The sequence below is a fragment of the Pinus tabuliformis genome, chromosome 9 (genome assembly GCF_031772625.1).
Source record: "Pinus tabuliformis cultivar Carrire ecotype Pingquan chromosome 9, CPIR1, whole genome shotgun sequence".
Taxonomy (NCBI): domain Eukaryota; kingdom Viridiplantae; phylum Streptophyta; class Pinopsida; order Pinales; family Pinaceae; genus Pinus; species Pinus tabuliformis.
The window spans coordinates 1859129975-1859202063 of NC_142307.1; the positions used below are offsets into that span (position 1 = coordinate 1859129975).

Sequence of the window (72089 nt, forward strand, 5' to 3'; positions counted from 1 at the left end):
TCTATGGAGAATCACGAGCAATTCTATAATGAAGGTGAAACATCAGTGTTGGGCTATTAAAAGAGGGGAATCAGAGTAAGCGCCATGGGAGGAAATGTAAGGGAAGTAATAAACACGGGGCCAATTATTGATATTTCTCAAATTGATTGATTCCTATGTCACTTACCATATGGTCACGTTATTTGCACTTGATATTAATAGAAAGTCTATAATGTCATGATTTTTTAATATATATGTCCCATAGAATGATTAATATTACACCTAGTGTCTCTATGAGATGTAGTATGCTAATTATATATACATGTATTTGTGTAACATGCAAAGGGAATACCATTGTAAGACCTATATTAGCATGGATACCCCGTTTTCGTGTGTCCTTGATAATTTGTAGCATGGAAACCTCTGTTAGAGAGTTCTTGAATACTTTGAGGAGTAAGGCCATGTGTTGGATGGATACTCTATGAATGAAACATGTTGGTTGTAGACTTAAAAATATGTTCATAGATAATGGTTGCGTCCATTCGATTAATTCACTCTTAGAAACCGATTACAGAGTTTTTTTACATTCAGGGGGAGCTCATGAAGAAGTTGAGTGAACCATTTACACAAATAACATCTTATTAGATCTTTGGTTGCAACATTTAAGTATCCATGAGTCTCGATGGACAATTGTTCTTTTATATATTCATTGACACTTTGGTAATGTCTACATCATCAAGATAGAATTTGGAAGTGCCTATTTGGACCAGATATGGGCTTTCTTGATAAGAAGGTTCTTTGATTGATGTGGAAGAATTTTTTGCAGACTTAATGATGATGAAGAATTGACCTCATAGAGATTAAGACAAATAGTCCTTAAGGGGGTTGTTGGAACATGTGCACATACTTTTCTTATATGTGATGATATTTGTGACTTTAATTGTCATTGATCATTATTCTATAGCATTTTTCTCTAAAATATATATATATATATATATTCATTTTTTTTAAGTTATAAGGCTTCGATGGATTTGAAAGATTCTAGTCAACTCACTACCTTCTAGTTTGATATATATTTAATATATTGTCTCCATTATTGATTCATAAAACCAAAATTATATATATATAATTACATTAATTTAATCACTTTTTTTTATTTGTAATCATTTCTAATCTTATATTTCTGTCTGACAAGCTATCCTACTTTTACTTTTTTACTAAATACACTACCATAATTTTACTTCTTCTTACTTTTATCATTCTTCATGGAAATTTATTTTATTTTAAATCAATATAACAATCCTGATTCTAGATTTTTTAAATAATTACATGCAAATTACACATTTTACTTTTTGACTACACAAACTACCATAATTTTACTTCTTACTTTTATCATTCTTAATGTAAATTTATTTTATTTTAATCAAAATAACAATCCTGATTGGAGATTTTCTAAATAATTACATGCAAATCACACATTTTAAAACTAAGACACGCACATAAACATAAAATTCCAGAAGATATCTCATGCGCATGTCACCACAATTTTGTTTAAGTTATATAATTTTTAAAACAAATAAATGTATATGTATAAGGATGGGGTGATTCTCACCCGTCATTAATAAGGTGGGGTGGGAATTTTCTCTGACTTAAATCATGTTATTAAAAAGTGCAGTTAGAAGATCACTTTAATTTAATTTATATGAAATTGCCACTAAAACAACATCTCTATGTCGGTATGAAAATGATAATAAAAAATAAATTCTTTACTTGTACATTCATTCTGAATATTTCTCCATCTCTATGAATATGAGTAAAAATTGAGCATTCCTTTTCAACCCCTCTCCCCTAAATTGAGCATTCCTTTTCAACACTTTCTCAAGCATTACACTGCAGAAAAATATGCATTTGACATGATGTGTCATTCAAATATAAAAGTATCATTTCAATTTGAATTTTGAGTAGAAAAGAGATTTTTAAAATAACTATGATATATTTTTAGTATCGTTATATTAATAAGTGTGTTTATTTTGGAATAAAGTTTTTAAGATTTTAATTTAATTATCAATAATTATCATGTTAATTATAAATATATAATTGACATAAATTATTTTAGAATATTTGTAATAAGAGTAACATATTAAAGGTTGAGATTTATTTCAAAAATAGTTATTTTTTCCTATCCCATATTATTTAAATGGATTAATTAAAAAAAATGTGACTTAAACTAATGTCATTAAAATGAGTTATGATTTTTTGGACATGTAGTATTGATAAATCATGGTATTGACCAATATTAATATAACAAAGTCTATTTGCAATTAAAAATATGCATAGTAAAGTCATCTGAATCTTGATAGTTAAAAATCTTGTTACATGTCTTTTTAAATATATATGTTTAATTCATACTATAATAATAATAATAATAATAATAATAATAATAATAATAATAATAATAATATTAATTTAGTTTAGTGTAATAACAATAAAAAAGTTGATTTTGGAGCTCTGCAACCCTAATGGCCCAGCAGCGATGAGATAATCGGTACTACATTCGAAAAACCTGCAGACTGCTGAAAAGTTGCAGACCTAGGAGACCAAGAAATAGAGCGGAATGATAGAGGAGGAAAGGGGGGGAGAGATCCCCTCCTATCGAGTCACGGTGGCAGGGGAATCTTGCGAGAATATTAGTAACCAAAAACAAGCAGGAGAAACAAACAAAATGTCAGGACCGGTCCTCAGAGCGAGATGGAAGGCAGGCAACAAAGGCAAATGTTTACCATGTGTGACGGAGAAACCAAGATTCATCATATTGATGAACAAACTGGAGTGATACAGAAGTTATATGAAAGACCATGCACTATTATGTAAGTTCATTGGAGTATAACTGACAGAAAATGACCTTTCCAAATGGGTTCAACAAAAATGGCAGCTCCGAGTCCATATCGAGCTCAAGCTGGGAGCTAGAGGCTTCTTCACGCTAATATTTTCGAACCTACAAGACAAAGAAAAGGTATTTGAAAATGGTCCAGACTTTCATTATAATGCTGGATTGTTTATGAGATATTAGGAAGAATGCTATGACCGAGACAAAGAAAAAGTTTTGGTGTCCCCATTGTAGGTTAGGTTATTTGGCCTTCCAATGGACTTCTGGGACCTAGAGATACTAGAGTGCATAGGAAAAACGATTGGCAGATTTGTCGAAATAGCAGAAACGACAAAAAAATGGAGACATACTTCATATGTTAGAATATGTGTTTACATGAATATAGTTGAATCGATCCCAGAATCAGTAGAACTAGAGTACCATGAAGAGGTCTAGCAGCAAATCCTACAATATGAACATATCCCTTCCAGATGTAGAAGATGCCATGACTATGGCCACTGAACCTAGAAGAGGGAGAGAATATGCAAAAACAACAGAGGAAAAACCAAGAAGATAAGGATGGGTTTCAAGAAGTGAAAATCAAAAGAAAACAAGTAAGAGAGAATACCAGTAGGGGGAAAAAACACAACAAGCTCGGCCAAGTAGAACAAACAACTTTGACGTACTATAAGAAGAAGAAGAAGAAGAAGATAACGAGATCCGAACAATGGACTATCAGGGGGAAAAAGGAAAGGAAAGTAGCTCGAGTCAAGGTAAACTAAAACCTAAGAGGAAAGCCCAAAGCGAGCCGACAGAGAAGGAGGAGAAGAGAGGCAAAGAGAAGATGGATAACACTACAATGGAAATAGATACAAGTAGGGGAGAAGAACTAAGCATGGAAGAAGAGGTGCTGAGGAAATTATTGAATGAATGGAGACATCTAGATGAGCAATTCATTCCAGAAAACCAAAAACGACTATACAGATAAACATTCCAGAAGAGTCAAGTTAAGCTGAGGCAGGGGAATGTGGAGATGGCATAAAAACTGGGGTTGCATCAGGATAGCAACCAAGATTATCCAAATAAAAGAAAAGGCGGGAAAAAAAGAGGTCGAAGAAACCTACAGGAATCTATAGAGATTATGGGAGAAATGCTAGTGAATGGAGGGAGGGTAGTAACTATTCGCGGTATTTCATCAAATAAACAAAGTAACCTAATGATAATTACATCCTAAAATATAAGAGGCCTTGATAGTAGAGGACGATAGAGATACTTAGTGGAAAGGCTAAGGAAAGAAAAACCTCAACTCATGCTGCTACAAGAAACAAAAATCAGAGGAGGGAGAATGGAGGAAATACTAAACAGAATAAAACCAAGGTATGAATGCATGACCATAGATGCGAAAGGAAATGCAGGAGGTATAAAAATATTATGGAACCCAGCAGGGATAACAATAGATTATTAGGTTGGCATGAAAAGAATCCTCATGGGGCAGTTTCGCCTAATTAGAAACAGAGAATGGTTTCTAGGATCTGTAGTATATGGCCCTCATATTCCAGTTGAAAAAGGAAACTTCCTCCAACAAATACAGAAGCTAGGAAAACTTCACGAGGAAAAACTCTGGCTGATAGCAGCGGACTTCAATTTGATAACATCAAGAGAGGAGAAAAGAGGAGGACTACAAAGAGAAGAGCAGGAAATGGAGAGTTTCCAGGATGTTTAAGAAGAACTCAAATTGGTAGACATCCCAACCATAAATGGAAAATGCACTTGGAACAACAAAAGGGGAGGGAGCAGACAGATAGCCTCTAGGCTAGACACATTCCTAGCAACTAAACACTTCATTGGCAAACATATATTCTATGAAGCATCAATTCTTCCGTGTTTAGGGTCAGATCACTGGCCCATTAAACTAGAAATTGAAATGAATCAAAGAAACTAGAACATACCCTTTAGGTTTGAGGAATTTTGGTTAAGAGAACCCACCTTTATAGATAAAATGAAGGAATGGTGGAAAGGGAATGAAAAAGAGATAGGAGAAAGAAATTAGATGTACACCTTTCAACTTAGACTAAAAGGTCTAAAATTGAAGATAAAGAAATGGAACAAGGAAGAATTTGGTAACATAGAGAAGGAACAAGAGATAATCCAGACAAAGATGAAGTAAATACAATAGAAAATATTCGAGGAGGGTAGAAGTGAAGAGCTCGTAGAAGAGGAAGGGCTTCTGATTAACAAATTGGAAGAAAGGAGACAACAAGAGGAAATCCTATGGAAACAAAAATCAAGTATCCAATGGTTAAAAGAAGGAGAAATAAATACAAAGTTCTTCCATAAAGCAATGATACAACACAGGAAGCAGAGCAGAATCTTCCCCCTAATGGATCAGCAAGGCAATCAGCTCCCCCGAAAGCAAGAAATTGAGAATTTGTTAGTTCAGCACTTCAAAGGTGTCTTGACATAACCAAACATTAGAAGGGGGGATAACATTAATAAAATCATTCAACATATCCCCAATTTGGTGAGTAGAGACGAGAACCTGGCTCTACTAAGAGAAATAACTATAGTAGAGGCGGAGGAGGTAATTAGGAATATGGTGAGAAATAAAGCACTAGGGCCAGACGGATTCACTGCCAAATTATTCCAAGTGACCTGGGCCTTCCTAAGTGAAGACATAGTGAAACTAGTGGAGGAGTCCAGATGTACCAAAAGAATGCACCCAGCCCTGAATTCAACATTCCTAGCCCTGATCCTGAAGACAGAGCACTCGGAAGAACCATAAGGGTTCTGACCAATAACACTCTGCAATGTCATATACAAAATATTGGCCACAATAATGGTCAACCAATTGAAACCCATATTACCTGGCTCAATATCTCAAGAGAAAATAGGATTTTTCAAAGGAAGACAAATAACAGATGACATAGTGGTGGCACAAGAAGCAATTCACACCTTAAAAAAATAAAAAAATAAAGGAATTCTCGTAAAACTAGATTTGGCCAAACCCTATGAAAAATTGAACTGGGAGTATTTACAAAAAATATTGACTGCATTTGGCTTCAATGGAAGATGGATAAGATGGATAATGTGGGTGGTAACCACCCCAGTTCTATCAGTTATGCTCAACGAATCCCCTACAGAGGCATTCAATGCCACTAGAGGGTTCATGTAAGGTGACCCGCTATATCCCTTCTTGTTTATTCTAGTAGCAGAAGGCCTAGGAAGATATATAAAAGCGAAAGTCTGCAGTGAACAATATATAGGCCTAAGACTATGGGGGAATGACCTTCCACTAACCCACCAGCGATTCGTAGACAACGTAATGTTATACGTACATGCATCGCTCAAGGAAGCCAGGAAAATCATGGAAATCCTCGCAGACTTCACTAGTGCTTCAAGGACAGAGATAAACAAAAATATGTTGGATATCTTCTTCTTCAACACCCAACACCCTCTCAAGCCTTCCTACCAAGAACCATGGGATTCAGAATAGGAAATTTCCCTACAAAGTATCTAGGAATCTAGCTAAATGACTCGTAGAATAGAGTGGCTAATTCAAAACTCTTGTTGGAAAAGATTCAAAGGAAAATGCAAAACTAGACATTTCAAACTTTGAACATTCCAAGTTGTGTAATACTGCTAAAATTAGTATTACAGTCCATTCCGATATACCAACTAACTAGTCAAGCGACCCCTAAAATAGTCTTCTAGAAAATGGTAGACATGTTCAAAAAGTTCTTATGGCACGGACCCATCATGGTAAAAAGATGGGTGCTTCTATCCTGGAGCTGGCTCAACAAACCACTAAAATAAGGATGCCTTGGACTCTGTGACCCATACCTTCTGAATCAAGTAATGGGAGAAAATTTTTGGTGGAAATGGATATAGGGAGGGGTAGACCTTTGGAAAAAACTATGAGAGAGGAAGTATTACATGCCTAGGTCGCTCGAAGGAAAGCCGAGAAGCCATAATGATAACAAAGGCTCAACAATATGGAACCTAGCCAGTGTCAACAGGAATCTGATCAACAACCATAGGTTCTGGGAAATTAGAGGAGGGGACAAAGCCAACTCCTAGGAGGAAGTGTGGCAACAGAGAGGAAACTTAGATAGCTAGCTGCAACTGGTAGAAATCCACCAATTCATTGATCTCCATGGGGAAACAAAGTGCAAAAATTCTTGTGCATAGACTGAGGAGAATACTAGAGAAAGTGGAAACAAAAACAAAATTGGCTAGAAGCACCAGAAACACCCCAATGGAAACTATACAAAAAGGAAATGGCAACGATGAAAATAGCAAAAAAAGAAGGATCGAATATTTTAAGATGGGGCTACAGGATCAAAGGAATGTTTACAATTGGAGAAAGTTATCAATTAAAAATAGAAAACCTTAGACATCAAGAAACAAATAACTGGGAAAGCATATGGAAGCAAAAAAACATGGTCGAAGATCACTTTCTTCATTTGGATCCTGAGCCACGAGAAAGCATTAACATGGGACCAAATTTAAAAAAAAATAATGCAAGGCCTATCGATATGTGTCTTATGCTCAGAACAGGAAGAGACAATGGAGTACCTTACCAATGCTTGTAAATACAGCGAAAACCTATGGAAACAACACCATCAACTTTTTGAAAGCAGTTATAGGAATCCAAATAACATGCAAACAACAATAGAGAACTAGAGGAAAAAGTCGTACCAGAACACAATCCTGAACCCTGCTTGGAGACTCTCTCTAGGATTTGTCCTGTCGAATATATGGAAAGAACGAAAAAAACTAATCTTCAAGGAACAAGGAAGAGCAAAAGTAGAAAATGGAACCAGATAATCCAAAGTATTCAAGAGACTATTCTAACAGAGAAATGGTTCGAGGAGGACTAGAAAAATAACCCAAAGGAACAAAAGATAATGACTCGCCTGAACCTGAAACCAAGCATGTTACATACATCTTCATGGAAGCACCACACCACTAAGGGAGAGGAAGTAAACTAATTCAAAAGACCACGGAAGGAATTCATCAAACTAAACTTTGATGGCACTATAGAAGGGAACCTTGGTGAGGCGGGGATAGGAGGGGTATTCAGAGATGACATGGGTAAGACACTTAGAGTCTACGCGATGGACTGTGGTAACATGACAAATAATAAAGCAGAGCTTCATGCCCTAAAAAAAGGGCTGGAGATCGCGATAAGAGAGTGATTTCAAAAATTACAGGTAGAAAGCAATTAAAAAATGGCGATTGAAATAGTAAAAAAGCTACATCAAGGAACACAGTGCAAGAAGATTAGCCGAAGTTGGAGAACTGCATGGCTAGTTCAAGAGTTCAGTAAACTAATCAGACATATAAACTACATCCTTCCCACACACATACAAAGGAAAGGCAATGTGGCAGCGGATAACCTGGAAAATTGGGGAAGCGGCCAGGTAGGCAGAACTTTAGACATAAAAGCGAAAGAACTATATCAGATGGAGGAGATGAAAAACTTAGTGAAAATCCTGGAAAAAGACAAGGAAGGGGAGGAGAACCCCTGATCGGGGTGTAGCACTGGGGAGGAAGTGGGTCAGAGGAGATGGGACCGGGAAGTGGCAGGCAACATCCAAGGAAGTGAAAGGACATGAGTGGGAAGTGGAGGTAGAGGACAGGGGAAAGGGCAAGTGGACGGATAGGGCAGGGAAGGAACAAACCCCGAGAGGAGGCTGGTGGAGATGGGAAATGAAGACAATGAAGATGGCAGGGGGGCCAGTGGGAGTGTGAGTAGAAAGATGCTAGCATGTGGCAGGACGAGGGATGAGGACATACAGCAAGAGTAGTCAGGAGTAAGTGAATGTTAATGTGAGATAGTGTAAGACAGGACAGAGGGTCACCATTCCAAGGTGATGGCGTAGGGATCAACGAGGGGAGTAATTATGACAGACAAGTGGACAAAAAGGGAAAGGAAAGAAAGGGGAGGGGAATAAAACATAAGGGGAAGCAGACCATAGGTAGATGCATGCAGAGTGAGGAAATGAAAACCTAAGAGAAGAAAGGTGGCCGAGGAACAACATCACAACTCGAGGACAGAAGCGGAACTAGTGCTGCAATTCGGTATGTTGCTTCTCTGGCCCTCAACATCTTAAGAACTAGGATGCCTTTCTACAAGAATCTAGGAAACTTGTATAGGATAGGGATCGACTCTAGCAGGGAGGAACCCAGGAATTCTTGGGTCCCTGGATGGATGAAAATTATAGAATTTGTAATGAAAATCCTAGTGGTTAGGCCAGGAGAGGAGGGGGTAGAAACCAGGAATGGAGAGGTCTCCACCATGGTCACCCAAAGAAACGAAACACGAGAGAGTGTGGCCATAATGGTTCTTGTTGGAGACTCATTGGAGAAAACAGAAGGAAAAAATGAAGAGCCACTGAGAGTAAACAGAACAGAGAAAAGAGGTAAACAGAAAAACAAAATTTCACTAGGGGCGGAAGAGAATAGGGCCAGTGTATTGCTACTCAGACCCCCAAAAACATCCCCACGGCCAAGCCTCCTTGCGACGTAAGGACAGTAACCCAGTCTACCCTAGAGGTGGTCCCAAGCGGATGCCTCTGCCATGTTGTCTGAGTGACATATTTCGATGTGAGAAAAACACGACGATAAGAGAAGAAGAATTAGAAGAAGCCAAAACTATGAGAGGAGATGGGAAAATCTAAAAAAAACTATGAAAAGCCCTAGTCCTGTCCCTAAAAGGGATAACAAATGCAACATAGGTAAATGGGAAATTGTTTGGATCTTTGTACCATATCAAACTGATATTTTTTATGGTCATGTGATAGGTCTCACCCTAAGATATGCCCAATACAGAGAGGAGGACAGTAAAAAGAAAGAAGCAACCAGCAACAGTTATGAGGCAACATGCCGACCAGGAAGTGTAAGAGAGACACAGGCAAAAAGATGGAAAATGGGTGAGCGGCTCAAACAAATAACAAAGAAAGAGAGGGAGAAACACTAGATGCGAACATATGAAAACCCTCATTGACGCTTACATGGAAGGGAACCCACTAGAATTCAGAGCTCAAATTGCTAGCTGGGAGCGAGAACTAAATGATAACATAAGGAACCAAGACATTCCCATGGAGGAATGGGAGAGCATGGTTCCGGACCCAGGGAACTCCCGAGGACAGCACTGACTCTTCAGACAAACAATACAACAATATTGGATCATGAAGAATGTGGTGGCTTGAGCTATGACTCTAAATTGGGAACAAGCAACACCCAGAGGTAAAGGAGGACACCAAGGAAAAGGATCCCGTCAGGGCAGAACTCCTCACGGAGATTGCAACAGTGCAGATACAAACTTACAGAAACAACTTGGCACTTGGGATAATTGAACAAACACTGCGAGCTATGAAGAGGAGCAAGATGCTGGGCTCCAGCACCAAAGCGCCAGCCCAATAATATCCTCGAATGAGGATTGAAACAAAGGTCCAGTTATATTTTTGTTGAAGTTTTATGATGAATAGTTCTTACTTGTTTAACTTGAATAGTAGTATAGATGGATAGAGAAAGACCTTTTAAATTTTGGACAGGGTTTAATGCAGACAGGTGGCTACCTGGTTTCCTTCGGGCAGGTAAAACCACCTCGAACAAATGGAAAATTTGATTTTGAATAGATAATATCAAGAAAAGAGGAACAACCAAATTTACAAAATAATAATAATAATAACAATAATAATAATAATAAATTTATAGTTTAGTCAATTTTTTATTAACTTTAGCAAAATAAAATGTATACTGACATAAGTATTTTAATTTTCATAAGAAATTAATAACTTTTAATAATATTTACCAATAATTTAATGACTTAATTTATATAATTATACTAATTTTATAATTTATTTTAATTTTAATAAAATAAAATATATCATGTTTAAAAAATAATTATTAATATTCACTCCTCATTTAATATATACCACTACACAGAAATAGTTATTAATATTCACTAGCCATTTAATATATACAACTACACAACTACACCATGTACAACTAACCAAACATACCCAAGTAACCGTATCGATCCTTTAAACTACATTGCCCAAGCCACACATAGCATGCGTGCATGTAGCACTCCACGTTATCCATTGCGTGAGTCGAACGGAGGAGCTAGTTACAGAAAACTGTTTCGTTGGAAGTTAGAGTAAGTCATTTTCAAACTTAACTCGCCGTTGAAGCATAAGTTTATTTAGCTGACAGTGGCCAGAGCAAACGATGAAAGGTTTAGTTAGCGCAATGCCATGTTGAAATTTACGTCCATAATTTATGGAAGATTTATATAGGAAAATTATATCGGAAACTACCATCTGTCTACCTATGTACTATGTCAGATCGCCAATAACACACATCCATATTAAGGTACTTGTTTTTACATACATTTGTATTATGATAGACAAGCGATGTTTGTGTGGATGGAAGGTTATAGCGTAGTTGCTTTTTCGTAGGTTAATTTTTTTTTAAATAAATAATTAATATGGAAAGATAATTTTTTTATCTTGACCAGTTATTAATATTTTTTTAAAATGATTTATTTTTTTCATATTAATATACTATTAATAACCATATTTATGATTAACTTAAAATTATATTTCAATTGTAAATTGATAATTAAAATATAATAGAATTATATATATATACACACTTTCAAATAAACTATATACATTATAGTTTATAATTATTACATTAAAATTAATTAATTAATATATATATATATATATATATAATAATAATGTAAATGAATTTAACATTTTATAACATGATCAGTCTACTCATTTAAACATTTTCAATTTGGAAAGCTTGACTAAGAAGTTAATATGTATAATTTCTATTATTTTGTTGTATGTCAAATTTGTTATATTTAATTTTAACTTTCCAAATTGGTTGTGAATATTAAATATTATATATATTTTTAGGTTTTTTATATTTATTTTAAATTAGATAATTATGACGATGATGATGGTGGTGATGGTTAACGTCCAATATATATATATATATATAACTAAATTATAATGTGTTTTTCCAAAAAATAATGTTAATATAAATTTATAAATAAATAAGTATTTTATTTATTTAATTATGTTAATAGAAATACATTTTTAAAATAAATAAAAAATTATAAAAATAAGTTGAATAATAATCTCATTTTATTATATTTTAAGTTCACACAAAATTTAATAATAGTGACTAAATAGTGATTAAATTCTTGTACATGGGATATAACGTTCAACCTGCAAACCACAAATGATGTTGCACAACACTTCAGGTAAGCCTAGGCAATCCCTGAGGAATACTACAAAAAATAAATGTTAATCTTTATACACACAGCCCACCCTGCTTCCTCCTTTACCGCCCATTGTGCCTATCTTTTTTGCACGAAAAAATTAGAAATGCGACCGGCAGCATTGTCCAGCTAAACAGAGACGGTAGTTTAATACAGGAAAGGAGAATCGAATGATTCGTGACCATCAGTTTTGGAGGATCGAATGATGGTTTAGCCAGCCTGGTGTAAATAATTCATATCAGCCCGCTATTATTTAAAGTGGTCGTGCCACTGAAATTCTCCAACCATCTCTGACAAGTCCAGGAAAAGTATTAACCATGGAGGGGCGTCTGAAAGTTTGTATTGTAACATATCTCTATATTGTCTTGGCATTCTGTGAAGGAAAGTTAACGTACGCAAAGCCTATGGCCACAGCCCTGTACGTCTTTGGAGATTCCACTGTAGATCCTGGTAATAACAATGGGCTTGCAACGATTGTGAAGGCCAACTTTCGTCCATATGGCAGAGACTTCGTCGGCAGAAAGCCGACTGGTCGATTTACGAACGGAAAATTAGTAACAGATATACTTTGTACTTCTACTCCATCTTTCTTTTTGCTTTACATAGTGACGTAGAATGAAAAAATATCGTGGCTAGGTTTGCACAGATTGATTTAGAAACTAACAGTAAAATAAACACAATTCTAATATAGTTATTCTTTAGTAGCAATGTTGTTATCATCCCTGGGATATAATATTCATGTTTAGTTTTTCCAATTGTATACAGCTGGATTATTAGGCCTTCCTGATACAGTTCCTGCATATTTGGATCCTCAATTCCGAGGGCCACGGATTCTTAAAGGCGCCAGCTTTGCTTCTTCTGCTTCTGGATACGATGATTCTACCTCACTCACTGTTGTTAGTACACGTTTTACACGTGATGGTATTGAGTATATAGGGATATGGATATATAGAAAGGCATTTCATACCCCAGATATAATTTGTGCTTGATTTTGTGCAGAATGTTCTAACTGTGAGGCAGCAGCTGGAGAATTTCAAGCTTTATCGAAAGCAAATTGTGAATATGGTAGGCGCGGAGAATTCCAGCAAGATAATATCCGGAGCCTTGTTTACGATAAGTGCGGGTACCGATGATTTTGCCAATAATTATTTTCTAAATCCCCTTACCCGTGCACAGTATACTGTTACCGAGTTTCAAGATCTTCTTCTCCGCTCTCTCTCGGAATTTATACGGGTAACCATATGGTCTCTGCGTTGAGAGTGACGTCTCATGCTTCCTGATTTATCAATATACTAATCAATATTTTAGTATATGAAGCATTATAAGAAATTGGTTGAATTGTTTTCCCCAAATTGACAATTACATGGTTGAATCGTTAGAAAAAATGATAATAAGTTGGCAAATTTCTTTTGATTATAAGAATATTTGATGAAGATAATAAAATTTTATTGGGCGGTTAAAAAGAATGATTGGATTTATAAATAAATGATTGTTATCCTCCCTATGTGACATAAACTTTGTTGTAATGACTTTTAAACCTTGCGATGGATTATACCTTGTTATCTATTATTACCCATTATTCTAATAAAATTGTAATTGGAAATTATGATCTTTGTGACAGAGCATTTACCAGGAAGGTGCCACCTTATTTGCCCTCATCGGTCTGCCTCCTTTCGGTTGTTTGCCTTCACAAATAACTCTGCACAACCTGACCGGCAAAGGATGCGTTGACAAGTTTAATGACGTTGCCATCTCGTTTAATCAGAAGGCTGTATCATTACTAGAGGCATTGCACCCATCAGTTCCTGGACTTAAGCTTGCTTATATTAACGTATATGACAAGCTGTTGGACTTCATAAAGAATCCTAGAAAATATGGTAATATTCTCTTTCAGTTTGATTCCTTCACGCTTTAATAAGTTTCAGTACAGCTTTTATGTGCAGAAATGCAGAGGTTGCTAAACATTGATAACTTGTGAAAAAATGTTTGGAAGGCTTTGAAGTAGTGAGGAAAGGTTGCTGCGGAACGGGTTTGCTGGAGACAGCTATTCTATGCAACCCCACGACTCCGGTGTGCCGCGATCCATCCAAATACGTATTTTGGGACTCTTTTCATCCAACAGGCAAAGCGTACAATATCCTGGCGCAAGACATGTTCTCACAGGTTGCTCTGAGTCTTTTCTAGCAGTACGGCTGTGAGCAATTCATGCAAAAGGACAAATTGTGATAAGTCAATACTAGATAAGAATCCAGTCCAATGAAAACGGAAGCCAGAATCGAATCACTGTGTGTAATTAGCTCCGCATTAGTATTAGGTACTATATAATTGTAATCGGGGGAATTTCTGAATATACATTTACAGATTTTCTCATTACGATCCAGTATCTGTATCAAGGGAAAAATAACAATCTAATATATGATCTTTCATAGATAAATTCCACAACATTGGGTCGCTGAGATATATTCTAAGATATTGCAGAGAGAGAACTTCGCGAATTGAGTTTTATTTCCTAATTAATGGCCCATAATGGGAGAAAAAGTGTGTTGGGAGAATTGGAGAAAACCCTAATGAGGTCCATGTGATATAAAGGCCACCGAGTTGACATGGCAATCTATGAGAATGAACTCCCTAAAAAGTTGGTAAATTCAATTTCACTATAGGCAAGAACGTAAAACAGTCATGCGAAATGGAAAGTCGATTTGTGTTGAGGTTTAAAATTGGGTTTAGTGTAACTAGTGGTATTTTTACCGAGAAAACTTCATTGGGTTGTTTGGAATTTAATCAGTATATTTGGGGAGGAGGGTGTTTTATTATTTAAATAGTATTTTTTTGGTTTTGAATTTAATTATTTTAATTATTGTATTACTATAATATATAGGGGTTTGAAGACAATATTTGACACAATTTTAATTTTAAAGAGATTTTAGGATAATATTTGACATAATTTTTAGGTAAATTGTGTTAACTTGAAACAAAAAAAAGTTGTGTATAATCTTAAATATTATCTTTATGGGAATGTCTTAAACTAGCAATTGCACCAGATGTTGCAAAGAAAACGTCCTAAGGCACTAGCATAGGAGTAGCATGAAGTTGTTACTCTTCCATGATGAAAGCGAAAGTGTTACCGGATTTCACTAAGATTGTAAGTAGAATTTTGGATCTTAGTTAAAGAGGGGTGTCTCAAGAATTGCATCATTGACATAAGAGTATCCACTGTATTAGGTTCTCTCTTTCTGGTTATTTAGTGTAGTTGCGAAAGAATGTACTGTAGAGGTGGAAAAGATCTATATCCTTAGCAATTATTGAGCAGAAGACCTTGATTTGGTCTTTTGATTAGATATCCATATGTATTTGCACACACAACACTTGTTTGAAGTATTTTCCTACTTGAATGGTTGGAATTTATCCACACCCTATTTGTATATGCCAAGCTTATTTTGGATTCAAGATTTCTAGCAGTTGATATAGCAAGTATTTTCCTACTTGAATGGTCGAAATTTATCCACACCCTATTTGTATATGCCAACTTTATTTGGGATTCAAGATGTCTTGCAATTGATATAACTCTCTTGGGTTTCATTCAGTTCCATTTACATTATTTACATTGTTCCCCCAATTCAAACTCTAGGAAACATTTGTTTCACTCTTTTTTATCAGTCTCTAGACAGGATCATAGACCTGCATCGAATGATTCTGGATAAATTATAAGACGATCAAATTGAAGCCAAAATATGAAACTTTTAACTCAAGGACGTTAAAATCTCAAATAATTACCATACAAGGATGGTAAATTTGAATAATGAAGATCAACACATTTGGTCTTTGAATCCTAGAAAGGACTATGAGCCTAGACTAGGATACCAAAGCCCTTTTAATTAGTGATATCAATAACCCACGAACAAATGACTAAAGTTTGTTTGGAAATGCAAATGTGTGTCGAAATAAAAATCTTCATGAGTTCACTTTTAACTAATAAAGCTTTAACACAAAACATCCTTCAAAAAAGATACTAATTAGTTAGCTCATGCTCCTTGGTTCTAATTTTCTTTTCAAAGCACTTCATGTAAAAATAAAGGTACCTTCAAAATTGTTGAATGAATTTAAAGAGAAACACTTCTTTGAAAATTTTGATGAGATTTGTAAAGGTGGACTTACGCTTCCAATTTGTACAGGTCAAGATTATGAACCACTTTAGTGTTGTAACAATATATAACTGACACAAATACCAAGCTATCATTAATACTCTATCCATCCAAAGAGACTGAGGAGTTGTTGATTCAATTTATTGAATGATTAAGCTCCTTCGACTTGTCAACATTCCCACTAATGTTATCACAATGGATTGCTACAGTTCCTTATTCATCCAACATTGTCATAGTAATTTTTATTGATAATATCAACCAATAAAAATATGGAAACCGTAACCTCTCACATCGAGCACTAAATAAGTTACAGTTTAAATTGCATCCCATATCAAAAGAATCACAGATTGACTAGTGTGTGCGAAAGTTAATTTTTCAATGAAAGAGATAGAAATTGATCAAGTAAAAGTAGCTCTCACCGTGAAGTTATATTGATTGATAAATAACATTATACAATACCAGTGAAACTGTAAACCATTTTATACTCTTATACAGTTTACTTAAAACAAGAAAACATGTGATTATTATTAAAAAAAGAAAAAAAAGTATATCTTGAATCTCTGTAAAAGTTATTTCTTTAATGAAAAATAAATTTCTGAAGAAAATATGTGCATTTTTATTGTTTTATTACTTTAGGTTTAATAATTTATTCAAGAAGAGGAGAGAATATATTTATCCTTCATAGTTTCTCTAAAATAATCTGTATTGTTTCTTATACCAGCATCCTTTGCATCCCCTTTGTCATTTCCATTGGTCAATGATTCCACAATATCCTTAGAAATAGAAAACCTTTTTTGCCCATCTCCCCGTCGATACTTGGTAAGTGGAAGCAACGTATTGTTGTTTCTACCGTGAGACTAATTCTATTGAAGTCGATGATCGAAAACATGGGTCTCTTCTAGCCAGTCTCAACAGAACATCCACCCATTGTTTTTGTTTGTGTCATTTTGTGATCCATTTCCTATTTGTCTCTCAGCTTAACCTCTGTGAAATCCATGTCGCTGCTATGAGTCTGCATAAAGGCATACAAGAGCTGAGGACCCCTGTCATCCAATTCGTTGGCTTCTTGGGCAGCAATCGCAAGGCATACACACCTTCGAATATGCTGAGACAAAACACACATTCTAATCGCTCTTTTAAACCTTGCAACAATGCAAATTTTTACACGGTGGGCGTATCTATTACTAGACACTCGATGCCTAATTCCCTTAGTGGCAATATCCCCCATAACAAACCAACCAACCATGGCTGGGGTGGAGATCGACCATTAATACTTTGTGTTGTACTCCTCTGTTCTGTCCCACTCCGCGCTACCTAATATACACAAGTAGGAGGAACACAAGCATGATTAGGGTCATTGGAATAACTAAAGTCCCAGCAGAATTTAGTAACCGCCTAGATATGCATGATGGAGGTACAACGATATTCGCATGGAACAAACTAACTAAAGCCTCACCTAACCTTAGTAAATGACTTTAGTAACCACTCAGATACGAGGTATCGATATGACAGCAAAAGATAGTTCGATCATCTAACATAGAGAATGGACGATGGATAACCGCACACAGTGGCAACTAGGGGAGTTGTTTTCAAAGGGAAATGCCTTACGTCGTAATTATTTTCTTAAAAATTTATCTCTATCAAGACAAGGGGCACATGGTGGCATGTCACTGTATTTTTGTATAAATGAATTTTGTGCATATTTACTTTCAAAATACAGTGACATTGTACACTAATCCAAAAAAAGCAATAGTGTCAACTTGGACACTATCTAAAATAGCATGGAAATATCTTTTATGTAATTTTTTTTGCTTTTAAAGATTTAGGGGAAATGAGATTTGCATAAACCATAGATTTCAAAATAAATGAATTATTCTAGAGGAGTATTTACAACAAGGATCACCGGATTAAAAATTTTTGGATCCATGTAGTGAGCAGTTAATTGGTCCTATTAACTGGCCTTAAGGCAAAACATAGATAAGCAAATGAAGGAATTTTTCAAGGGAAGCACATACAACTAGGATCCATGTACTAAAGCATTTAATTGGTGCCACCAATGTTCACAAGGAAAATTTTCATAATAGGAAAAAATAGGAATAATTGATATAGAATAATAATAAATAAAAGATAAATAGTTGATTACAAAGCAGGTCTATATTGTACACAAATCAATTCCATTAATAGACAAGGAACTGTGAGACTGGATGCAACTTCTTTAGTGCAAGTACTGTATAACATTTATGCGAATTTTGCAAAACAAGTACATGCAATCATATATGCTAGATGCAAAATATGCAGACACAAAATCTCGCGTGTCCTTTCCCCATAACCAGGAAGATGGTTGAAACTAGAGAAGTTGGCACTGGGTTAGGAAAAAATGTATGGGATAACATTGAGTTGTTCGAATTATATCGAATCATGTTCATATAATTGCAGCACAAGGCTTATTCTGCTATGCTGAAATTGTTGGATGGTATTTCTAGGAAGTTCCAAAACAAATAGAATTCCTTGAGACAAATATTTTGAAAGATAACTCAATAATGAAAATTAACATATATAAATATACCAAAAAATGGTTTGGAATTGATAAAAGGAGTGCAAAAGGAAAATTCAGTACCCCAAATACTCTACTAGAAAAGAAAGCTCTAGTAATTTTCCAAACTACTTCAAATCATAGTAATCAATTCTACTGAATTGCAATAGATGAAATTATTGAAATTTGATAGTGGTATGTATGCTTTTTTTTCCTAGTTAAGACTAACCTAAGTACCCACAGGGGATTTGAACCGGTGACCTATCGCAACGAGTGCCTTAACAACGCACCCATTCACCGTCAATCCAAAGCCCCGTGGGTGGTAGTGGTATGTATGTTAAAGCAAAGTAATACTGAAAATAAAACCAACAATTGAACCAATGTTATATTAGTAAAACATAATTATAACTTTTCAACCAAATGTGAATCCACCAAAAGGAACCATTGATTGATTTGTGCCAAAATTGAATGTTGGTTCAGTAGCTTCTCTAGTGGTAGGTAGCTTTTGGCCATATTCATCATCTTCTAGCCAATAAGTTTCAAGAATATATACTTCTTTCTCATAAATTTCATTATTACTATTGAGCATTTTCCGAGGACAGGTATTATTTTGATTTTTAGCAATGTTCGATCAATATTTGTAGATTGTCCCAACTTCCAAATACTCGATATTGTACTCACATAATCTTCCAAAAGCATCATCGGGAACAAAGATGGAACATGCTTCCTTCAAAAGGCATAACTTCCCAAAAGAAACTGAGTTACCAGACCTGAAGTTTTCTCCCTGAAATCAAGATCATGTAACAAATGATTACCTCATATGTAAAGAACTTTAATCATGTACCTTATCTACAATGTAAGTTTAATTCACCGTGCAGTAAGAGCCCTTAATTGAAGTTTCACAAAACCCACTTGGATTTTGGAAGCTTGCAAATGCTATCAATGATATGTGTTTCCCTTAGGAGCATTGAAGTCGAAACTCTCGCAATGCCTATTTGTTTTGGTATTGAGACACATCGGTGTAGACTGTGTCAATATAAGTTGTTTTGAATCAAATTCTAGAGGGATCACCACCAAATCCTTTGAGAAGTATTAATGTGTTATTTGTTGGGTACATACATGTGCTACAATTGTTGGGTCTGGACACACTAGAAGATCACATAAAGTCTTAATTCATTCCTAATTCACAAGATATCCGCAAACAAAAGAAGGTATCAATATTTTGTCTAATTGCATCAATTGACACAAGTTCTTGAACATCTACATCAACTAACTGGTATAAACAAACACATCTCATTATATCACATCTTATGAGTTGACCTCTTTGTTAGATAACTCATTTTAGAAATGCTTCTGTTGATCATACATATTCATTAAAGACATATTTGATTTGATCATATGTATTAGCAGAAGTAGCATTAGATATAGTCCATGTTGTTTCTTTCTTGATATCAAACTCAACAGTTTGTTGCAGTTGTACAAGAGTAGGAATGATGTATGCACTCATCACAACCTGTAAACCAATGCAAAATCAGGATACATGAACTTAAACAATATTTTATAAGTAATAATATATTCAATGAAATGTCATTTTAAACTATAAAGTAGTAGCTAAGAAATCTGTATTTGATCTATGTTTTCTGCGGTTATGTTTTAGATGGTCCAGGATGATTCGTTCTTGATACTTTTATTATGATTATGGGTCAATAGTTCCAATATACAATGAAGTTCAAGATTATGAACATAATTTTTAACATATACAACATAAGTATTCATCTCTAGTTACAATATTTCCTATAGTGTAGAGTGCAGGGATAAGAACAGATGGAGATGGATGACTCTAGAGAGAAAACATGTAGAATTGAAATTTTCAAATTCATTAAAGAAAAATGATAGCATTGGACAACCTATAATGTATATCTAAAGACATAAATCTAAAACTAATAAAACACATTCTTAACCAACATTAATGTCCTGGTGAAAAATAAGTATATCTACAACATTAACAATAGGTAGAAGTTCAAAAATGTTCATCAATTTTTCAGTATTTATGCTTACAATAGAAACTCAATCAATCTACGATAGATACTAGCCTCAACCACAACGTTAATTTTATCATATGTTTGATCAGAAAGATAAGATAGAGACCAACACGAATTTTTTAAGACTTGTTCATCATTTGAATGAATCAGATGCTCAAGTGCTAGTAGTGCTAGCTTTCTCTGCAAGAAAATTATTTATGAAAATTGCAGCCCTATAAAATGTATTTCTATGGACAAGGATGCCAAATTGATATAACTAGCAAAGAAAAATTATTTAAAAAATCAACAACATAAATTTCCTACCTGTTGTAATGCATCTTGTGTCTTTCCTCGACAGAAATTAGACAAGGTCCAAATGGCATTTTTCAACATGGAAAGCTTATGGTGCTCATTCAATTGAGCAAGGAGTGGCATTAGGAAAACATGGTTGAGAATTAGATCTATGCATTTGGGCGAATCACTGGTCACATTTCCCAATGCCCAAACAACCTAGTAATGTAGAAGGACAAGATATTAAATAACAATGGCATTATAGGCCCAAATGTAGAAACACAAACTTGCACTAAATTTCTTGGAGAAATTCTCTACTGGAGAATAGAAATATTGGATAGAAAATCTTTATCAGAAAAAAAGTAAACAAATATTAAAAAACAGTTGTTTAACATGCTCATTAACATCATTACTTGGTTAACCTAGCAGTTGTAGAAATACTGGCACAACTCCATAGTCAATGACAACTCGTGTATGCTTTGATGTTCCTGAAGCTATGTTTGTGAAGGCCTTTGCTGCTTCAAACTGTAATGAAGTAGGAAAAAAGTTATAAAGACACTTTCATACCACTGAAACACTATTTCCTATAGGAGAAAGAAAAAAAAATTTCTCAACGGCCTCATGAAATAATTGGTCAAGTACATTCCTTATTTCTATCATGTATAGACAAAACAATTGGGGCCTTCACCTGCATATGTGGAAAATCATGTATCACTAGTAGTTCAACAAAGAGAGGAACAATGTTTGCATAAATAACTTTTTCTATAGGAGGTCTACACTCTGTTAAAAGAGAAAAATGAAAGGTCAGTTGCCCGATGGACAAAATAGACACAAACAAAATGACAGTTCATTGATAATTAATGCATAAGATGTGATGTAAATATCAATTGAAAGAAAATTTTGGAATCATTGCTTCAAGTTGTAGGTTAGGTTCATCAAACCATATTCCTGCAACCATAGCAAGAAGACTCCTCAGCTACAAAAATAGAAAATAAAATAAAAGTAGTCAAAAAGGGAAACAAAAATGTCAAATAAGGTCACAGATGCCATGACATAGTGGTATATATTCCTCCATATATAAAATTCCTAGGTTCAGTTATGTAATGATATGGTAACAAATGTCCGAATTAACACAATAGGAAGATCTATTGGGATATTAATCCCATATCTTTTATTTACCCCCTAACCAAAACATGCTTGATCATTTTGAGATTCAATATTGACAAATAGGAATATAACCTTAAGAGCAGACACCACAATCTAGGAGTACAAATTCCACTGAGATTTAGTCCTTAGAACAAACTACCTAGACTTATTTAACTCAAGTTATCACAAGATATGACAACAACTGAATAGGGTGTATCACAGCAATTGGCCACATTAACAAAAAAACATACTCTAAGGGGGATTGATGTTGGTTTACTGTTTGACCATATCCAGTTTGTCTATCTAGAAACAATTGAACTTGGTGTATCATAACAACTAGCTACACTAATAAACCAACACATTATAAAGGGGATTGGTGTCGATTTACCACTTGATCACAGCCATCTTGACCATGCTAGCTTGAAAACAGGATTTAATATCTAGAATAAGTCGTCCAAAATTATTAAACTAGAGTTATAACAACATATTGTAATAATTAAACTAGGTGTATTACAACAATTGGCTGCATTAGTAGAACAACATTCTAAGGGGGATTGGTTTCGATTTACCACTTCACCACATGAAGCTTTACTGTCTTCGTTTCAAGATAACTAAGTGGTATCATAATCAAATTGATTTATCAGGAAAGCAACATGCCAACCACACTTGATTTCACAAATTTAATGAAGGGGGAGTTAGTGTCATGCAAATACCTAGAGAAACATATTGAATGAGATGGAACTAGTGATAACTAGCAGCACAAATTTTAGTTTATTTGGCTTAACGTGTTATCAATGCTTAATGCTACAATGAAAGGTTTAAGGCACTATTAATAATATTATTAATTGGCTAGAGAATGACTAAGGAATTCTTGACACATTTATTTGTGAATCCCGGATGCACAAGGCATGTGCAGATGTATTCCAAGAAGAAAGAATTGAACTTACATTCTAAGAGATTATGAACCATGGAGATCCAAAATGACAAAACTATGAAACATGGAATGGCAATTTGAGAGCAAAATATTTAAGAAAGAGGTTTAACACTTAGGAGCTCCTGGTAATCCATGATTTTGATGAGCTTGGTGGGACAAATTTTTGCATGCGGTGCTAAAGAAAAATGCTTGTAACTTCTCCTCTACCAGATTACACTAAATTACCAAGAGGAATGGCTCTCTTGGTCTCAATATGCCTTTTTGTACTTGATAAACAATTTTAATTGGGTTGTTTCTTGACAAATTCTAAATGAAAAGTCCAACTCCAACATTGAAGCAGTTAGAATCTAGATGCCTCAAACATTTTACCATATTAAGTCCAAAAGTTTTAGGATACAAATATTTTTCTATTAAATTCTGTAGTGAATGCACTACTTGCAATTACAACAAGAAGTAGCTTAAATAGCTTAGTAATTTCGAAATGTAGATATTTTCTTTAAGTTTTGTTTGCTGATTTTTTTTTTGTTCATTTAAACAAGTACAATGGTGATGAACCTAAGTTATATAAAAGATTATAAATGATAATAAATGACCATAAAGAAACAATGTCATATTGTCAATTGCCACAATAAAGGTATAGAATTTGGAATGCCAACAAAGATCAGGAAATAACATTTAAAACTCTGAGACTGGAGGCTTCTGTGATACATGATTTAAGAAAAATATTCTGTAAAAATCTCATTGTTAACTTAGCGTCGACGCGTTTCAAACCTCTACTGAGGTTCGTCATCAGGACAAAAATGGAGAGCAAGATCCAACAGATCTAATATTTAAAGTAGAGATGCAACGGTAAAAATAAAATTAACAGTCACTAAGTTAAATATTATTAAATTAAAAATGGAACATTATAAGATTCTAGAATTAATTAAAATAAATAAATGTTAATTTAATGAATTAATAATCTAATATTTTACTATTCCTAATCTTATTTATTATTTTTTTTCTATTTTTAATTATCTAAAATTAATGACTATTATTATTTAATAAAAACAATACCTATTCATACCTCAAATTTTAATATAATAACAAAATTCAACAACAATGAAAATTAACTAATAAATAAAAGATATAAGAGATGAAAATAAGATATATATATATATATATATATATATATATATATATATATATAATCAAATTAGATACTAACATGGAGAACACGAAAAAATAAATTACAAGAAAAAGAATAACTAGGGCACGAGAAGGAGAAAAAACATAAGGGGATTAGGAACAAAGGGAAGGCACCCAAGAACCGTTAATATTCCATCCATCATCCCTACTAAGAGTATTAGTTCTCTTCTCAATTTCGATGGCTTCCCTTAATTTACTGTGATGGAAATGATCATCCCTAGCGACGACCTTGGAATCCTCAAAACATGTATTGTATTTAGTCTTTTGAGCATGTTCCACTAAAGAAGTGGAGGAAGCCTTACAATATCTAGCGGGCTCTTGAATCCTTTGATATATGGAACGACCTGTCTATCCAATGTAGGGGGTTTCATAGTAACATGGAATCAAATAAAAAGCCTTCATGTTTTAGGATCCACAAGGCCTTTCACCAATCTTAAAGATCCATGAATGGTTTTCAAGGGTCTAAAGCTGGAAACAACCCTACGCCTACTACGAATCTTGAAAATCTTGTCTGTAGTCTCCTAGATAAATGGAAGTTGGACAGTAGAGGCCACTTCAACTGGCATCAACCCTAAGTTGTCAATGTGATTTTGCTAAAAGATTTTTCTTAAATAATTTAAAAGTGTCATGAAAAAAGCATTTAAATCACTATGGATCTTATCTATTGTAAGCAACAATGTTATAATTTATAAACAAGAAGATGAACAATGGGAATATAAGTTTCGAGTACATATGGTGCTTGAGTTATTTCGTCTTCAAGTTTCTTTTCGTAGGGAGGAAAATCATTAACAATGTGAACAATCAAGGCATTTTTTTGCTCTATTGACAAGTCAAACAATATAAAAATTACAAATGAAACTAGAGAACTACAAAGAGATAATGATATGTTATTGGCTATTGCTACAACTAAAGAATATAACTTGAGATCACACATGGCATTAACTATTTAATAAGATAAGCATAGAAAATTTCGCAATAGAAAATTTCCCTTTATCTAAAAGGTGACAATTGTGTATTAAGTGAAACTAGTTGTTGTGTCCTAGGGACACAATTGTACGGTGTACCTAATAACATTTTTCTTTTAAGCAAGAGACCTACATTCTGGCAGTATTCACAAAGATACTTCAATTGGATACTGTAGGACTAGGTGTTACACTAAGTACATAATTCTTTATCGTGATGCATTTATGAACTCAATATATAAATCCAAGAGAACATTTATTTATACAAATAATTCATTGGTTGTTTGTCATTTTCCGTAGTGGAACTTATTTTTCGATGTTATTCTTCTTTCCATTATTTGAAATAAAGATTTTTGTTTTTTAATAGAAACTCGCAATTTTTTAAGCTCGAGCGAGGTGAATCTCTTGGGACATGTGATTCTGGGGATTGTTAGGTGAAGCTATACATAATGTACTATGACGTGAACCTTATTTTTTTCTGCTAAATTTTCAAATATATAAGTCTGGATGGCATTCTAACCAATAAATCAAAATTTCAAGCCTTAAGAAGAGAATGGGAGTGAGTCTCGGTCCTATTATATGCACATAATAATGGTGTCCCAGTCTAGGTTCAAACTTGTAGAGTATAATCTAACACATAAAAAGTTGTCTTCTAGCCAATATAGCAGGAAAGAATTATGTGCTCGACTGGAGATTGCACATCGTCACTTCAAAGTACTTGAGTGGACTACCGTGATAAGCAAGAGAGAATCAATATTGAAACTGTGTATTGTTGTTACAATAAGTCCTCTATTACTTACTAAGGGGGCCTATACATATTACAATTGTGATTCTACTAAGAGGGGACAAGATGTCATAGATAAATTTCCTATATTTAGATACTCAATTTAGATGCTTATGATTAAGGGAATTTGTTGAATAACTTTAGCACTGGAAGTAGAGTTGTTGGATCCTATTGTAGTAGCAGGTGAACTATTGCATTTATGCTAAATTTCTTTTTAACTATTTTAATAAAATCAAGAGAAAACATTTATTTATACGCAGATCTCATCACTTCTCTATTTTTTCTTATAATAAGACTTTTTGTTCAATAGATACTTTATTTCCTATTATTCAAATTTAGCATTGATTGTTCTCCTAATATTGACATTGCATTTCTTAGGATTATGAACGTCATTTGTACTTACAACAAGTTCTAGAGGGCTTGGAACATTAAAGTATTCTACCTGTGCTACAAAATTGACAGGTGTAGTCTCATCTAGACCTTCAATACAGTTTCTTTTCTTAATGGAAACTCCCCATATTTTAAGCTCGACATGGATCAATCTCTTGGGACATGTCATCCTGGATAATCTTTGGTATAGTCATGTAGAATGCACACTGAATTGGAGCTTGTTCTGATAAATTTTGATAGTTACAAGGGTGGATCACATTCCAATCAATAAATCAGAATTGCAAGTTTTAAGGAGAAAATTGTAGTAGGCTTGTTCCCTATAATGTGCACATGATCATGGCCTCTGAAGGCCATAGATTCAAACTCATTGAATATGATCTCACACATAAAAAAGAAATTTTCCTGCTAATATAATACGAAATAATTGTGCACATTTGTTAGCTATTTCAAGGGATTTTATATATGACAATTGTAGTGATACTAAGAGAAACCAAGATTAGAGTGGTCAAATTTTCTAGATCTACATATCCAAGTTAGATTCTTAATATTAAGACAAGCTATTGAATAACTTAAGAAGTAGGAGGACAACTATTTCACCTTATAGAGGCTGGTCAACGGTTGCATTTATTCTCACCTTCCTTTAAACTATTTTCATAAAACCAAGGGAAAACATTTATGTATATATAGTTCTGAGTAGTGGTTTTTTCTTGGCCATAAGAGAAGTCGCGTAACAATACATACTCTATTTTTCATTATTCAAATTTTACATTCGTTCTTTTTCTAATATTTCCATCCCATTTTTTTGGGCATCAACAAGAGAATCTATAGCCACAACAAGTTCTAGAGGGCATGTGACATTAAAGTCTTATGTGCCTAGTACAAGTTTCCTGGGTGCAATGTTATCTAGTTTTTAAATTCCTACAGGAAGGTCTATAGTCCCTATATCAAGGTATACATTGTGATCATCAAAATCATTGTGCAGACCATTCACACCTACAAAATCATCTTGTACTCTAATCCTAGTCAGAAAAGTTATTTCTGTAATGTACTCTCTTTTTTCTATTAGCAAGATATCCTCCATGTCTTGTAGAAACTTATGAGGCTCTTGAGAAAATTCATTGTCACCAAAACTCCTATTGTTGCAAAAGAATGTACGTATGGAAATATACTTGTCTCAACTCTGGCTTCAAAAATTGATTCTCAGTACCTCGGAATACTAAAACCAATGTTATATTGCATTCCAATTAGTAATCTAGTGTATTAATTCACGTACATCAATGTTTCCTGTTGGATAGCTAGTATAAAAATGGAAATACCCGCTGAAATCATCAATAGTATATCCTCTACATTCTTTTGTAGCTATAACGATGTTTGTTTCAAAACATGTACAAAGTGAAAAGATTAGCTTCGACAACTAATTTTAGCATGGACATCTTGTTGAACAACAAGTTTCATTGGTTTCTTTGGCCTCACTTTTGCTACTAAAAGGTAAGTGGCATTGAACATGTTAAACAATTGGGCCAATAATCGTGCACAATGAGCTTGGTCCTTTCTCAACACAATAAAAATTATTCTAAAATGTTTCTATGTGAAAATTTCTCTATTGATCATAAAAATGACTTCTCAGTGAGATTTAACACAAGCATGTGACAAATGTACTTTTATTCAAGAGCTTGTTTAGTCAACGAGAACTTGCACTATTACACTAATATTTCTAATTTAAAAAAAATATATGCTTCTATTTCTCATTAGGAAGTGGTATGCGTTTTTTTCATTTTCATTGGATGCTTGTTGTTGTAGTTTGTTCAAATTTCCTCTGTGGTTAATCAATTGTATCTCATAGATAGAGAAGATCTTAAGGTTGTGTCAAATCCTTGCACATCATTACAACCTAATGTTCGTACTTCAACAATTGTGATTCTTTCTCTTTTCCAAAGAATATAATTTTTCAGTCTCTATTTTACAAAATAAAATTACCTCTTATCTGACTGAAACAACCTCAAGAACCGAACAATTCTTAAGCATATCCTTTTAAACAAAAGGAATTCAAACTATAACAACTTGGAAAACAATGCAAAGGTAGCTATATGCATGAAAAGAACACAAGCATTATAATCTATTTATCAACATTGCGCTGAAAGACAATATCTAAACAAAAAAATCTATTGTTATGAGATTCATTTCTTGCATAACCAAAGGATAGTGATAATATATAAAATACGTCTCTCATCTGAATATTTGTTTTCAATTATGGATATCTGTGAAATAGACTACCAAGGGATGAATTGGCCATCCACTGTTTGGCATCGACACATGAATGTCATCTCAAATTAGTGCAATAAAGCAACAAAGGTGTAATTGGCATGAAAACAAGTGTCTCTCAAATCACAAGAAAGTTTCAACAACACAACTCTTGTAAATCTTAGACAACTTAACAAGAAAACTCAATCATCACCTAAATGACTCAAGCTCAATACTTAATGACTCAAGCTCCCATGCTTAATGACTCTATTCTTCACCATGCTTTTTTCTATGATCTTGCCTTCTCTCAGTATGACTATGATTGTAATGTGTAAAACACGTTGCAACAAGTATATAGCGCTTATTATAATAGTAAAACCTAGTTTCTTGTTGCTTTGCCTTTGAAAACCATCAACATAGTAAACTCGACAGCATGGGAAAAATCCACAGAAATATTTGTGGATCCCAAACCTCATGGGGTCTTAGCCCTTAAGCTCTTAAGATACAGAAATTAACACCCAAGTTTTTTATTAACATAAGAATCACATAGTAAATCACAATATGATTTATAATATCAAATAAAACACATTGAAATACTACAATGGGAAAAAACTAAGGTGACAATTTGAAATTTTGAAGCATCCACATAACATGCTAATCCCAAGTAGAACCAGTGATAGAGTTATTCCCATTGATTCCTTAGTTATACAACCTTCTTTAATAGAGATTTTATGAGTTAAATACTTATGGTTATTGTACTATGATACTAAGGATATGCAAGATTATTATCTCTGTTTGAGTAAGCTCTCTAGAATCAGTTGTATACTCTATCTTATCATGTTTTTCCAATGAGCTAATAACACTAAATCATATGATTAGTAATGTTCCTTTGTTATGCAACTGATACAGTGGAATTGGTTACGATAAGGTCGATACAATCCAATCATGTATGCGTAATACATAACATAGTAATTAGAACTAGTATTATTACCCTTAATTCATGTGATTACTAAGGTAATGAAACCACCAATGATGCTTACTAACATTGATATGCCCATACATATGCTAATCACGTAAGTAAGAAGAAAGCCCAGTACTCCATATAGCTAAGAAGAGTAATACAAATAAACACTGACATGCCACCAATACATCAATGACACTTTTCACTTCCCTATGACAGCCTTAGACACAAGCTTCAAATACCTTGGATTTTTACTAAATGCCAATCTATACCTCCAATTTAATTTTCGGTGGATCAATGTCAAAACAGAGAAGAAATTAAACCCTCCATGCAATAGATGGCTCTCCTAGGGTGCACACCTGGCCCTTGTTAAATTTTATCCTTGAGGCCATTCGAGTCGAATTTAATTTAATTTATTTTGAATGACAACACTTATATGATTTTCACACAATATTCCATCAACAAATTTTGTTGAGTGGATGATTGTTACTTATAGAGCACAAACATTCCCATGTCTCTACTCATACTTACAAAACAAACGCATATGATCACTTTAAGATTATTTTTGGAAGTTCTTTTTTATTCGAGGAGGATAAGGCAAGCACTCAGTAATGTGAAGCTAAATTTGAAATAGCACCTAAAGGAAGTTTGTTGTAGGGCTTGGAGGATAAAAAAAAATTGTTGAGAAAAAGGCTTTAGTGAATTGAGACACAAAATAACATTTTCTAGGTAATGGCATTTCAGTGCAGGAGTCGCAGAAAATGAATATTTTTGTTGTAAAAAAACATTTAATTGATTTATAGTTATATGTCCAGAAAGGAAAAGAAAGGCATGAGGAAAAAAGCAATGGCATTGGAAACCTTGAAAAGGCTCGCCATATCCCTGCCAACTACATGACACTAATGATTAGCTTAATATTTGAAAATCCTACTTTGAAGTAATTGCAGACTAACTTAACAGGTCTACTAGCTCCACCTTGTGACGCAAGAAAAACCACCTAGAGGCAATTTACCTGGTTTTGATAATCACCTTACCATGAACCTATGCGTTATGGCCCACCTATACCAAGCGGAAGCCTTTACATTGTGAGTTTAAACAAAAAACCCCACCAATCACCGAATAATGATATAACACATAATCCACCAACTAACGTCTGGCCCCCCTGAATGCATATGACCAAACCTCAAATAAAATGAAACTGTGTCCATAAAATCCTCGTGTTCGCTCAACAATTGAAGAGAAATTGAACAACAATTGAACAACGACTGGTCCCACGTTGACTTCCCATGGTGACTTTCCCTTTTTTTGCACAGAAACTTCATCCTCCACTGTTGATCTTATCATTAATCTGACGATTGATAGTCACTCGATCATCGCACATCGCATATCACAATTTCGCCTGGCCGGGGTTCATTCATTCATGAATGATGCGATGCAATATTAAACCAATGGTCAACATCAGCAGTGATCCAACGGTCTGCGACCCTTCAACTAACACATGGGTTACCTAACAACTTAATCCCCATAGTTGATAGTGATGTTAGTGGTTGAAATTGAAATCAATGGCTAGGAATGAGTGCGGCGCTTCAACCCCGATCAAGGCACCCGTAGACTCCTAACCTCCCTAGTTGCGTATTTAACTTTGGCTTGTTTCACTTTGGCTCCAATTCCTCAGGAACCAGACTTCTGTGATAAATCTTCATGCCGATTCCAAATCAACAAATGCAGATCTTCTCATCTGTCCAGTTTCAGCGGATTATAACATAATTTTTGCTTTCCTTTGGCACTCAGATTATCGGCCAGATTATACCTCTGAGCTTTGCGTTGATTTCTTTAATCAGATTCATACAGTCTGACCACTATCCTCCTCTGTATTCCTTAACACCACTTCGAACTAGAATACATAATACTCTCTGTATTATTTCTCTTTTTCCAGATTTCGTAATTCGTTCTTTACTTGACCTGTACATACATCTATTAAATCCGACTAGAATCACATGGATTCTACCTAGATGGTAAGTCTTTTGTCACTTAGAAAGACTTTCAAAAATTTAACTTGAATTCATTCATCATGGTTTATCACACAGAAACCATAAATTCCCAATTACGGATCACTCAACACATAAAAGGAATGACACACACAATCACAATGAATTCAATTTCCTCATTCATTAAACAAATGTACAGATACAAATAAAAACCTGTTTACAATCTAGCTTTGGCCTGATCTGCCTTTACATGGTCTATATCAGTGGCCCTTTCTCGTTTCAATGCCCATAGGCTCACAATCCAACCCTCCTGTCTGCTAACTCTCTCACTAACTCTTCCTTTAAGCCTTTGAGGCTTACAAATTATACACAAAAGGATTTTGTTAACCAATTTTGGTTCGGATCCTAAGTAATTTCACCTGAATCCTAAATATCCTAATCTAATCCCTAAAATCATGAAACTAACTCCTAGTTCCTCTAACTCACACACTATTCCTGATATTTCTCTTAACGAGACGATTTCATTACAATATCCTCACTATTATAAAAACCCTCATAAAAACATAGGAAAATAAATAATTAATCACACTTCAGGGAATCAGGTCCCTTGAAACGCAAGACCCCATGCTTACTAAAATGAAATTGTTTTTTTGAGCAAGATGCTCCTGCATCACCTTGTCCATCTCATTTAATTAGAGCATGAGGAGCCTTAGATTGTGTTTCCATTTGGAGGGGACTGGGGGGAGACGGTGGTAGAAATTCACCAGGCTAACTAGAAGAAGGCCCTGGTCCGTCACCCAAGCCTGAAAACACAATGAAAAATTCGACCGAAATGTCCTACTCTTGTTCAAAAAAAAAATAGAATCCCCATACCACAGAAGAAAACTTCACTCCATGACACCCAAAGAGTCCCCATCACCTGACAAAGAATTTGAAAATGAAATTATAGATATGACTGTAAACAAATAGGAATAACGAAGATTATAAATATCATTTTTCTTTAATTCTTCTTCGAAACCATTCAATTGTGAAACTCTTAATTTCCACATACTCGTAATTTTTGTCTTGAGTACCTTTTATGTTCAACAACAATTTTCAGCACAGGTTGGCTTCTTTTAGTCGCTTCTGTTTGTGAAATAACAAATATATAATGCCCGAAGTTGAGAAGAATCAATAAGTACCTTAACATGAACCCTACTAGATCACCTGAGCAACATTGTTAACATAGTCCTCTCCATTCCACTCAATGCAAGTCATCTACTCAGAAAACTAAGCACTGATTATTTATGAAGTCTTCACAAATATGAAAAGAGACACACATTTTGTGAGTCTGGTAGCTTTTATAGATGGTTGATTTTTCTTTTCCAAAAAAAATACCCTCGGAAACTACTTCCCTAATGTCCAAACAACTAGTAAGAACGTTCACTTAATATATGTGGAAATTTCTTGAAGAACGAGCATAAACTTATAGGTTTTAACCCTATATAAAAATTTCTTGCAAGCGAATTCTTAAAAGACACAAAGAGTTTTCCCTAGATCCCAAAACCGAGACTACTAAATTGATTTTTTCATTATATTCCTTTCAATTTTACAACACATATATATACATGCCGAAGCATTCATAAACACCAATCCATTAACCTTGGATTAGAACATAATGGTAGTTCCCTTGACCAGATCTACAAAATACCATGGGCAGGAAACCATCATGCCCAAACCCATGTGTGGAATCCACACATAAAGCCATAGGGAGGTCCTCTCACCTAATATAACACACACCCAACAAAATTAAACTTGATACCTGTGAAGTTGTAATCTAGAATCCTTGTCTTGTTGAAATCGTTCTAAAGTAAATGAGAGAAAATAAAAATAAAAATTTCCCTTTAGGGTAATATGCATATCAACAACACCATTTATTACAAGGAAAAATTAAGATTTTTTGAAAGGTTTAAGCAATAAAAAAGCTCACAAATACCTCAGAACTGACGAAGAGAATTCCTCTACTCTCAGAACCAAGGAAAAGCATTATTCTAAATCTCAAGCCAAAGAAAACCATGGAAACGTTACACCAAATAATAATCAAATATATAATAAATGTCACCTCAGAATCGACAAACAAGGATCCTCCATGAAATGTGCACACAAAACAACTAACCTCAGAACCGACGAAGAATGCTTCTCCACCCTCAGAACCCCACAGAACCAAGGAAAAACTAATGAAGGGCATTCCTCTACCCTCAGAGCCCTGCAGAACCAAGCAAAAGAATTCCTCCCACTCCTGAGCCAAAAAAAACCATAGTAATATTACTAAAACCACACATCTCACCAAATAATAATAGAAAATATAATAAATCACCTCAGAATCGACGATGATCATTCCTTCACCCTCAAATCCCCACAAAACCAAGCATGAACATTATTCTGATTCTTGAGCTAAAGAAAACCATGGCAACACCATTCCAACGACAAATCTCACCAAATAATCGAAACCCAATTCACACAAATCTCCAACGACATGAAATATCCAAAATTCAACTCAAATAATGCCACAAGAAGATCATAAATCCAATCTCAAACCATGAACACCACATCAACTAAATTCAACTTTTACCAGAGACACCACCATAGTAGCTACAAACACTGTAACAACTTGAAACGTGATACTGGACATACACAGGTTAGATGAATAATAAGCACCCTAAATAATAACACTAACCCTGTAAATCAATAATAATAAATTCAACCCAAACCTGCATTGAATAATATCCACTTTGTCTTGTACAATAAAACTAAATACCACTGCCTCTGTCGTGCACAATAAAACCAAATACCATTGACTCTGTTATAGTCCATCCAGCACAACCCTTGTTGTCATCATCACTCGATTGCTAAAGCAGGGATGTGATGGCAAAATGACGTCAGCCCAAAAATATGCCATGAAAGCCAAAGTTAACCTTAGACAACCAAAAAAATCACCCCAATACAAAACAAACCCTAGTTCCAATGGATCCCTGAATGTCACCTACAGTGACATAAAAATATATAGCCCAACCATTATTGTCTAGACAATAGTTGATATTAAAGGAATATTGTCTTTATAGAGACAATATGCATTTGTGGAAATTCCATCTTAAAAGTTCCCATGAAATTTTCATGTAATTTCTATGTCATAATATAGAAAGCAATAAAATACCTTTAAGTTTAAAAAAATGTATATATAAAGATTTTGGAGGGAAAAGAAGAAAAACTAATTTTTTTAATTGTAATTTTGGTTTATCTCCTTATATGCTTACTCAAAATTTCAAACGTAGACACTCGTTGGATGCGAAATTAAATTTCAAATCCAGCAAGTACCCATTATGCATACTTTTGAGAATAGCCACATTTATAAAAATTGAAAATACATTAAAAAAGCATGTTTAACACATTTTTTACTTTAAGAATATCATGGAAAAAGACAAATTGTGATAAGTCAACACTAGATAATAGTCCAGTCCAATAAAATGAGAAGCTACAATTAAATCACTATGTGAATATATATTCTTGATGCTCATGTGATTTCAAGGCCACCGACTTGATATGTCTATGTACGAGAATTAGAGAGCTAGATAAATTCAAGATCATTAGAATAGGTTAAAGGATGTGCTCACTATAAGTTTGGCTCCAGTGACAAATAATATAAAGCAAAGAATGAGTGATGGGCACTCACCCAAAGCAGTCATTTGACATGAAAAAGTCGATTCGTGTTGAGGTTTATAACTCGGTTTAGTTTAACCAAGTGTTTTGTATTTTTTTTTGGGTGTTTTATTAGTCCCTACCTTCAACATAGCAGGGACTATAGCATTCGATCGAGCATTGACGGGGTATTAAATCACTTTGACCGATTAACCGATTGTAGATTTTCAGAGATTAACCAAAGTTTATTGCTAACAATTTTGTGTTATGAAAATTTTAACCAAACTTTTGAATTGAGCCTCTTATTATAGGCTTCACATGCCCCAATGCTATTTTTAGCGAGGAGAAGCTATCTTATCCTAAGTTTTTTATCTAAGGGTTGGGGCAAGTTATTTTATTTAAAATTTTTGAAACAAAGGTGGAAGAAAAGTTTTCGTTTTTAAAGTTGTTGAGATAGCATCATATAAACCCATCGAGCTTACAAGCTTACACTTGTCACTGTTGGCTGCCAGGATTGTTTACAACTGCCAAGTTCATTCCACCACCCACTTACCCCCTCTTCCTCTCTTCATTGCATTGCAAACATGTTGTTCTTCCGCTCTTCATTCCATTGCATGTTAGCTTCCGCTCAGGTTTGTTCAGGCTGCCGGGATGAAAATTCATTGAAATGATCTCTGTTCCAGGCACGTTTATTGAAATGATCTTTGAGGTAACAACCACAACCCTCTGTATTCCCATGCTGAAGTCACAAACAAAAAATTCTATTGTTGAATATGAAATTCTTGAAATTGTTTACGCTTCTTCCTGTATGTAGGATTAGTGGCAGCATCAATCCATTTTGATAGAAAGGTGAATGCACCCATTTTCACCGGCCTGGTAAAACAGACAGCAAAATCATAGGGGGTTGCTAGTGTCGTTTAAAATCTGTCGACTGCAGAAACAAGGCAACAGACACAGATATTTGTTCTCTGCCAGCGTGATGGTAATGACAAGATATTACATCTGGATATTGCATTGTCACAATTTGTTACAACTTCAAGGTAATATTATTTTTATGAATATGGCAAATGAAATATCTACGTGATCACTGTTTTTGGTTGATAGAATCATATTACCTATTCATGCAAAAGAAGAGTCTTTTCTAATTGGATATAAATTGCGAAATTAATGAAATCATCTGTTATTTCTAAATTAAGTGTGTTCCCATTGTCTTCTAAGGTCTGGTACTTACCACTGTTCTTGGTTGATATCACCATTCTTTTGCATATGCAAAAAAATTGGAAAAAAGTGCTTTCTTGCTTGACAAAATGGGTCTGCAACAAAGAAAATTGACAGTCTTTCTTCTGTTATTTATATGGTGTAGGTGAGACGGCTTCTCAATATGGGTGCAGATGTGAATGTACCTGCATTTGGCCCAAAATCTCATGGGGCCACTCCTCTACATCTTGCTGTTGTTGGTGGGCATTTGAAGGTGATGGATGAATTACTTGAAGGTGAGTGCGCCCTACAAAATGAAGAAACAAAATATAATCCTATAGCATAAACAGTACTAGCACCAACAAGCCAAGAAGCTTAATCTGTAGTCAAATCTATTTATGCATTTCCTTCAAGTCCAAAAAAAACAAGTCATTTTGTTTCTGTAAACACAAATTGACACAACAACACATTTATCCCATTCAAGATGAGGGTATTTCTGCTCCTCGTATTACTTGATGACCAAATCCATTCTTACAATATGCAAGTTTTTCATTCACACAAACATAAAATAATTAGAAAACACGATTTAATTGTGATTTCACTTTGAAAAGCTACAGGTCGAAATAACTTTCCTTTTTATCCTAATCGAGAAGAGAGACTATGTATGCTTTGCAACTTTTGAAACTGCAATTAGCCATGCTTGTTTTCTGTACCTTCCAATCAAGGAATGATTTTATGGGTTTTCAGCATATCAATCCATTCAAGACAAGACTTCTCTGTGTTCCTAAACCTTGAAAACCCATATTCCTTGCTCTTCTTCATGCTCATGCTCATGCTCGCACCCTTCATAAAACTCCTGCTAAGGAAATGCCTAGAAAACCAGCAATAAATTCATTAAAACCTAAAAACCCCGTGACAAACGAAAGAGATGCATCATGTAACAGGCCAAGAGAAACACCTATAGTCACGATCTCCGAGGCTCAAATTTCAAACACAATGCACACACAGAACCTCTACCTAGGATTTCAGTCAGTGTTGAACCTAGAACAATATACCATAGTCTGTAAAATCATGGGAATATAAGGGCGGTAATATTTTTTTTTATCAAGAACTCCGTTAATTTGACACTATTTATCAAAAATCAGAAGAAACAAGACCGACAAACAATAGAGATCGAGGATTATAGAAGAGTAAAATACGATGCTAAAATCAGTAACAGAATTGAAAGATCTGGTGACATAAATAAAGATACACATGCATAGGCGGCCTCCGTACACAGTTTAAACCCTGCTGCTCGCAGATTGCAAAGAAAAACTGAAAATATCGAGAGTCAATCAAAATTCAAGGTGACAAAGGAGGGTATTGTCGTGTTTAATGAGATTCAGTGGATCGACTTCCGAATACAATGACATGGGTGTAGGACATGCACGAAGAAACGTGGCAGGCATTACGAGAACCATGAAAAGAGTGGGATGTCTCCACGAAGAGGGAATGGTAATCGAAATGATTTTGGCGGTGGAGTTACATGAATTGCAACCATTCCGCGGAGCACATATTCCTAATCGAATAATCAAAAAGCTCGAGCTCAATGGGCCTTTGGTTCGCTGTAGAAATCGAGGGTCGGGGTGTGAGTCCAACATTGAGATTTGCAATTTAAAAATTAAATGAAACCTAAATCAACTTGCATCTCTCAAAGTTGAGTTTCAATGGTTTTTATATCTAAAAATTATAGAGCACTACATAAAAACCGAGATATAAAATCCAAAAAAACGATTTAATAATGTTAAGCCCTTTTACTTAGTATTCATTACATGATGAAATGTGTTTATGTACTTTAAAGAATAATTGTTCCCCCACTTCTTCAAGCCTGCTCTCAACAAGCCCCTTCTCCTTCATTATTTCCTCCCACACACCACTCTTACTTTTCATTTCCTCTACCAAGGAAAATCAACGCCCCTCATAATCACCTGCCTCCACCTCTAGCTTCTCTACAACCATAGTCCACAGATTTTTCGATCTGAATACATCCCCATTGCTCACATTAAATACCTTGTTCTTCCCATTTGGTACAACGCACACCCATATCTGCTGCTCTGCAATGAGTTCTGCATATGAAGCCTCCAAAAGCCCCTCCCATGTGATGGAATTCCCCAGGAATTTGAACTACGTGCCCTTGCAAATCGCAGTGTAAACTACGAGAGAAACTAGAAAATTCCTGGAGGAGTAGCTAGTCAAAGGAGAGAAACCGAATAATATTAAAGCGGGGCGATTGATGGACCCACTGGTCTTAATATCACTCTCTCCTCCTAATTTTTCAAACAGTACGTCCTGCAACTTATCATGGTGACTGAATTTCGAGCCATTAGTCAGCCTACGAAGTCTCTCCTGATCCGGAACCTCGTGAGGTTCAGTAATCAAATGCATGGCGGAAATATCATGAGTGCCCGGATAATGCTCTGTTCCTGTTTGCAGACACACATGTTCCAGATTAGGGACATTGGGAATAAGACAATCTAAGACATTTTCAAGCATTTCATTGTTCAAATCAGCCTCTTTGGTTCCTCGACAGGCATTTGCAATCACCCAGAAGACGTGCGTGACATCAATGAGAGGCAACGTGGGTTGCATGCAAGCACGATGTGGACCCACAAGTTTGTTGCGTTGTTTTTATCTCCTGATGTGAAATATTGTTTTAGTGAATATAAAGATTTTGATGATAGGTTTATTCGCTAGGGTGCAAGCATGACTGGTAGGGCCCATTAACACAACTCAACATCCCTTTATTATTGTTATTTGCAGATCTGTCAATTTGTGTGTTTCAAATTGTAGTAACTGTGTGATCTAAATATTATATCGGCTTTTAGTTAAGTGCCCTCATGTTATCATATGATATCTATGCTCTGTTTGGTGATGGATCAAGTATGGTCTCTAACCTATATGTTCGGTTTCCTTTAAATATTGGTTTCGCTTTGAGAACATTAAGATTAAGATTGAATTCAAGAACATTCAATACAAGTATGCTTGGTGTCCAAACCTACTCACTAAAAAACAAAGCCAAACCTCACGGAATAGCTCACTGTTGCATATCGGCAGGGACTACCGCTGCTTGCGGATCTTGTTATATAAATGGTCTTTTGTTTTGAATTTAAGAATATATATTTTATTATTTAAATTGTAATTTTAAAGGTAGTCTTTTATATTTTTTATTATTTAAATGTATTTTTAAACTTTAAAAAATTATAATTTCTTTTATATTAAAATTATATTAATTTAATTATTTAAAATAAAATAAAAACTAATTTTATTTTTAAATAAAAATTAAATTTGTGAATAAGGTCTTGGATAGATGGTGATCAACTGTTTTGTTAAAACATTTTTTGATGTGAATTCAGTCGTTCAATTCTCCACCCAGATAAAGATCGTTAAAACATTCATTGATGTGAATTTAATGGTTCAGTTCCCAGCCCAATAAAGATAATATTTTGGAAACCTTAAAAATATGATCTGCGAAACTTAAAAATAAATAAATAATTCTTTAAAATTAAAATTATATTAATTTAACTATTTAAAAATGATAATAAAACTCCATATTTTTCACTTAGACTTGTAAGAATAAGTAAGTACGATTTTCAATATTTTGCCATATAGACTAACATTTCATGATTTTCTTTGAGAGAAGGAAAATTAAAGCTACCAACCACTGCCATTTAATTTACTATACTTTGACCATTGAAACCCATAAATATTATTGTTTAGAAATTGCAGAACTTAGAGGTACTTGATTTTAAATAAGATTACTCATCGTGTTGTTTTATATATTTATAAACCAGTATCTTTAAAAAGCTTGTTTTGGTTTTGATCCACATTTCAAAGGTTACACAAAAGATAGTGTAATAATGGAAATCGTTATTCAATCCAAGTATATAAGATATTTTTATTCATGATATTATTCAATATAAATATATAATATTTGTACTTATAATATTATTAATTTGAAAAATTAAGTTTTCTTATGATAATGAATGTTGTGAAAGCAATAATAATTATGAATTTTTTTAATATACATGATAGTATGATTTTATCACAATGTTCCTCTCAATTTAATAATATTTTGATTTTTTTTTTAATTTATATAATTATGTATTTATTTTAAAATTTATATATTAATTTAATAAAATTATTTATCAATAATTTAAATAAAATTAATTATTATTATTATTACTTAAAATAAATTTAATTTTATAAATATTTAGAAATTGAAAATTAATTTTCTCTCATAATTATAAAGTACAGAATTTTGTTTTCATATACATAAACAAAAGTCCTCATGCACACTTATTTTCCCATACACATTTATATGTACATACACATTTATTTTACCATACATCTCTTAAGATTTGAAGTCTTACTCATTTAGGTATTTTTATAAATTTTAAAAAAATTATAAATGTGATAGCTATATTGTTGAGAAATAAAAAAATATTTTAAAAGCTATTATATTTATATTGTTATAGTTATATTAAAATATTAGATTGAAAATAAAAGAAGTTCTCATTTTTTTTAATAGTAAAATAAGATATATTAGACAATATTGATATAATTTTACTGGTTTTTAGACTTTCATAGCTTGTAAAAATCAAAATGAAATTAAACTTTTTGATTAGCATTTTCTTGGATAATAAAAATTACATGACCAAATAATTATCTAATTCTTATTTACAAATTTGATAAAGATTGTTATTTATAAATTTGATAAAGTAAAGTTATTTATAATTATTAAGATATTTATAAAGAAATATTCATTATAATCATTGTGATACTTATAAATAATTGATTATTTACCTGGTAGCCCCTCATCATCATTATTATATTATAATAGGTAAATATATATTATTTCAAATTTGGATATAATTGAAAATGATTTAGTGTATGCAATGTATGGAATATGAAGTTTTCTATGAAGGAATAAGATTTGCAGTAAGAAAGCATGATGTCAAGTTCGCATGGATGATAAATAGGGTGAGGAGAATCTATTTGCTATAATTCTAGAGGGGTGATAAGGTTATAACATAGAAATCACTAAAATATAATCATTTGTTGATATTCTAAAATAGTTATTATGAATTACCAAAAATAGTTAAAGTTATAAAAGATAAGGTTAATAACCTATTTTTAGATAAGGGACAAAACAATCAAAATTAAAAGGTTAATTGGCTAAAATCATGGCCCTCTAATGACAAGAAAAAAGTTGGGAGAGAAACTAGTTTCTAGCTTGTATGGATAAAAGAACTCCTATTTGGCATTTCCACTTATTTTTTACTCTTTTTGGGTAAATTCGAGTAAGAAGGGGTTATATGGATTATGTAGGGGATAGGATTTGGTTTTTTAAGTGAAGCTATGCATGAAGAGGTAACATGGAGAAAAGAGAACGATTTACAAGGAAACCACACTTAGAAAAGGTTTTTAGTGTTATAAGAGAAAGAATACTTTTAACAACAATGGTAAAGAATGTTTTAGTAGATGTTTCTAATAACTAAAAATTCTATGTAGCTGAAGATTCTGCAAGAGGGTCCTTTGTTTGTTGCCTTTAAAGAATAAGGAATATTGGTGTACAACTATTTAATATAATTAGTGAGTATTATATATATGAAAAGCATTAGTCCATATAATATATTATGAGATCATTAGTGTATGTATATATATATATATATATTTATATATATATATATATATATATAATGATTGAGCACAGATTCATTCAATATGATCCTTTGGTAATGATAATGATCATAACAATAATTGAAACAATAATAATATAATTAAAAAGAACCATGTTCTTAGAGTTTGGAGCATTGATAGACTTATTATAGCCATTAATATCAATGTGTTAAGGTGCATAACAATCATTCAAATAAATAATCCTCTAAATGCATATGAAACACCTTATTTGTTAAAATAAAATCAATGCATTGATATGATTTGTATCATGTTATCACATGCAATATATTTTTTTATCTTTTAATCAAATTTCAATTACACTTTATAAAGTAAATACTTTATATAATAATATTGATTTTTGCATGTTAATTAATGTTCTTAGATGTAATCATTGCATTATTTCAGTGTGTCATCTAAAAAGACATACTCTTTGTTTTGTTATAATGTAAATCATCAATGTGTAAATGACAGTAACTTAACATTTTACAATACAGGAGTTGTAATGCAATAAAATAAAAAGAAGACATTCCTTATCATAAAAGTTGGGACAATATGTTGACATTGAACAAAATATAAAGTATTTAAAAAGAAACATTCTAAAATATAAAAGTTGTAACATTCAATTATATTGATCATTATTGATAACCTAAATTGTTATTGCATTCTTTTACGCTTGCACATCCTCCAATGTATTTTTATCGAAAAGTCTATGGTCTTCCATTATTACTTAACAAAACGGTTAGGTTGAGGAACAACTCTCCTTGTCTCTCCTTCATAAAGGTAATGTACCTATTAATTTAAGAGGATGATAGTTTGCTTCATCTTCCAAGGTCTCAATGAGAATTCTTATCAACATATGACTATAAATATATCTTTACAAAAATATTTGCAAAAATATTTGCAATAACATTTATAGATTTTCCCTCAAACCCTAAGGATTAGAAATATAGAATTCCCCACTTTAATGAAAATGAGTAAACCCTAAGGATTAGAAATATAGAATTCCCCACTTTAATGAAAATGAGTGTGTATGAGTCCAAAATTAATGTGCCTTAAATTACCGAGGGAAATACACAATAAATAAGATTTTATTTTATTTTTTAATAATTTAACATTAGGTCCGCTGTTACTTGTTTAATGTTTAATGTAGTAACATAGGATCATAAACAAATGTTCATGAGTTCTTGGGCACTACTACCTCTAACACTTTAGCTATCACCATAAATTTTGATAAGGTTTCGAGGTACATGGGGAACGTGGCATCTTATCTTCGTGACTCAGTTATATATAAAGGTATACAATAATACATGGTGGAGCCCCCGAAGGGTTTTCACACTCCCCTTCATGAACAACACATTTGGATTTTATTTGGTTAAAAGTTTGCACACATTAGGAACCCAATGAGCTAGCATTCATAGAGGGTGCATTATACCATTATTACGCTTTCAACTTTTGTCATAAATTACAATGTCCTGTGAGATAACTTGAGGAAGCCATGTGGCTTGGGGTTACATGGCCTTATGTTCATGCGATGCCCAATTGTTTCATGTGGCTTATAGGAGGTTGGCCAACCAGCATTAATCAATGAAATCCAATGGTAAAAATATCTCAAGAGGTAGTTATGGTACACCTCTCCCCCTTCCGCATTCCCTTTTCCATTTGTGTGATTGGCTTCCACGGATGCAGCTCTGCAACCAGGGTTTCACTTTCATGGTTCTCTAGAGTCATTCTTTTGTCAGTTTTTCATTCAACACGTCCAAATTATGGGGTCATTACACCTGGTAGATGGGTATGTGACTTCAAGGCTTCTTGGTGTTAATATTTCTTCAATGCTCAGGTATAGTGACAAAATGAAGGCCGTGTTTACGATTTCTTACACATGATTGCTAACAGTTTTATCAAATAATTATTTTGGTTACCCTTGCAAGCTTTGATCGCTCCCTTCGTCAATCGTTCGGAGTAGCTTTGGCTTGAATATTGAGCGGTCCACACCATTTCCAGTCATGTTTTCATTATAAGGAATAGTTTGATAGCCTTTTTCCATTCCAGAGTCTGGCTCAGGTAATGCAAGGGTTTTACGGTAATTGGTTTGCTTCCCTTTGAACATTGTTGGATGGTTTAACTTTCTTCTCTATGTGTCTCTACATTAACCGTCTACTTCCTTTCTTATGCAGGTTCAAGAGTAGTACGATGGTGTACCTATCGTTGCTTTTTTTTCATCCTCAGTGACGAGGGTTTTTCTTTCAATCATAATAGGGTGAGTATTTACACCTGTCCTTGAACTCTTTGATTACTCCTCTTTAGTTTTAATCAATACCCTTCTGGTTTCCAATAATTTGTGGGTAAATCTCTGATTTTCTATTTTTTTCTTGAAAAGCCCTCAAAGATAGTACCAATTTATCAACTCAGAACTCACAATCCTTCTCAAGGTAAAACTATAAGGATAATGGGGCCCCGTACTTCTCAGGTTACAAGTAATTTTTGGGGTTTATATTTTCTTTGTTCCTTAATGGTTTTTTTGCAATTCTTCACCCAATTTTTCTTATCATGCACACAATTAAAAAAAAAATATGTATGCAATGAATTTTGTTTACAGGTTTAGTGTTTTCGGTGGCGAGCGAACTTGCTCTTATTTACAAGATGTAATAATATGGTCTAATATGCTTCTATTTCTTCTCTATTCTTCCTTATTTAGGGTTTTACTCGATTGTCATGTACTAATTAAAGAATCAACCTTTGATATTCTAGGGAATTCACCAGGTCTTATATGACCTAGGTAATCCTTTGACCCACACGACCGTACTCATATTCGATAGAGGTACTACTTGAAGTTGGGTTACACTTTCCGGCAAAGTGAGAGGGTGTCTTTGTGAAAAAGTGAAAATTTAAGGTGTCTTTGTGAAAAAGTGAAAATTTAAGCACTTCATCACGTTGTTTAGGCACTCAGCTCAAAAATAGCTCGATTGAGTGTTTAAACCAACCCTTGATAAATCCATTTTATAACCCGAGTTAGAGGATCGATCAAGAATTATGGCTTGATCGAGGGTTATTTCTTATTGAAAACCCTAGTCACGACTTGAAGAAGTCATTTTGTTGAGACCATGAGAAAAAAAAGAGTTTTGCAAAATAAAATAAATTAATTTGAAAAAAAAACTACCATAAAAACTACAAAAACCATCAAGAAAACAGAGACGAAAACCACACAAAAATCCCAAGAAAACCCTTAAGGAACACAAAAAACATCTAACCACAAGAAAACCCACACAAAAAAAACTATAATTTAGATTTTAAATATTTTATATTGTAAAATCTTCATTTTTTAATTATTTTAGGTTTAAAAGTTTTTTTTTGGAATTTAGTGAAATTTTTTTTCCAAAAAAATGATTTTTTGTTTTTAAGAAGTCATTTTAAATTTCAAACAAATTTGTGGAGAATTATGCCCAAAACAATTTCAAAACATAAAACAATTAAACCATAACCATTAAATAAATAAGTTAGGAGTTTTAGATTGACATAATGAATATGGTTGCTTATGGTGAATTTCTATTAAATCAAATAAGAAATTTTATTTCATTTTTTATTTTAAATTTAAATAAATTTATATTTTTAATAATAAATATAGTAATTTATTTTAAAAAAATAATTGTACTTTAATAAAATATTAACTAAATTAAAATTCCAGAATGAAAATATTTTATTATTTAATTAAATTTTATTAAGCACACACATATAACAAAACATAAAGTTATATGCAACATATATATATATATATATATATATATATATATATATATATATATCGTGGATACATACATACATACATACATATATATATATATATATATATATATATATATATATCTATATATATATATATTGATAAATCCATGACGAAAAGCGCATTTAAAGTGAATATATAAGCATTTTGGCTCTTTTCTAATTTGTACCATGTTATTTCATTATGTATTGTGTTGTACCGGAACATTTTGTTCATGTGCTTGAACCTAGTACATGTCACGTTTCAAAGTCAATCATTATAAGAACTTGTCTTATGGAGTATTTGGTTGGCATGAAGTTTTATTAATTTTGCAAATAGATTTATTTCAATTTTTTATATATATTTACATTTTCTGCTCTATGAATAAAATGCATTATTTATAAATAAGAAAAGTGTAAGTTATATTTGATAACATTTTTTTATTGTGCTTATATGAAACTCTTTGGATGATAATTTATCAAAAAGGAGATTTTATTTAATTTAGGACTTCAACCTAGATTATACTACTTGAGTTTATAAATGGTTTTCTTGTCAACATTCTTTCTATGTCAACATTTTTTTCTGAGATTAGTCTAAATTTATTATATGTAATTTGCAAAGCCATCTCCCATACGTCCCCCAACTGCATCCCCTCAGATTGTTAGGGGATATGTTATACATGGTCGAGCTAGATCACATAGCCATACTAGAGTGTGTGTTCCACTCATAGATACTCCCTAGGACACAAGTTGAAGTGCCAATGGTAGTATTTTTGTCTTTGTTGATGATCTTGCTATAGATAGTGCACCTTCTTCACTTGTTGCACGTACACATCTTGAATTTTAAATCCACTTTAAACTATATGTGTTTATGTCTTGAATTTTTTTTTAATTTTTAAACCATCTTCAAATGATGTGTTTGAATTAAATGTATATGTTATTATGCTTCTAGTTTGTTAAATATGTATTAAATTATGTTTATGATTTGCATACCCTCAACACGTTAATAATGAGGATCAAAATGGAGTGTCGATCCCTCCATGGAACGACGCTATATCTAGTACCACAATTGAGGATGTTAGGGCCCAACAGACATGGACCACATGAGAGATGGATAAAATCTCTGCTAGTTCGCTTACTAGGTGTAGTTTGTCTTTAAGTTTGGATAACATCAACAGGATGATTGAGACATACCAAAAGGCAGGCCCACAAATCCACCTCCTATATTCCATACATAGGATTAGGAGGCTAGAGGTTAGAGGTCCACATACTTAGAAGGCTGTGAAATATGCCGCTAAGAACATTGATGTTTGTGAGGAGTTGTTGGACATCCCTCTGAACTGTAATGCTAGACAATGGACATGCTGGTATGATTCTCCTAAAATATCTTAAGAATGTTGATGTGACCCCTTTTCTTTATGATCGATTCATTGGAGCTTGGGGACAGTTCCCCATCATGAACAAGTCCCCATTTACTTTTCAAAACATATATATGTGGAGTTTGTGCTACATTTGAGGTCATATTACATCAGCACCTGATCTAAGTTTTATAGACCTACCTTAGGACGTAGTTATGAAAATGTCAGGGCTCGTAGGGACCTTGTGAATGTAGCACCACCTCCGATATTATTTCCACGACCATCTCGGAGAGTGGTATTGCCGACAGAGCTAGAGTAGTCATCACAAATTAACGTTGAGAGTAGGCATATCATTGTAGATATCATGCAGAGGACATTGTGATCCAGGTGGATGTTGGTGGCCACCCACCTATCCCATTTGGACCCCCACAACTGTCTCTTTCAGGTTTTTCAGTTTCCTAAATTATAGCACAATTTACTATTTTTAACAATTTTTTGGGAAATTTGGTAGTGCTCGGATAGATCTTTCTAAGGAGCTATTGTACGCATCAAACGAAGATCGTATGCCAAAGTTACGACCCCGGGAAGTTGATGTACCAATTTACCCAAACGGGGCCCACAATTTGGCGTTTCATCTTTTAGGGTTAGGTTTTGGAATGTGAAGTGTTTTCCATTGTTTCTCAATAATAAATAGGCCTTCGAGCCTCATTGTAACAGAGTTTTTAGGACAGTTTAGAGGCATGTAGCTGCCACATCTCTTCTCAGAGATAAGCTACCATCGCCCTAGCTGGTTTATTTCCATTTCTGTTTGTAAGCATATTTCAGTATCTTACATTAATGAAATGAAGTATTATTTCCGCTGCATATCTGTGTTTATGGTTATCTCTGTAATTTGTTGTGTTCCTGCTTAAATCTAGATCAGTGGTATCAGAGTGGTCTCCTTTTTCTCTATTTTTCTTTTCATGTCCCCAACAAGGTCAGGGTATAAGGAGTTAGGGCTTGAACTGGTCGAACCTTTGCAAGACCAACCTCGCAATCCCGACGGCCTACCATGGCAGATGAGAAGAAAGACAAGGGGGCAGGAGATCCTATCAAAATCTTGCTCGAAGAAGTGCTCGAGCGGCAAAGGAACGCGACGATGGATAGCTTTGTGCAGATCCTTCAACGGCTACCCAGAAGCAACGCATCGGCTTCCAACAGCTACTCTAGAAACGCCACGCCGTTAAAAGTACAAGTTAATTTTGAAATCCCCATCTTCGAGGGTCAAATAGACGTAGATGCCATAGATAAATGGTTAAATCTACTAGATGAATATATTTATGTTCATGAATTTTCAAGTCGGGAAAAGATTGTTTTTTCTCTTCTCAAAGCAGACCCCCACATCAAGGACTGGTGGGAAACCTACTGCGAGCAGAAGGATGAAAGTACAGGCTCACTATTTTCAGTCGCACCCACTTGGAATAACTTTCGGGATGCCATCAAGGAGCAGTACTACGCTGTCAAAAGCTATGAGGAAAAATACATCAAATGGACCACGTTGTGGCAGGGACGAGACCAAGATGTGCCGCAGTTCATAAACATTTTTCATACCCTTCGCACACAGTTGGGTATCAAAGATTCTGAGTTGCATCTGGTACTCAAATACCGTGGCTGCCTACACAAATACATCCAGGAAGAGATGGAGTTCTTGAACATCTCCTCACTCGGCACAGCATACCAATACGCTATCAAAATCGAGCAAAAGTTCAAACAGAAGAAGCGAGACTTTGGATCTACAAATCCGAAGCCCAAAGGACAAAGCCAAGGTGGGGTGACCCAACACAACCCGTCGAAGCCGCAACAAAAGAACAACACCACGAAGCCGAAGAAGGACACAGGAAAGTGGTGTGAGTTCCACAAGGGTCCCACTCATAACACAAGTGAGTGTTGGACCAAGCAATCGCTGGTGGCCGAGTTGAAGGCTTCTGAATCAGATGCATGTTCCGACCCTGAGCTAGAACTCGACAAGGGGAATGGAAAAGGGAAGCAAATCATTGATGCGGATCCTAGTGCCACTGTTGCCACTGCCAAGATCTAGAAAAATGAGCCCGAAAATCCAAAGGAAGGGGAGCGTCTTTTCCACTCACAGATGTGGGTGAAGGGTTCGCCGCTGCAATTCATTGTCGACAGTGGCAACCAAAATAACCTCATTTCAGTAGAGGTCGTGAAGTGGCTGGGCCTACGGACTACACCACACCCGCAGCTGTATAGTATCGGGTGGCTTCACGAAGGATGAGATCTCAAAGTTTGCCAACAGTGCCGCCTTCCCTATAGCATCAATCCCTTCACAGACGAGGTATTGTGTGATGTTACACGTTTGGATGTTTGCGATGTACTATTAGGCCAACCATACTTGTGGAGGCGACATGCTGTGTATGAGTCAAGGCCTCGTGCTATCATTATTTCTTTGAATAATTCATTATACAGGATACCGGATGTAGCCCCACCTACCGCCACATCTTTGATCACTGCTAAGAAAGTCAGCAAGCTCATATCACAGACTAGGAAATTTATTTCCTGTCTGGTTCGCTCCCAAAGTAAGGGGAAGATCGTTGCTACATCCATGACCCCTGTAAAGGTTTCCTCCATGCAGCAGCAGTAGCAAAGGGATACGGTCATGACAGAACACAGGAACAACTTCTCCTCACCCATAGGGGTACCACACAAGTTTCAGGTGGGCAACAAAGTTTGGTTACATCTGGAGAGAGAACGCCTTACCAGAACCCATCAGAAACTCAGACCACTCCGACATGGTCCTTACACCAGTACGAAGGCTACGGGAAATAATGCTTTGAAGCACATCATTCCTCCATTCCTTTTCTTGCACTGAGTGTTCAATGTGGACCATCATCGACCATGCTTTCCACCATTTCTGGACACATCAGAGATTGCAGAACAGCTCACCAGAGACCCAGCTTAGCAGAAGCTTCCTCATCTCAGGGAGGAACTCAACGCAATGGGGACCATTGCTTACTAAGGGGGGAGGAATGATGCAGGTGGATGTTGGTGGCCACTCACCTATCCCATTTGGACCCCCACAACTGTCTCTTTTAGCTTTTTCAGTTTCCTAAATTGTAGCACAGTTTACTATTTTTAGCAGTTTTTCGGGTCCTAAACTTCCGGAGCCGTTTTAAGGCCGTAAACAATATTTTTTGGGAAATCTGGGGCGACATAGGTCCATGGATCGATGTTGCCTCCCAAAGTGGTTGTGCTCGGATAGATCTTTCTAACGAGGTATTGTACGCATCAAACAAAGATCGTATGCCAAAGTTATGACCCCGGGAAGTTAATGTACCAATTTTCCCAAACGGGGCCCACAATTTGGCGTTTCATCTTCTAGGGTTAGGTTTTGGAATGTGAAGGGTTTTCTATTGTTTCTCAACAATAAATAGGCCTTCGAGCCTCATTGTAACAGTGTTTTTAGGACAGTTCAAAGGCATGTAGCCGCCACATCTCTTCTTAGAGATAAGCTACCATCGCCCTAGCTGGTTTATTTCCATTTCTATTTGTAAGCATATTTCAGTATTTTACATTAATGAAATGAAGTATTATTTCCGCTGCATATCTGTGTTTATGGTTATCTCTGTAATTTGTTGCGTTCCTATTTAAATCCGGATCACATTGGCCATTGCACATGTCACATTTAGTGGAGAGATGAGCATAGTAACTTCTATGCCTCATGGCCCACCAGTTGCATTACATGATGATTCATATCTCAGGAGTGTAGGGAGTGACCAATTTTTTTCATATGAACATATGTGTCGTGATACCATTTGTGGCACTTGGAGGGTACACGACCCACGTCACACACACTAGGTATACATATATGAAACTTTTAACTCTTATTGTTAAATTATACATTATTTATATTAATAAGTTCATATAATATTTCATTTATATTAATAAGTTCATGATAACATGCATGCACAACCAAACTACACAAATGATCTTTTAAGGTCATATGAGGGGGAAGTTGACCAGCCATAGCAACCTCCTCTAGTGCATGTTTCCATGATCAATATCCTCCACCTCCACCTCCAGCTCCTAACACAAATATGGATGAGAGTCACTATGTACAACTACATGGAATAATAGTTGAGGTAAAATTTTGTATTCCTAAGATTCCAACATTTTCTTTGTTAAGTTACATGTATGCATGCTAATTAATTCATAGAATAATTCTAATTTGTATTTGTCATTGTGTACATAGGACCAAATGCAGAGGGTGTCAATGTTGCATTTATGTGGACATGTGAGTGGGATGTTGGGTATGGAGGCATGGAGCCATATGCAAGGGCACAACAAACCCAAATTGATTCGACCCCCATCCAACCAGAATTCCATTTCCACTTGACTCAGTCATAAGTAAGATACTATTTAAATGCATAGTTCAAAATAATTTATTTCCAAATTGTTTATTTTGTATAAATAATGTTCTATTTAATTTGAATTTGAATGTGTTATATTGCAGTATCAGATTATGGACGCTCACTTTGTGCATAGGAGCACACATAAAAGTTCTAGAAGCAATACTTTCTAGAGTCGATCATGGATAGTTTGTATATTTTCAGGCCAATTTCACAGGGCACATTCCCATGTGATGTACAAACTTTGTATATTATCATACACGGACAATTTATGGTTGCATGCACATTATTTTAGTTTATGGATGCTTATTATTTTAGTTTTTGGATGTTCATGTATAATGTAATTTGTATATATTTTCATATGGACAACTTTTTATCATACATAACTAACAAGATAACAATTTTTACTTTTTAGGAAATAAACTAAGAAAATAGGTACAATCTTCTAGACTATGATGCAAGTCTCTTAGATACTTAAAATGAACTAAAATATATGTTCATGTTTGAATTGAAAAAAACAAATAGGATTGAAATACGTTTTAAATTCAATTTTAAAAGATGTCTTCAACCAATAATGTTCACCAATTTTTTTTTATTAAATTTTATTTCTTTTGAGTTCATCTATATGAGTTTACTCATAACATGATATAAGTCATATGTATTGGAATTTAATATAACAAAAAGCAATTAATGATATTTTTTTAGATAATTTTATATAATTATGTAAACTTTCCTAAATTTAGTTGGTTATCCAAATATTTCAATCAATTCCTTAACATAAGACCCTCAAATAACAACATTCAAGAAGTAAAAATTTCCAAAATAACAAACTTTGATTCTAGTTTCATAGCCTAAGGAAATAAGTACAATATTACTATGATGCAAGTCATTTGATACTTAAAATTAACTAAAATATATCATCTACATCAATTTAATATTGAATTTGTATAAAGTCTCTTTAGTGCAGTCAATGTATGTTAATTTCAACAACTAATGATATGTTTCTATAATTTTATGCACTTTCTTAAATTTACTTCCCTATCCAAGTATTTCAATCAATTCCTTAACTTAATACCTCCAATTAAGAACATTCAAGCACTAAAAGTTCACAAAATAACAATTTTGAATTCTAGTTTCATATACTAAGGGAATAAGTACAATCTTACTATGGTGCAAGTCACTTTGATTCTTAAAATGCACTAAAATATATCATGTACATCAATTTAATATTGAATTTGTAGAAAGTATATTTTAGTGAAATAAATATATATTAATTTAAACAATCAATAATATGTTTCTACAATTTTATGCACCTTCCTCAATTTACTTCCCTATCAGAGTATTTCAATCAATTTCTTATCTTAAGACCTTCAATTAAGAACATTCAAGAAGTAAAATTTTACAAAATAACAATTTTATTTAACATATTGGCTTGTAAAAAGTGTCTTTTAGTGCACAATCAATGTATCTTAAATTACAATGATTTTAAAAGATGTCAAGATATAAACTACAAATAAGTTTTATTCGATTTTATTTCTTTTGAGGTTATCTAAAAGAGCTTAATAGTCATAAAAATCCACACACACACAAATATATATACTATTTGTTGCCCTATTTATAATCCAATATGTAGCATGCATGTAAGTATTTCCATGTTTTATATCAAACTAACACATGACAATTATCAATAACATAAAATATTTTAATGTTGTTCATAACCTAGATAGGTGTATTTCCGTTTTAAGTAAAATAATATTATATCAACTTGGTTGTTACATACTGAAATGGATTTTCTAGAAACGAAATGTATGACATGAATATTAGTTAAATCTAAATCTAAATCCCCAGTTATTCTCAATATTAATTAAATTTTAGATCTATGGGGTCCAAATAATGATCCTATCCCTAAAAATAAAACCTCCTTGAAATTTGGTGTACTTTAGAAACTTAAGCACCTAAACGAAACTAAATCTTATATAACATATATGTACACAATTGTGAATCCATCCTAGATCAAAGGGAAACATTTCTCTATTCAAAATTAGAAAATTACAATAGTATTCAACTATCACATTTGTAAACTACAAAAATCATACATCTGAGATCTCTTATACTAGATTAGATTAAAATGTACTATTATAGGCTCGACTTGAAGACTTTCCATATGCATCATCTACTCATCCTACCAATGGCTCATCGGAATGCAAGTCTTGATAATATGTTCCTTGTATGGTTCTATCATCTTCCATCTCCTTGGTTCACCTTTATTTGTTTTGATTTCTATGAGATTGATCCAAGATTCTATGACTAGACGATTATATTGACAAGATATATATTCATGCATAAAATCTCTATAAATGATGTGATCGACTTGTTTTTTAAACTTTTCAATAAAATGGTCCTTAACAACCATGCCACCAATTTGGTATGTGAATTTTCCATCTTCATATGGTCACACCAACCTACTTTTTTCCTGTGTGTATTGCATCAAATAGTAAGCCACGTTCTCTTCATTTCCTCTAGGCGGAATGAAAACAAAAACATTTCCTACAAACAAAATACAAAGTATGTATTAGTTAAATATGTTCAAGATTTCAATTTATAAATGAAACTATTAATGATATATGGGCCACATACCTTCCCTTACAATATCAGGGACTTGATCATGATTTAGTGAAATGCCGACCTCTTCATCGTGCATCTATTGCCATGCCACAATTGGATGAAGTCACTTTGGATTAAGAGGGACATATTTCCATTCTTTCATGTACCTGTGCCTTTTACATTGATCAAGTCTGCATCCATCAACACCTATGAAAAAATCACAAAAATATATGAGTTTTCTTGTCTTGATGGCAAATATTTCCCCCATGTCTTTGCTCCACACTCATTGTAATTACCTTATTCCTTATAAAATATTACAATACCAAGGAATATATATATTCACATCACCAAGTACAACATTCCAGAAGAACTTAATCACATGCCTAATTGATTCATGACCTTCATGCCCTAAATGGGATCTGCACTAGTTGACCACCTCTAGTTATGATTTGAGTCAATCTACATCGTGCATCATTTGGTAGCTTCTAAGTGCTTGCTTAATACATGCACCTACACCATCATGATCACCCTTTCCACGTCCTATTTCAAGGTAGCTCCAAGTATGTGGAATTTTTTTCTTCTTGTGTACTTGACTCAACCAATAAAAACTATGTTGACTTGAATTAGCCTACACAATCATCTGACCATATCAAATGCTTCGTGAATGATATGTCATATTTTTTAATGATTCATAAATCAAGTCAAGGAAATGTTGCACAGACAATCGGTTATGCTCTTTATCATCACTGATGTGAAAGTGATACTTCTTAATCACATCACATGACTCACCATTGTTATCCATAACATCAAGATTTAACTGTGTATGTCTCTACATAACATGTACGAATGTGGAAACTTGGTCTGAGTGATAATAATTACTCTAGATCGTTGCCTGAGGAGGAAATGCATAATTCTCAGGAAGGTCCACCACTGATAAGATTGTGCTTAGTTGAAATACTTTGTGAGAATTCTTAAATTCAGACTCTTGCCACCTAGACATGTGCAATTGTTTGATATATTTAAAGATTTGGTTTTGAAACACACCCATGAATTGTGAAACAAGAATCTCATCCTCAACATAGTTGATCATCTTAGGCACTAGAGTTGAAGAAGATGGTTGGTTACCATGACATACTCATAATGCTTCCATGTGATAGTGACATGTGACATCCCAGATTGGTTGGGATCAATAAGAAAGATCCTATGGAACAATGTCAAATCACCAAATTCAGTGCATCTTCTCCGACCTATACATATTTTCTTGTAAAACAACTCTTATGTCTCCCTTATGAACAATATTGATGAAACAAAATCACACACTATAGGAGGTGGAGGGTCGTCGTAACAATTCTTCTTGTAAAATTCCCAAAAAGTTTCATAATGAAGTTGAAATTCAACATGACATCAACAAAAACACGTGTCCTAGATTGTATTAGACCTAATAAACCATGGTTTTAGTTTATGAAACATCCTTATGAATATCTTCACATGGTGATTCCTTTCCTAAAATTCCTTGAACAATGCAAGTTTTGTCATTTTCTACAATATTATTAGCGTGTTCCACATACTCACCTTTAGCTATGCGATGTCATATGACATGCTCTCTATATGGAATATCACGGGAATGGATCTCCTAAAAATATACCATAAGTGCTCCAATTCATGTTGTAATCATGTCGATAAGAGCCCAACAAGAAGATTCATCATTTTCATTTACTCGAACTCTGAATTTGGAATGCCGTGTAATTTTTTTCTCGAGACATGGATAATTTTTTACATTGTGGCATGTTTTAGTTTCTTATGTTTGATCAACCCATGTAGTATTTGAGCTTGTTAAACAACTAAATGTTTCTAAAAATATTGTCGAAAGACGTTATTGATATGGTCTCTAATAGTACAAGTAGGGATAGGCTCCCATAGGTTCTCTATTGTGCTTGCATCCAATTTTTCTACAAATGGTCTACCCCTTTCCAAACCACTGCAACTTCGAGTTATCATGTCAACTTCAAAGGAAACAATTCATTATTCCGATGGTTGATCAACTTAATAGGGAAAATTTTCTTCCTCCATTAGTTGATTAGCTTGATGTGGCACATATTGTTCCCGTAGTGACGATTGATCAACTTGATAGGTCACGTGTTCCTATAATGGTTGACCAGGTCAATACGACACATCTTGATCATCATCTGGTTGACCATCTTGATGGGACACATCTTCTCCCTCATGTCGTTACTCAATTTCCATCCCTGCATAGTGGAATACAAAATATATTTGTAAGTCAAGTGAATCATCAGCATAAGAGAAGTGAATATTAGATATAGACACACATGTTTATTTAAGATATCATTGTAGGTGGAATGTCTTGATATGATTTGATAGTAGGTAGATAGGTAGCAGAAGTTGACGTGGACCAAAGATTCTAAGTTGAAACATGAAAAGAAAATTGTTTTGAGCTCAGGGAAATATGAGTTGAAGAAGAGCGCACCAGTAAAAGTATCATTCCTTGTGTCAACAAAATGGTTGAGAATATGGTGAAAGGTAAAAGCATTCTTCCTTGGTCAATAAAAATCAAATTGGAAAACCTAGGTTTCTAGTCACAAACCCTAGGGAAAATTTAAATGAAAAACAAGTTGAGACTTGACAGCTAGGTAGCAAAAGTTGAAACGAACCAAGGGTTTTAAGTTGAAACATGGAAATAAAAGGGTTTCGAACTCAAGGAAAGATGTTTCGAAGAAGAGTGCACCAATAAAATTATCAGTCAGTGTGTCAATAAGGAGGGTGATTTAGAATATGATGAAAGGTAAAAGCACTCTTCCTTAATCAATAAAAGTCAATTTTGAAACCCTACGGTTCTAGTCACAAACCTTATGGAAAGGTTAATTGAAAAACAAGTTGACATTTGGAAATTAGATAGAAGAAGTGGACATGGATCAAGGGTTATAAGTTGAAACATGAAAAGAAAATTGTTTCAAGCTCAGGAAGAGATGGGATGAATATGAGTGCACCAATAAAAGTATCAGTCCCTGTGTCAACAAAAAGGGTGATTCAGAATATAATGAAAGGTTAATGCATTCAACATGTATGAAAGGTAAAATAATTTTTACAATAATGTGAATTGTATGTAGGAGGCACCTGAAGATGATATAATCCCCATGAAACATGTAACTAATGACAAGCATCCCTTTCTGAGAAAGAAATCAGTTGGCTAGAAATGAAAGAAATTAACAACACCTCACACTATTGCATTTATAAGCACACCTGAACACATACATTTTCTTTAGGAAAACCAAATGAATCACATACATAGGACAAAGTGAAAAATAAATGGTTAATTTTCCCTTTTATTCTAATGTATGAAACAATAAGAAAAAAAAACATTTGTGAGGTTTTTCATATGAGAAAAGTTCCTAGAAATACCTAACATCCTTTTGCTCAAGTAGTGGCTGGGCCTTGTGAATATTTTAGAATAGGGTATCGGGGCCATATCATAAATGTCACTGGCGATGCTTCTAGTAGCTAAAAGACCGACCAAGGTATGGATAGGATTATAGTGGCCAAACGTACATGGGCTACATCCCAAAAAGTCAAGTGACACTTCCATTAGCCTAACCAAGATCACCTCAGGTCTAAGTGCTTTTGCACCTCAACCTAGAGGTAAAGATGCCCTAAGATTTGGCCATTAAGTTATGTGCATCCATTGGAAATGGATTAATCTTAGCTTCTCGTTGTCATTTTTAGATGTAAAACCCCTACCACATGTCGAGAGACAACATGAAGGTCCATGATAATTTTCCACCTAGGCCTTACCCCCTTCATGAGTTTCTTTCCATGTATTGTATTTGTCACTAGATGATGCTGAATTTTAAGCTCCTTAAAAGACAACTTTCGATGTTTCAATATGAAAAATAACCATGATGGCTTATGTGTTGCCTATATTCATAGTCCTAGCCAAAACTATAAATTATCTTGTGGGCCCTGTGGGGAATTTAGTGTGTTTAGGCTAATGTTGGTTTTAGAAAGACTTTGCTTCATTTATGGTGTGCAAAAAATTATAAGCTCAAATAAATTAGGTACAAAGATTGTGGAAAGAGGATAACCTTTATATAAAGTGTAAGTGATATTAGTGTATGGGGTGAATGTGTGTGCAAGTAAAATTGTGACCATACAAAGTGTGAATTGATGTGGATATGCAGTGATCCCTTACAATTCCCTTACTTAAAATATGTGATGTTTGTTCCTTGCAAAAAAATAAATAATGTTTGTATGATGGGTCACATAATTATTCCCTAATTATACTATGTGAGCATACATTTGTATGCAAAATTTCAAAGTAAAATATAAACAATTACTCTACTTGTAATGTTTAGTAAATCATATTGGTCAGTAGTGATGGCTTGTGCAAGGTGAATATAGTGCACATACAAAGTGCTTGAATTGCAAGTATATGGATATGTGGTTCATGATTCTTTAATATAATTCTCCTAATAACACTATGTGATGTTTATTCCTTGCAAGAGAAGAATGGATGTGTGGATGAAGGACCACTTCATTCCTAATTATACTATGTGAGCATATGTTTGTGTTCAAAATTTCAAAGTAAAATATAAGCTTCAATTACTCTACTTGTAATGGTTAGTAAATAAAATTGGTTAATAGTGATGGTGTGTGAAAGGTGAATCTAGTGCACATACAAAGTGTTTGAATTGCAAGTATGTGGATATGTGGTTCATGATCCTTTAATACAATTCCCCTAATTACACTATGTGATGTTTGTTCCTTGCAAGAAAAGAAAATATGTGTGGATAATGGACCAATTACTTTTCCAAATTATGCTATATGTGAGCATAATATACGGAGATGAAAAATTAGTGCTTTGGGAAACATTATATTTCCATTACCAACTAAATTGAATTACAAGACTTGATTATCTATCATAATTTAAGTGTTTAAAAATTGTTATTTGAAATATGTATTATATAGTTATAATGTGTGGCTAAATATATTTATATCAATGATTAATAAAATACAATATTGTTAAAAATTTTAAAATATTTATTTTAAATTTATTTTTATAATTTTTCCAATATCACAACTCAAAATTGTTAATTTATATTTTAGTCTTATTCATATAAAATTATTGTATTTAATCATTATTTCAAGAAAACATACCATACTAAAAAAATTGGAATTGCTTTATTGATTTAATAATGTAAAAAAAATAAGAAAATAAATTCAATATATATATATATATATATATATATATATATATATATATATATATATATATATATATATATAGGTATTGAAGTAATGTTATTTGGTTGAGGACTCGTGCGGCTGCTGCTAGGGTTTACTCGGCTCTGAGCTGCTGTTTTCGCGCCTGCGGCGGCAGGGCCTGCCTCTGGTGAGGCTTTCGGACCGCCCTTCCACCTTTCCTTGGTGCTCCATCCCGTCGTGCGGCTAATTCTGTGCCGGGGGTTGCTTCGTCGGGTGGGGTTTTCTGTTCATCTGATCTGGTAGCCGGTGGTGCGGTTTCGTCTTCGGTCTCTGTTTCGTTTCTCACCGGCGGCCCTCTTCCCTTGCGGTGAGCTTTCCTCTGCGAGGCTCTGATATAACATCTTCGTCTGCCATCCCAGTTTTGGCGTGCCTGCTCAGCTTTTTTCATAGATAGAGCTCCGCCGCCTTGTGCTCTGTTTGGGGAGGTTGCGGTGTGCGCCCGACCTCTTCTGGTTTCCGACGGATATCGGCTCAACTCCGGCTCTGTTTTGGTGGTCTATCCCAGTTTTTAATGAGCCGTGGTGAGGAGGCAGGGGCTTAGTTAGGCCTCGTGGGGGCGAGGTGGCTGCCCTAGCCGCCTCTGCCCCCAGACCCGAAACGCCTCTGCTCTGGTTGAGCCCTGATGGGTTCCCTTGCTGAGGTGTGGGTTTCTTTTTTTGGTTTTTTGCTGGCTTACCTCGGCAGTCATTGGTTGCGTTGAGGGATCTGTGGTGTGGAGTCTATCTCTGCACCGATTCGTGCCGTCTCTTCAATGGCTGTTTCTCGTGGGTTTTTTCTTATGGTTTCTTTGGATATTTGGGCGGTACCTTCCTCAGTCACATGGAGAGTTGAGGGGGTGGGGGGTGTGGCTACCTTGGCTGCTCCTTTACATTTCGTGCCTCTTCTTGGTGGCTTTTTGAACTACTGCGCTCTCCACAGGAGCCATTGTATATATCTGTTTATTTTAGCTTCGTTGGGCAGGGGTATACTCCTGTATTGCCATTCGAAGGAGCTATCGTATTTACTGTTTTTATTTTCTATTTTTATTAGCTTGTAAGGGTACGGTTTCACTCCTGTTGGGGTTTACATAACCTCTTTCTACTTGCCCTGTCTGAGGGCCTATCTGCATACTTCCTTGAAGTATTGGTTTTTGTAAGTGGTATACCCATACTACAGCATATGCTACTGCATCTACAACATGTAATTTTCTGCAATTCTGAATTAATGGAAATTACGCGCTCTCTTTCTTCGGAAAAATATATATATATATATATATATATATATATATATTTATATATATATATATATAGATATAGATATATATACCTCCACTTCTCCATTATTTCTTTTTAGCAACAATTTTTTATTTCTTCAAGAGACTATATAAATCTTAAAATAAAAGTGATTTCTACAATAAAGATCAAGTTATATTTTTGTTCATACATCTCATTCACCGAACATTTGAATTAAAATCAAATGCCAAGTAAAAGGGATTGTGAGAATAGAAGGAAAAAGAAAAATGATTTAAAAATAATAGGTGCTAAGAATAAAATTAGAAAAATTGGAGAGTAAATTGTCAATATATTCCTATTTCCCAAGTAATCTAGTCCCACAAGCAATAACCATTTGGGTATAGAACTGAAGGTGTGTGATAAAGGTGATATATTGGTAGATATAACCCCAAAATTTTACTAGTGAACCTAGGTTTGAAGCTTTGTTTGGTTTCGGAACAAGTCACATTTAGTAAGTGAAGCATTTGAAGAACTTTTTCAAAATTACTTCTTCTTAGGAACAATTTCCATTTCTTTGAAAGACTATATTAATCTCAAACTAAAAGTGATCCCTACTATAACAAGGATGGTATATTATAGTTTTGTTCATATATCTCATTTACCAAACATTTCAATTATCTTAATCCAATTTAAAGTAAAAGAGATTGTGAGAAGAGAATGAACTAGATTTAAGTGATTAAAAGGAATAGGTGCCAAGAAAAAAAATAGAAGATTTGGAGAATTTACTAAAGAAGCCAAACAAAGTGGCTAAAAATTGAGAAGAGGATGAATATCTAGTAAAATTGATGAATAATATATTGTATAATATTTTGCAAGGTTGTTGAACTAAAGACTAATAGAAATTAAGTTTAAATTCTTATATATAGGAAACTTCTAAATACATATTTCACAGAGTATTATTACTTAGAACTTAATGATATGTTGAATCTTTTGAATTTGAGAGAATAAAAGATTGTTGAAAAATTGAGCTAGTGATTACCAAATTGAAGGGCAAAGTTTATTTGAAGAGAGAAAACAAAAATCTATATCTATAAATTTATGCAAATTTAATCAACTATAAGATAAATTGTGACTAAAAAACCATACAATATATAAATACACACTCCATAATACAATAAGGAACTTATTCAACTAGTTTTTAAGTATGTTAATATGTGAAAGCATACTATACAAAACTATATTATTTGAGAAACAAATTCTCCATTAGAAGCACCATATCATTTAGCTTTTTAAAACATGTAACTAAAATTATCACAAAACAATAGTGAGAAGAACTTTCTTAAAGGAATAACTTATCACAACTACAAAAAATTTCACAATTCACAATAAAAAGTGGAACAAATGTGGGCTGAGAAGTATGAGAAGGCTAATGAATTTTTTTATAAGGAAACAAAAATAAATAAAGAGATAGATTTTTTACAGGATTTGGAGAACAAGGAAGGTTCTTGAAGGTATTATCAACAAAGAATGTACATTGTTATCATTTGTGGTGGAGAGGGGAAAAATGATTTCAGTGTTTTTTTCGGAGAATGTACATGGAACTTTTAGCACAACAATGAAGCAGGGCACAAGAAGGGGTAAGAGGATTTAAAAAACCATATGTTTCTACAAGGAACCTTTTTTATGCACATGAAAAGACGGATATCTAATGTCTGTTATGTTTTCAATTATTTTCATCAAATCTTGACAAAGTTTAAAATAAGGAACCAGTTTTTTTTTTTTTTTTTTTTTTTTTTTTTTAACATTTGAATCATATTTTGATGCAAGAGCATCTGGTTAACATGGCAGTGGTTTCCGAAAAGAACAGAGGACACAGTTCATTGGATGGACAATAGATCTGTCTTTGTTTTTTATTTATTTATTTTACTTTACCCTTTTAAATTGCTAAAAAACAAAGAAAAACAATACTGTTATGGTTTTTAATTTTAATTAGGAACAGTAGTGATTAGGTAGCGTTCTTTATTTTCCAAACAGCCATATTACGGTTGAGAAATACATGTAAAACAGAATGTACTAACTAGCTATGGAAAAGCCGCATATGAAACAACTGTTATAACCAACAACACAACTGACAGCAGTTACAAAACTGTTTGTAAACAGTATTATAAAATGGGTGAAACAAACCATTGCAGGGGTTCGACTTTGTGTAAGAGAACAGAGAAGTAATAATAAGAAAAACATTCTGTGCACATATATATATATATATATATATATATATATATATATATATATATATATATATATATATATATATATATATATATATATATATATTCCTATCGTGTCTCCAGAAACTGTGCATTTGTGCAAATAGAGTATCATGCAAGACTGCCGAACGTGTTTGCTACAGGTTTCGAGCCCAGAGGGAAGAATAACAAGCTAGACGACAAGCAGTAGCCAAAGCTCATACAACCAGACCATTAAAGAAAGCCTCATCACAGGTATGTGGAAAAAAAATGATACAAGTCCTTGCCGTTCACCTAAATTAAAATTCATACGAATACACCGCACAGTCGGTCAAAATATATATGTATAGATTTCCAATATAAGTTTTCTTTACATATTGTTCGCATTAAGAGCCCAAATTAAAACCACAGTCAAGACATTAACCCTACAGCAAACAAGGAACCGACTCGCACAAGATTCAGCATCATACCCACGCCCAACAACTAACGAAGGGTCAAGCACATATGGAGAGTAGTCTAAGACCAGTAACCAAGTTCAACAGTTGAAGTCGAAACACCCTAAGACAAGTTGCCAAACACCAAAAGGAAAACTACCCGTGTTTGCTGAACTGCCGGAAGCTCAAACACCGGTAACCACGAACAGCCACACCTGCAAGAACATGCGCAGGAAGGATTAGATTAGGCAACAGTATAAACCGGGTAAAAGGAAAAACCCTCTGAAAATGCGAGCAGACGAAAAGGCGATGGAGCCTACCTGTTCGAAGAACCATAACTTCCGGCCAACCCCGAGAGGACTCCTGCTCACGGAGGAGCCACAACATTAGAAATAGGAAAAGAAGGTTACAAAAAAATTCCGGCATAGAACCCAAACTTACCAAATAAGCATGCAGAGATTCCAACTGAGGACGCCGCCATTGAGTTATCAAGAACCATGAAGAGAAGCCGAACCAGTGCCAGAAGAAAATAGTAGCCACAGGGGCGTACATTGTCAACAGAAGAAAATAGAAATCATACACAGGGTACAAACAACATATGCAGAGATGGGGACCCTCTAAGGAAAGAAAATAACGAAAACTCAAACCATAGCAATGTTCGACATGCAAGCCGAGAAAGCAACGCCATCCAGACTTACCAAGTCAATTATAAAACGTCGGAGGAACAGGGCCATATCGAACCAGACAGCAACGACCGAAGCTGAGAAGGTAACCAGGAGTCGTAAGAGCGAACCGAGCAAACAAGTAATAGGAAACCGCACCCAGAGGAAGAGACCGCGAGTTACAGAGCTTGCAGAGCGAAAGACTTAGCGAAATAACAAGAGTGAGGTGGGCGCGAAAGGGTGAAAACCCCAAACCCTGAACGGATTCGTGGGATCCCGAGGAGGACAGATGTTCAAAGGACAGAGCGTTAAGGTACAACCCTCATAAAAAAAAATCCATACGGCGCCAATTACAAATCAACCCACATAACTATCCAACAGATCCACCACATTATTATATTCACTACGGTTGTTTACACCTCAGCACTGCAGCGGCGGGACCACGTGGGCTGGCCCCATCAAGTGGTATCAGAGCGGTTTTTGTTTTAAGGAGGTAGAGAAAGATGGAAGTACAACGACGAGGACGAGGAAGAGGTGCACGCAGAATAGCAGACGAGGGTTTGAGAGAACAGTTGAGAATCCTTACTGCTCGCTTGGAAGCAGTAGAGGCAGGAAGGCGAAGAGACCCGGAACTTGGAGATGACAGTGAAGACGAGGCAACAACTGTTACAGATGGGTCAGAGGAAGAAGCCCCAGAATTAAAACTGTTGAGGTCAGTATTGTTAGCCAGCAGCAAACCCAAACCGGAAATCTCTAATTATGATGGCAGTCTGTCCGCTGATGTTTTATTGGATTGGGTGAGTGAGTTAGACAAGTATTTCAAAAATGAGGAGATTAGTGAGGATAAAAGAGTTAGATTTGTTGCGACTAAGCTAAAAGGACACGCTGCCCTATGGTGGGATAGCGTCCAAGCGGACAGAAGACGGATGAACAAGTTGCCGATAAGGAAGTGGCCAAGGATGGTGGCAAAACTGAAGGGCAGATTTTTGCCTAAAGATTACCAGGTTGAACTTTATCGACGAGTATAGAATTTAAGGCAGAAAGGTATGACTGTAAAAGAGTACACAGAAGAGTTTTATCGAGTAAATTTACGTGCTGGTTATACGGACGATACTCCAGAAAAAACAACGAGGTATGTGAATGGCTTGAGGATGGAAATATTGGACGAAATCAGTATTCTCTCTCCCCGAAATATTGAAGAAGCCTTCCAGAGTGTTGTAAAGGCTGAAGAGAAAATTAATAGGAAACAGAATAATAGGAGAGGGAGAGGGAATGGTAGAGGACGAGGACAGTCCTATGGCAGAGGGAGAACTGCCACCAATAGTGAAGAAGGCAGCAGTTCCAGAACTTCAGGGACAGCGGAGAAGGGAGAAAGCACTAGAGGAGGTCGACCATATCAGCGGGGAAGAGGAAATGGTCGCAGAAGGGGGACTAATGTCCAGTGCTACAGGTGCCATAAGTGGGGGCACAGATCCTTCGAATGCCCGGAAGCTAAACGCGCTGGCCAGAGGGGAGCATTTGTTGCACAGCCTGAGGAAGTTGAAGCACAACCCCAGGAGATCGAAAACATAGCAGAAACAGGGGAAGCTTTAATTTTGAACAAAGTGCTGTTGAAACCAGCCAAGGAGGTGGCTGAACAGACCCAGCGAAAAGCGTTGTTTCGAACAGTTTGCAAATCACAGGGGAAGTGCTGTAAATTGATTATAGACAGCGAAAGTACAGACAATTTGGTTGCCACCGAAATGGTGGAAAAGCTGGGATTGAAGCGGTTAAAACACCCCACACCTCACAGGGTGTCGTGGCTACAGAAGGGCCACCAACTACTAGTAGATGAACAGTGCGAGGTAGAATTTCACATTGGCAAATATCACGACATGGTGGTCTGTGATATTACGCCTATGGATGTGTGCCATATACTGCTTGGGAGACCGTGGCAGTATGACCCGAAGGTGACACACGATGGGAAGACAAATTGTTATAAATTTTTGAAAGATGGGGTCAAACACACGCTTGTACCCATCAAAGAGGAAGACACCGCTGAACCAAGCAGAACAAAAACATTATTAATTGGAGGAAAAAAAGTTTGTGAAACAGATTGAGGAAAGTGAGGTCAATTACGCAATTGTAAGGAGGACAAGACCGATGTTGCTGAATACAGAAAAGTCAGGACTGCCTGTAGAAATTCAGGAGTTATTGGAAGAATTCCAAGACATTGTAGTTGACGATTTGCCAGATAAGTTGCCTCCCAGGAGGAGTATTAGCCATCATATTGATTTTATACTTGGAGCGAGCTTACCAAACAAGGTAGCGTATAGGATGAGCCCGAAAGACAATGAGGAAATTCGTAAACAAGTGCAGGAGTTGCTGGATAAGGGACTGATCAGGGAAAGTTTGAGCCCTTGTGCAGTACCAACCGTACTTGCACCCAAGAAGGGTGGAGAATGGCGAATGTGTACAGATTCGCGGGCTATAAACAAAATTACGATTCGATATAGATTTCCCTTACCCAGGATGGACGACATGATGGATTGTCTTAGTGGAGCAGCTTATTTTACAAAGATTGATCTGAAGAGTGGTTATCATCAGATCAGAATTAGGGAAGGAGATGAATGGAAAACAGCTTTCAAGACTAATGAAGGGTTGTACGAATGGCTGGTCATGCCATTTGGATTGAGTAACGCTCCTAGTACTTTTATGAGGTTGATGAATGAGATGTTAAAGGAATTTATTGGTAAGTTCGTGATAGTTTATCTTGATGACATTTTAATTTTCAGCAGAACAAAAAGAGAGCATCTTCAACATGTTCGAAAGGTGTTAGAGAAGTTGCAGCAGAACAAACTGCTGATAAATTTGAAGAAATGCACTTTCCTGCAGAAGGAGCTGGTCTATCTGGGATTTGTAGTCGCAGAAAATGAATTGAAAATGGACCCGGAAAAGATTGCAGCAATTATAAATTGGCCGTCACCGAAGAGCTTATTTGAGGTACGTAGTTTTCACGGACTGGCAAGTTTTTATCAGAAATTTATTAGAAATTTCAGTGAAATCTGCGCACCAATGTTAGAGACCATCAAAAAGGCCAGTCAGCCTTTTTGTTGGACCAAGGCGGCAGAAGACAGTTTTCAGCTTTTGAAGCGGAAGATCACGGAGAGGCCAATCTTGAGGCTGCCCGATTTTAATAAACTCTTTCAGGTTCGGTGTGACGCAAGTGGAACAGCTATTGGCGCTGTGCTCAGTCAGGAAGACAGACCAGTAGCATTTTTCAGTGAAAAACTGAATGAAAGCCGGCAGAAATATTCCTCATATGACAAGGAATTTTATGCAGTGGTCCAAGCTTTAAAACATTGGAGGCACTACCTGCTGGGCAATGAATTTGTTTTGTTTTCTGATAATTCGGCATTGCAATACATAATGCAGCAGCACAAGTTAAACCATAAGCACGCCAAGTGGGTAGAATACTTGCAGAGTTTCACTTTCGTGTTAAAACACATAAGTGGGCAAGCCAACAAAGTGGCAGATGCTTTGAGCAGAAGAGCCTTGCTCTTACAGGAGAGTAGCATACAGGTATTGGGATTCGAACATCTGAAGGATTTGTACCAAATGGACACAGATTTCAAGGAAGATTTTGAAGCCTGCCAAAATCCCGTATTAAGGAATGTGAGCCCATGGTTGGACTATAATTTACAGGAGGGATTATTGTTTAGAGGTGGGCAGTTATGTATCCCGGACTGTTCGATGAGGGAGAATATTGTACGGGAAAAGCATAGTGGCGGATTAGCGGGACATTTTGGCATCAACAAAACTTTGGAGCAACTTGGACATTTTTATTATTGGCCTAAAATGAGCAGGGATCTACAGAGATATGTAACCAGGTGTAAATTCTGCCAATTGTCGAAAGGACACAGTCAAAATACTGGACTTTACACACCACTACCTGTTCCAAGCAGGCCGTGGGACTCAGTCAGCATTGACTTTGTCCTAGGACTGCCTAGAACGCAGCGGGGATATGATTCAGTAATGGTGGTGGTAGATAGATTTTCAAAAATGGCTCATTTTATTCCTTGCCGGAAAACTAGTGACGCCACGTATGTGGCACACTTGTTTTTCACGGAGGTTGTTAGATTACATAGCCTACCTAGAACTATCATTTCAGACAGGGATGTAAAATTCACAGGACACTTTTGGCGCACCCTGTGGAAAATGTTTGGCACGCAACTGAATTTCAGCTCTGCGTATCATCCGCATACTGATGGACAAACGAAAGTGGTGAATAGGAGCTTGGGGAATTTATTACGAAGTTTGACTGGAGAAAATTCACGATTATGGGATCGAGCTCTCGCCCAGGCAGAATTCGCTTATAACGATTCGCCCAATCGTAGCACCGGACTTAGCCCATTCCAGATTTTGTATGGCATGCATCCTCAGGGAATACATGAACTGCGAGATTTGGGAAAGCTGGAATGGAGAAGCGCGGATGGGGAAGATTTTGCAGAAGCAATGAGCGAGCTTCACGAAAAAGTCAAGCTAAGGTTGCAGGACAGCGTACAGAAATACAAGCAGCAAGCAGACACAAAGCGACGAGAGGTACATTTTAATGTTGGGGATGAGGTCCTTGTGCATCTGCGCCGGGAACGGTTTCCTAAGGGCACATATAATAAGTTGAAATATAAGAAAATTGGTCCATGCAAGATCCTACGAAAATTTTCAGCCAACGCTTACGAGATTCAGCTGCCACCTGACATAGGCATATCACCTATATTCAACGTGGTAGACCTGTTCCCATATAATGCCCAGGCAGAGGATGATAGTGTGGTACAGCCAGAACGGGACACCCAATTTGGAGACGGTTCTTGGAAGAAACAATTGCCTTCGGCTTAGTCCCATGAGATTGAAGGGATCCTCAGCACCCAGGTAGCCAAGAAGACACGCAGGAAGGAATATCTACGTTACCTCGTCAAGTGGAGAGACTGTCCAATGGAGGACAGCTCATGGCTTGACGCGACGCAGATACAGAAGGCTGGTTATTCAGTGTAGGAACTCATGGAACGGAGCCATGAATTTCTTTCACCCCGGGAGCCTGATGCAGGAGCATCTGGTTAACATGGCAGTGGTTTCCGAAAAGAACAGACGACACAGTTCGTTGGATGGACAGTAGATCTGTCTTTGTTTTTTATTTATTTATTTTACTTTACCCTTTTAAATTGCTAAAAAACAAAGAAAAACAATACTATTATGGTTTTTAATTTTAATTAGGAACAATAGTGATTAGGTAGCGTTCTTTATTTTCCAAACAACCATATTACGGTTGAGAAATACATGTAAAACAGAATGTACTAACTAGCTATGGAAAAGCCACATGAAACAACTGTTATAACCAACAACACAACTGACAGCAGTTACAAAACTGTTTGTAAACAGTATTATAAAATGGGTGAAACAAACCATGGCAGGGGTTCGACTTCGTGTAAGAGAACAAAGAAGTAATAATAAGAAAAAAATTATGTGCATATATATAGATATATATATATATATATATATATATATATATATATATATATATTCCTATCGTGTGTCGAGAAACTGTGCATTTGTGCAAATAGAGTATCATGCAAGACTGCTGAACGTGTTTGCTACAGGTTTCGAGCCCAGAGGGAAGAATAAAAAGGTAAACGACAAGCAGTAGCCAAAGCTCATACAACCAGACCATTAAGGAAAGCCTCATCACAGGTATGTGGAAAAAAATGATACAAGTCCTTGCCGTTCTCCTAAATTAAAATTCATATGAATACACCGCACAGTTGGTCAAAATATATATGTATAGATTTCCAATATAAGTTTTATTTACATACTGTCCGCATTAAGAGCCCAAATTAAAACCACAGTCAAGACATTAACCCTACAGCAAACAAGGAACCGACTCGCACAATATTCAACATCATACCCATGCCCAGCAACTAACGAAGGGTCAAGCACATATGGAGAGTAGTCTAGGACCAGTAACCAAGTTCAACAGTTGAAGTCGAAACACCCTAAGACAAGTTGCCAAACACCAAAAGGAAAACTACCCGTGTTTTCCGAACTGCCGGAAGCTCAAACACCGGTAACCACGAACAACCACACCTGTAAGAACATGCGCAGAAAGGATTAGATTAGGCGACAGTATAAACCGGGTAAAAGGAAAAACCCTCTAAAAAGGCGAATAGACGAAAAGGCGACAGAGCCTATCTGTTCGAAGAACCATAACTTCCAGCCAACCCCGAGAGGACTCCTGCTCACGGAGGAGCCACAACATTAGGAATAGGAAAAGAAGGTTACAAAACAATTCCGGCATAGAACCCAAACTTACCGAATAAGCATGCAGAGATTCCAACTGAGGATGCCGCCATCGAGTTATCAAGAACCGTGAAGAGAAGCCGAACCAGTGCCGGAAGCAAACAGTAGCCACAGGGGCGGACATTGTCAACAGAAGAAAATCGAAATCATACATAGGGTAAAAACAACATATGCAGAGATGGGGACCCTGTAAGGAAAGAAAATAACGAAAACTCAAACCACAACAACGTTCGACATGCAGGCCGAGAAGCAACGCCATCCAGACTTACCAAATCAATTATAAAACACCGGAGGAACAGGGCCATATCGAACCAGAAAACAACGACCGAAGCTGAGAGGGTAACCCGGAGTCGTAACAGTGAACCGAGCAAACAAGTAACAGGAAACCGCACCCAGAGGAAAAGACCGCGAGTTACATAGCTTGCAGAGCGAAAGACTTAGCGAAATAACAAGAGTGAGGTGGGCGCGACAGGGTGAAAACCCAAAACCCTTAACGGATTCGTGGGATCCCGAGGAAAACAGATGTTCAAAGGACAGAGCGTTAAGGTACAACCCTCATAAAAACAAATCCATACGGCGCCGATTACGAATCAACCCACATAACCAACCAATAGAACCACCACATTATTATATTCACTACGGTTGTTTACACCTTAGCACTGCAGCGGCGGGACCACGTGGGCTGGCCCCATCATATTTTGCTATATGTTTCACTATTACATGTTGAGAAACAACTAGATGAATTTAATCGACATCATATTGCCAGAGTCTAAGAAGATTAACATTGTAAATATTTCTAGCATATCATCAATATATGCATGCTAATTTATTTCTTTTGCATTTATTATTTATGAATTTAATATCAATCAATCACATGAACCTTCCATGGAACATTATAGTTATATTCTCCTTTTTGTGCGAGAACGAATCTACACTACACTTTGTCTGTCTTTAAAAAAAATTTTCACTTTAAAAAATTCACATAACCTTCAAGTGAGAATTGAAAGAACAAACTTGTGAGGTTTTGAAAGGTAGGGATAATAATTTAGGAATCAAGGAACCATTAAATGTTATACATGATGACGGCTCTTATGAAAATTCAATGTTGTTATATATGTTTAACACAAAATGTATTCTCAGTTCATGCATATTGGAAGGAGGGATATCCTTTCTCTTTCTAGATCTTGAAATATTTTCTCTTTTAACTCTTACAAGGATATCAAGTGTTAATAAAAATAATGTTCATAGGTTTTGGAGCACCTATGTGACAATCATTTTTGTTAATCCCTCTTGTAAATAATTTTTCATGAATTGTAATTCATGTAGAGAATATATGAAACTTATGTTCTAATGGTTTTCTTCAATTAAATGACATCCTTAGTTTTGGTGGGTTATCGTAATCTATTACAATTCAAAGGTCGTTCATAATTTTCATGCATTAAAGTGGTTTCAAATAATTCTAATAAACCATGGTTTCAAGTATTT

At 35.0% G+C, this 72089-nt stretch overlaps 1 protein-coding gene and 1 pseudogene across 1 annotated transcript; one reads left to right on the plus strand and one right to left on the minus strand.

Annotated features, from left to right (window-relative positions):
* Nucleotides 1–12466: 12466 nt before the first annotated feature.
* LOC149156289 (GDSL esterase/lipase At5g03820-like) lies at nt 12467–14333 on the plus strand. The gene is made up of 5 exons (XM_089445537.1): nt 12467–12719; nt 12915–13045; nt 13149–13382; nt 13771–14026; nt 14143–14333. The coding sequence occupies exons 1-5, from the start codon at nt 12467–12469 to the stop codon at nt 14331–14333; spliced, it is 1065 nt and encodes a 354-aa protein (XP_089301663.1).
* Nucleotides 14334–19455: 5122 nt separating this feature from the next.
* Nucleotides 19456–39230, minus strand: LOC149156290 (importin subunit alpha-like; annotated as a pseudogene).
* Nucleotides 39231–72089: the final 32859 nt, after the last annotated feature.

Coding starts and splice junctions, on each gene's coding strand:
- LOC149156289 (XM_089445537.1), top strand. CDS start 12,467: ATGGAGGGGCGTCTGAAAGTTTGTATTGTAACATATCTCTATATTGTC. Junction 12,720..12,914: donor ATTAGTAACAGATATACTTT/GTACTTCTACTC, acceptor AATTGTATACAG/CTGGATTATTAGGCCTTCCT. Junction 13,383..13,770: donor CTCTCTCGGAATTTATACGG/GTAACCATATGG, acceptor TCTTTGTGACAG/AGCATTTACCAGGAAGGTGC.